The sequence below is a fragment of the Polyodon spathula genome, chromosome 46, assembly GCF_017654505.1.
Source record: "Polyodon spathula isolate WHYD16114869_AA chromosome 46, ASM1765450v1, whole genome shotgun sequence".
NCBI classification, from domain to species: Eukaryota; Metazoa; Chordata; class Actinopteri; order Acipenseriformes; family Polyodontidae; genus Polyodon; species Polyodon spathula.
Window position 1 is genome coordinate 1,571,453 of NC_054579.1, and position 72,089 is coordinate 1,643,541.

A 72,089-nucleotide genomic window follows, 5' to 3' on the forward strand; every position below is an offset into this window, starting at 1 on the left:
CGTTTTTAGTAAGCAGATACAGTTAATTCAAAATAGAAAGCAAATTAACCATGAACTAAATTAACCCATTTTTTGTTGAATTTATCTCGATGTTTGCAGCTAATGCATTAAATGGCAAACGCAAAGTATCACCGTGCATTGAAATAAACAGTTTGCTCACACGTAAAGTATTCATTCCATGTTAGACAGTAACAATACGATGCTGAGGAATATAAAGCGATGCTTTGATCCACCTCGGCACAGGCAGTTCAATAGCTGGGAACTCAGATTCACATCTCCAAGATCAAACTCAGTTGAAAACGTTCCAGACACCAAGCCTGTGATCAATCGAACGCCTTCTCTCTTCTGTAGCACAGCTGATTGAGTCTGGAAAAGTTCATTCTCAACCACTTATGATCAGACGAGAATGCTTTTCAGAGAACAGGCTTCTTCATAGGACAATTAGCATACATGTGGTTAACAAATACAGTACATCTCTTAAAGCTGTATACCCCAAACCTTTCAAACCACTTTAGACCTATTTAACAACTGTCTTGCAAGTGTCCTCATCATTTCTTCTGGAGCTATATGTTTTCGACACTTTATTTTGACCCCCCCCCCCCCCCCCCCCCCCCCCCCCCCCCAAAAAAAAAAAAAGATGTAGCTGCCCCTTATCAATATGCATATTCATTTTGTAGTTTCTCTGTGCTTTACAATGCTTCTCTATGCTTTATCAGACCTCTCTGTGCTTTACAATGCATCTCTATGCTTTACCATACCTCTCTGTGCTTTACAATGCTTCTATGCTTTACCATACCTCTCTGTGCTTTACAATGCTTCCCTATGCTTTACCATACCTCTCTGCACTTTACAATGCTTCCTTATGCTTTACCAGACCTCTCTGTGCTTTACAATGCTTCCCTATGCTTTACCAGACCTCTCTGTGCTTTACAATGCATCTCTATGCTTTACCAGACCTCTCTGTGCTTTACAATGCTTCTCTATGCTTTATCAGACCTCTCTGCACTTTACAATGCTTCCTTATGCTTTACCAGACCTCTCTGTGCTTTACAATGCTTCCCTATGCTTTACCATACATCTCTGTGCTTTACAATGCTTCCCTGTGCTTTACCACACCTCTCTGTGTTTTACAATGCTTCCCTGTGCTTTACCACACCTCTCTGTGTTTTACAATGCTTCCCTGTGCTTTACCAGACCTCTCTGTGCTTTACAATGCTTCCCTGTGCTTTACCACACCTCTCTATGTTTTACAATGCTTCCCTGTGCTTTACCAGACCCCTCTGTGCTTTACAATGCTTACCTATGCTTGACTATACATTCTCTGTGCTTTATTACACTGTGCTGTGCTTTTAGTATGGGACAAGGGTTAGTTTACCAAATGTTTGTTTTGTAATATGCTTTACCATGCTTTCAATGTGCTTTATTGCACTATGCTGTGTTTTTACAACTTTTACACTTCATAGTTGATTTGTACACTAAAAGTTGGCACAGCAAGCGGCAGCTATAGAAATGATGATCTGATAATGTGAATATACTGTAAATAATACTGTAATAAATATTACACAATGGCAAGGAACGCCCTCTCTCCTTCAGTGGGAATGTGATGTCATAGCTGTGCGTTATCTAGGGACACTTAGAATATTGACACTTCTCTGGTTGGTTAAATCACTTGGCTTCGCCTCGTACACAATGACCCGTGGGGATATCACACAACAACACACACCTTACGTTGCTTAAGTAAAACATATATGAATTTTGAAATAAAATTATTTGAACCAAAACACTGAATCACACTAGTCCTGCCAAGGGGAGATGTCTGGATTTCTAAGTCCTTGTGAAATGTATGACGCTGTTTTAATCGAGCATGAAGAGTCTAAAGTCGCTTTAAGAGGGCGTCCACTTGGGCTCCCGAGTGGTGCATCCGGTAAAGGCGCTCCGAACTGGAGATCGCTGGTTCAAGTCCAGGTTAGGCCATTGTTCATAAGAGAGTTCCCAGGGGGCAGTGCACAATGACCCAGGTGGGGAGGGTTCAGGTTGGCACGGTAATCTTCAGTTAACCAATCAGCTGCCACTCTTGTGGACGATAGGGTGCCAGTGGGTCTGCTGTAGAAGCCACTCAGATCTGTGTTGTCCTCCGGCACCATGGGCCTGGTGGCTTTGCAGTAGACTTGCAGCGTGAAAAAAGACAGCTTGGCAGGGCACCTTTCAGAGGACATGTGTGTCTCCCGCCGTTTCTCAAGTCAGTGCGGGAGTTTCAGCGGTGAATCAGGATTAAAAATAATAACTGGCCATTCCAAACTGGGTTCAAAACCATTGGCGACGACCAAATGAAAATAAACAGAGGGCGTCTACCTGTGATATAATGATATCACGCTTTCAAAATGTGCTGGCTGAGGCAGGCTGTGAGATTTGTAATTGTGATTGAATACAGACATAAGAAGGAGGATGGTACACTATAATCGGTACACTAAACGCTGGTCTGCTCCCAGCTGGCTCGGATTAGCAACAGTCAGTCCAGCACATGTTCGTATCTAACGGAAAGCTGAGTTAATTTCCCCTTCTGTACTTGTGTAACACAATGCAAGGTTCTGGAATCAGAGGAAAGAAAGACCCTATCTATTGTGAAGAGATCCATTGGCACCCGACTTGGTGTAACACACAGCTGCTAACACAAAGGGATGGTGTGTGTGTGTGTCTTTATAAACAATTCCTATAGAAATCTCTATAAATATCTGCTGATGACTAGAAGTCATATAGCTTCATTAGATGCTACATATTGTTAAAGACAACTATTTATGGGTTTGCTTGACTCTCTCTGCACTCTATGCTTTTACAAGGGGAGCCACTAGGGACGCCAACATACATGCTAAATACTTCTGCTATTTCGATTTATTTTCTAAGGGCGTGTAAAGCTTGTTAAATGCACCTTGAACCATGAGATGCACAAACTTAGAGCCAGTCCATTTTGCTTGGGTTTGACTGGGCTCCTCTGTCTGTTTTATTAATAGAATTTTGCAATGAAACGTCAGAGCTGAAGGTATAAACTTTCGTACAGATTCATTTTTCGGTTGGAGACCCTAATAACAGCTTACCACAGTAAAAGCATGGCACAGTGAAAGCATGGGAAAGCACAGGGGAGCAGTTTAGAGATGTTTTGTAAAGCATATTAAAAAGCAAGCCATGGTAAACTAACTCTTAGAAACATTTCCAACAGTAAAAGCACAACACAGTGTAATAAGTCACAGTGGAAGTGTGATCAAGCACAGGTAGGCATTGTAAAGCCCAGTAAGGTATAGTAGCACATATTAAAAAATAAACCATGGTAAACTAACCCTTATAAAAGTTCCCCAGAATAAAAGCACAGTGTAATGAAGCACAGTGAAAGCATGGTAAAGCAAAGGTAAGCATTGTAAAACACAGAGAGGTATGGTAAAGAAGATTTAAAAAACATGGAAAATCATGATTAGCTATAACCATGAGACAACTTCAAAATGAACGTGCGCATTTTACCATGGCACACATTTATAAGACAGTAGGTGTTTCTCGATTACCCATTCCAATGTTCCACTGAGGCATGACTGTGTCTTTCAATTCCTTGTACAGGGTGTTTTATTTAAATAGTGACCCAATAATAAATTAGAACAATGATATTAGAAACATAGAAACAGAATTAAGAAATTAAGACCAATGCACACAGCTTTGATGGTGGCTCCCCATATACAGGATATCTTTCTTTAAATAATACTCGGCACATTTTGTATGGTTTTGTTTCAGTATATATTTCAATAAAAAACACGTTGCTTGATGTTTAACACTGAATGGATTCATTTAATAACAAAAATCAGCACTCCGAAGCAGTTGGGATTCAAGGAAATGCATGCACGTGGATTAGGGAGTGGTTAACATGTAGAAAACAGAAAGTACTGATTAGAGGAGAAACCTCAGAATGGAGTGTGGTAACCAGTGGTGTACCACAGGGATCAGTATTAGGTCCTCTGCTATTCCTAATCTACATGAATGACATAGATTCTGGTATAGTAAGCAAACAGCAATAAAGGTCATTCAAAATGATCTAGACAAGATTCAGAACTGGGCAGACACATGGCAAATGACATTTAATAGAGAAAAGTGTAAGGTACTGCAGGCAGGAAATAAAAATGTGCATTATAAATATCATATGGGAGATACTGAAATTGGAGAAGGAATCTATGAAAAAGACCCTGGAGTTTTTGTTGACTCAGAAATGTCTTCATCTAGACAATGTGGGGAAGCTATAAAAAGGCCAACCAGATGCTCAAATATATTACGAAAAGTGTTGAATTTAAATCAAGGGAAGTAATGTTAAAACTGTACAATGCACTAGTAAGACCTCATCTTGAATATTGTGTTCAGTTCTGGTCATCTCGCTACAAAAAGGATATCGCTGCTCTAGAAAGAGTGCAAAGAAGAGCGACCAGAATTATTCCGGGCTTAAAAGGCATGTCATATGCAGACAGGGTAAAAGAATTGAATCTGTTCAGTCTTGAACAAAGAAGAATACGCGGAGACCTAGTTCAAGCATTCAAAATTCTAAAAGGTATTGACAATCTTGACCAGGGGTCACAAATGTAGAACAAAAAATTGCATGCACATTTTTACACAGAGAATCGTGGGAATCTGGAATCAACTCCCCAGTAATGTTGTTGAAGCCGACACCCTGGGATCCTTCAAGAAGCTGCTTGATGAGATTCTGGGATCAATAAGCCACTAACAACCAAACGAGCAAGATCCTCTCGTTTATAAACTTTCTTATGTTCTTATGAAGCTGTAGTGCAGTGCAGCGGTGCAGATGACAGACAAGCCACACAGGCTGTTCTTTGTGAGCCTCAGGACTCTGATTTATGGGTCAGTGTCTTTCTGAATATCACCTGTGCTGTAACATCTGGAGGCCACTGTAGCAGCTGCTGTAATGGCGATAAAAACACATTTCTGACTATTTCTACATAAATAACACTTATTCCCCATGGCAACCAGTGTCCTGACCTTATTGTTCAAGCATGGAAAGCATGGTAGTTTCACTGAGGAAACTCTACCGCACCACGCCTTCTCACACTGCTCTCTGAAAGGGCTGCTTTGTACTGTCATTTTCTCATCTGTTTCGATATCCTATTCTGCACGCTTTGTGTCGTTCTCTGATTTCTCGTTATGTACTAGGCGTGTGCTGACACTTGTACTCGTAATGGCAGTTCAATTACTAGGAGGTGGTGCAGTCCAGTGGTTAACGAAACAGGCTTGTAACCAAGCGGTTCCCGGTTCAAATCCCAGCTCAGCCACTGCCTCATTGTGTGACCCTGAGCAAATCACTTGTGCTCTGTCTTTGGGGTGAGGCGTTGTTGTAAGTGACTCTGCAGCTGATGCATAGTTCACACCCACCCAAAGTGGTTTGTGATGGTGGTCCAAAGTGAAAGGTGCTATGGTCCACTATGCTCTGAAAGGCGCTATATAAAGATTACTATTATTATCCTTTTTATTAGACAGGCTAAAAGAATTGAATCTGTTCAGTCTTGAACAAAGAAGACTACGTGGCGACCTAATTCAAGCATTCAAAATTCTAAAAGGTATTGACAGTGTCGACCCAAGGGACTTTTTCAGCCTTTTTGTTGAAGCTGACACCCTGGGATCCTTCAAGAAGCTGCTTGATGAGAGTCTGGGATCAATAAGCTACTAACAAGCAAACGAGCAAGATGGGGCCGAATGGGCCTCGTCTCGTTTGTAAACTTTCTTATGTTCTTATGTTTAATTATTTTTATTAGCGCTATTAAAAATTCCTAAAATGACCACTAGTGTGAGCACAACTTTCATTTCTTCTGCCTGACAGAGCAGACATCACTCATGTGACCTGTCTTATCATTTTTCAAAGCACCTCACTCTACAAGTCCAGCTTTTTCTTTATTTAATATAGCATTCTTTGAAATAAGAGAGCTTCACATGGGCAAGACAAGAAGATATACAGAGCAGTAAGCATTAGAAGCAGACCAACAAATGAGTAAATGTGATAAAATACACACGTACGACAAAAGAATAAAAAACAATACAGCATACAGTGAAAAGGCAACAGTAGTAATTATATATATGATAGACTATAAAATATGTCTTCAGCCTAGTTTTAAAAACTGCCATAGTTGGTGCCACCCATAGAGAGACTGGCAATTCGTTCCACAGTGAGATACCCTGTATCCTGAGATCGGAGCGGGCGATCTGTTACTCAGGTAAGATGGAGCTAATCCATTTTCTAGGTTAAAAGCAGGACTTTAAAATCAATCCTGTATCGTATTGGGAGCCAGTGTAGCGATGCCAATGCCGGCGTACAAGCTTTCTTGTTTTCGTTAGGATCCTGGCAGCCATGTTTTGCTCGAGCTCCAATCTGGACAAAACACAGTTTTGGAATACCAGAAAATAGGGCATTACAGCAGTCTATTGTAGATGTTACAAAGGCACACATCAGTCTCTCAGCATGCTGCATCACTGTGTATCGTTTTTCTAGCCCGCTCTCAAAAGTTAAAAGCATCCCTGCGGCCTCAATACTTAACTCTCAATCATGCCTTCTGTCAGAATTCAGCTGCTGCTGCACACAAGAAAGTAACAATTAACCTGTCCCCTCCATTGCTATACCCCCAGTGGATGGACGAAATACCACACTGGAATGACAGCTACAAAAACAAAACTGAAGAACGTGACATTTCAAAACAGAACATGCAATCCTATACTGCTGTTATGGCTTCTAGTAGACTTTTGCGTTTTGCAGTTTAATTAATGACATGATGTTAAAACAAAATATCTAAACTATGCTCATATAGTTTTTTTGTTGTTGTTTTGTTTTTTAATTATGTCTAAATCCTACAATTCTGTGTAATGGCCACAGCTGTACAGTAGTTCTTGACTCCTTGACTCTGCATAACTAATTTTTAGTTACCCCATGGTAATCTGCATGGCTTTTAATCCAAAAAGTGTGAACAGTGAATGGCAGTAGTATTTAAAACTGCCAACATCTAAATCAATGGCATAGACCGCAGGCTTGTGTGTAAAATAAAGGGACAGTCCTTGTATCAATTCTTGGTTATTCATAACTATACTGTTTGAATTATTTACTTGTTACTGATTATTGCCTGTGATTTAGCAGTTTGGATAATAAAATGTACAGCTTCGGTCAGTTTTGCATAGCCTAGATTGAGACATAATAAAAAAACAAAACTATATGAACAGGTTTGGATCTTATAGTTAAAAAAAAAATACAAAATGATATCGCACAAAAAAGTGTACCGGAAGCCATAATGGTAATATTTCATGTTAGATTTCGAAATGTGTGATTTTTCAATTTTTGTCAGTTTTACATCTTATTAAACAGAAGACTGCAAAGCGGTATCCAATATTTCAACATTATACAGCAGTTTTCTTTCGACTTTATGAAGCAAAATGAGTTCATTCTATAGGGTGATGCAATGTTTTTGGCCAGAGCTGTAGAACCCATCAGTAATCTCTACAGCTCTCAGCAACCCGCTTCCCCTTTCTAAAGATGTGAAGCAACACGATGGCTGCAAGTTAGTGCAGACTTAGCACTTCACCAAAAGCTCAATCCCAATTCTATTGCTCAGAACATTTGCTGCTCCTCAAGCTTTTTTATTCTGTTTTTTTGGCTTTAAAATATGTTACTTCATTTGCTTTATTAATTGAATTGACTCTAGAAACCCTCTCCGAGCGTGTGAAAGGGGATGGTGCAACAGTGACTATTACAAATTACACAGCACAAGACATCACAGGACTGATTCAGCATTGCATCATCTGACTGCTGAAGCAGTAATAATAATAATAATAATAATAATAATAATAATAATAATAATAATAATAATAATAATATCATGTACTATATTGCATAATTCCATAATTAAGAAATTATTTGTTAAAGGGTGTGCACTGTTGTCTAATAGTTTCAGTCTGAAGTCCAATTTTAAGACCTGCTGATTGGCTGGGTTTGGAAATGTTGGTGCTTCGCAAGCGCCCTCTCCCAGTGGTGAACGAAAAGCAGGCGCAGCTGCACAGGGGGCACACGCACTCAGAGGGCCCCAGATCGGGAAGAAACTGTGATAATATCCTTCACATTTATATTTACAAATGTTACAGCCTTCATATTCATCACTGTACTGAGCGATGCCAATAATTCAGTTTTTATCCTTCCTCATTTTAATAGGTACGCTATTAAGAACATAAGAACATAAGAAAGTTTACAAACGAGAGGAGGCCATTCGGCCCATGTTGCTCGTTTGGTTGTTAGTAGCTTATTGATCCCAAAATCTCATCAAGCAGCTTCTTGAAGGATCCCAGGGTGTCACCTTCAACAACATTACTGGGGAGTTGATTCCAGACCCTCACAATTCTCTGTGTATTCTCTTAACTATGATAAGAAAAATGGTCGAGCCTCCCCCGCAACCGCCTTTGTGTGGAGGCTGGTACAAGGCACTGTTTTATGCTTCATTGCCATCTCTATATCAAACACCTCGACCACTTAACCCTTTAGCCTGGTGGGAACTAAATATTGCAAAACAGCTTCCAGCTGTCTTCATAGAGCGCTCGAGGTACTGTTGAGCACAGGCTTTTGCAGTTATATTCTACGATCCTGTAGTTTAAGAGGAAGCTGTTAACGTGTGCTGCTGGGACCTAAATAAACTGAAGTAAATTAGCATGCCTGTGTATCTGTGTTAACATTCCTGCAAGATTCTGCACCCTTGTCTGCATTCTGTATAGGTTTCTGCGATCACGGAATCACAGAACCCTGGTGGGTCTGGTGATTAAACTTAGCTTGTGATTAAAACTAGTGCAGTGTGGGATGCAAAGATGCACCAAAATGCAATTCAAGTAGGTGAGTAGAAAATTTTAGGTTACTTACCGTAACCCTGGATCCCTGAAAGAGAAGACGACCACCAAAACATTACTTATGGGAATATGCCTGCCTATGGTAGGTATTTACTGAGCTCTCTATACCAGAGCTGGTGATAGGTCCCTTTCTGGGGCATCGTCCTCAGTCCCGCCTGCTGAGGGATTAAATAGTCAGCCCGCGGTTCTCTTTTAGCATCGAACCCGCGATGGCAATCGATGCGACCTCGCTGGTTGGTGGTCGTCTTCTCTTTCAGGGAACCGGGGTTACGGTAAGTAACCTAACGTTCCCTTTCAATTTGAAGAGAACCACAAAAACATTACTTATGGGAAATGTAGACCAGAGTCGTCGCGAGGGATGGATCAGAACCGCATAACCCAAGGTTAGCGGCGCAAGCGTGCAAACTCAAGGAGCCTCGTGCCTAATGAAGGCAAGGAAGGATCTATCACGGTAAGGTGATAGAACCTGGAGAAAGTATGTAGCCCAGCTAGCTACAGTACAGATATCGGACAGCGAGGCCCCTCTGAAGAGGGTCCACGATGTAGCCCACCCTCTGGTAGAATGCGCGGCTACCATCCCAGGTGGGGGCAAGCCGGCACTATCACACGCTGTCCAGGCTGTGTCCGCAATCAAGTGCGACAGTCGCTGATTTAAGAGGGGCTAGAATCCGTATAGCGTGACGATGAGGAAGCTCAATCTCCTATCCTCCTCCGACGAAAACGGCGGTGGATGGAAAGACTCCAGTTCTGTGATCTCCAGGCTGTGATCACCTCGGGGAGGAAAGCAGGGCTTGTACACAGTGACACCCTGCTGCCATCATCCCAGATGCGCATACAGGAGCTGCGCACCGTTGGAAGAGCACAATCGCTGCCTCTCGTCTTTTCATCGAATTTTGTATATTATCAAAAAAAAAAAAAAATCCACTATGCAGAAATGCGTTGTGAGAACGAAAGGTAATGAACAATCACACACAATTTATTGATTTGTTTATTTATTGATGGATTCTCACTAGGTAGGCAGTGCCTACCTTGCCTACCCTTACCACCTATGGCCCCTGTTTCTGATCTCCTGTGTCTTGTGAAAAGTAATTCCCAGCAGTTGCTTTGTTAAACCCCTTGACAATTTGAAATACCTCCATTAAGTCACCTCTGGCTCTCCTTCTTTCCAGGCTGTACAGATTCAGCTCGTTCAATCTTCATATGCCATACCCTTCAATCCTGGAATTAATCGTGCTTCTCTCCTCTGTACTCTCTCCAATGCCTTAATGTTTTTCTTATGATATGGAGACCAGAACTGGCCATAATATTCTAGGTGTGGTTGTATCAGAGCATTGCATAACTTTAATAAAACGTCTCCTGATTTGAACTGTCTTGGCTAATAACCTAACATCCTATTTGCCTTTTTTTTATAGCCTCTCCACACTGTCTAGTTGGCTTAAGAGATTCATCCACTACTAACCTCAAGTCCTTTTCATGCAGAGCCTCCTCTATTTCATTATTATTCATGCTGTGCTTGCCTCTGATGTTTTTGCTCCCTATGTGCAAAACTTTGCATTTATTCACGTTAAATTTCATATGCCAATAATTCCCAGGCAGTAAGAACATAAGAACATAAGAAAGTTTACAAACGAGAGGAGGCCATTCGGCCCATCTTGCTCGTTTGGTTGTTAGTAGCTTATTGATCCCAAAATCTCATCAAGCAGCTTCTTGAAGGATCCCAGGGTGTCAGCTTCAACAACATTACTGGGGAGTTGATTCAAGACCCTCATGATTCTCTGTGTAAAAAAGTTCCTCCTATTTTCTGTTCTGAATGTCCCTTTGTCTAATCTCCATTTGTGACCCCTGATCCTTGTTTCTTTTTTCAGGCTGAAAAAGTCCCTTGGGTCGACACTGTCAATACCTTTTAGAATTTTGAATGCTTGAATTAGGTCGCCACGTAGTCTTCTTTGTTCAAGACTGAACAGATTCAATTCTTTTAGCCTGTCTGCATATGACATGCCTTTTAAGCCCGGAATAATTCTGGTCGCTCTTCTTTGCACTCTTTCTAGAGCAGCAATATCTTTTTGTAATCATTTACAAAGGAACAGATTACTTTGCTATGCCCCTATTTTATACCCTCGCTCGTGACCCCTTGGTTAACAAGCACATCCATTCCTCCAATCTATAGATGCCATGCTGTTTCCCGTTCAGGTCATTGAGTTTGAGTACCGTAGCTCAGTTCCTTCTCTAGCCGGCCGTCTTCCACCTACCCACGGGAATAAAGTGTCATGCCTTTTAGTCCAGGGTACTCTGCTCCCTTTATCTAGTACCTTCTCAGGTCGGGAGGGAGATCTAACACCAAGTGTCACATTATGTAAACAGGTTTCAGGGTTGGCTTTGTGTGCCTGCACCTTTATGGGTGAAAGCAAGAAAGTAAATGTGGATCTATGTGTGCGGAAGTACTTCAAATTGAAACAATGCCTCGTTTAGTTTTTAAAAACCTTTAATCTCTTGTGCATTTTGTTTGTTGTGGAGGAGCATCTCAATGTGGGTTTACCTTCTAGTATTAATTGAATGCTGTTCTCCTGAGGCAGATGCGTGAATTACATGTTGATTTTAATTAATGGTTTAAGGTTGCTGCATGAGATTAGCCTCAGACTCTCCAGTTGAGAATCCCACTCCAGCATGACTGGAGCGAGCTGAGCTAGGACATGAAAAGAAGATGCTTTTCAATGCTGAGCAATTATGATCTGCATGAAAAGCTTGTTAAGACAAATCTTCTAGAAGTTGTAATAACTCTGAATTTGAACAAAGATGCAGTCAATGGATGCCAGGCTTCTGATCAGAACTTTTGCTCATTTTAATTTTGAACTTAACTCATAACAATGCTTTATTCTGTTGAATGAATTCTCTTTGATTCACAGCTGGATTTGATTCATTGAAGTGCCTCTGGATCGCATTAGCTAGTGCGCTCTCCACAGAGCAATTAACACCCCATTATTAGATTACCAAACGGATACTTTAAACCAAACAGGAGCCTTTCTTACTGTTCCTTCATTCCTTCCCTTGGTGAGCTTTCACATTAACTGCTTTCTTTGAAACTGGGTGCCAGCGTCATCAAAGAAAGGGCTTGAGAAATCATTTGACAGCCCAAACGAAGCTTAGTGCATCTCTTCTGATGTTGTTTCTCGTTGTAGCGGGCAGTGTTGTGTGGTACACTGCCATTGCGGATTCTGTCCCGTTGGTGAGGTTAAAAGCAGATGAGCCCGGTTCTTTTGCATAGTGGTTGAGATGCTCACTAGCCTTTTATCGGGTCACCAGTTTGCTCCCAGCCTCTGCCTGTTTTATCTGTGAATATACCCAGTGGGAAAAGCATGGCAATGCACTGGAAACCACAGTAACCATGGTAGGAGCATGAGAAACGTTCAAAGTAATATTACTGTGCAAATATACCATGGTGAACATGTATAAGGGTATTGCCGAGGGTAAAGATTTTGTCTTCTTTATGTAGGTTTAATTATGAATCCTGTGCTCAGTTGAGGGGAGGAGTGAGGGTAGTAAGTAAGAACTGCACTGCCTGTCTCTCCTTCTCAGCTCCCTGCTGTGCATCTTGGCACTATGAAGGTTTTTCAATTCACAAACGCATACTAGCACACGTACACACACACACACACAGAGACACTGTAGAGTAACAAGCTTGGTGCTTTTTCTATAGAGTGGTGTTGGAGCAGATGATTCCTGATTAGCAGGGGGTTCAGATAGCTTCCACACAGTTGCTTCTTGATTAGTGTTGAACGGTGATCATTGTGTTTGCTCTGTTCCTGGAACGAAGCGTTTGCTGTGCAGGTGGAGATAGCAGCTCACGCTGGTAAAGCGGGAGAGGAGTTTACAGGTTTGGTGTGCCTGCCCTGACACGCAGACACAGATTACAGCCTGTGAGTGTCTCTGTGCGGGATCAAAGGACCTTTCAATGAAAACCGAACACTATACATGTGTGCCCCAATTTATATTAGTATTTTTCAAGCCATTTCTACTTATTTATGTTAAAATAAAGGTCACTTATATTCATGACTGCTTGTGTACGCAGTTTATACTGGAGGAGTGCGCGAAATATCACAATAAATTACTCATCTTGGACGCATTGATTTGGAGTTGTTTTTAATTGAAGCATGATTAAAATCTTTTAGAAGTGCAACAGGTTACAGTTGATCAGCTACCTAATGCAATAACTTTCCATCGGTTTCTGCAAGACAGACTTATGTGTGTCTAGACGGAGATATTGAAGAAAAGTTGGATGTCAGTCACACAGTATCTAATGCATATAATAATAATTTGTATTTAGTGCCTTTCATAGTGGACCACCATCACAAAGTGCTTTGCAAGATACGAGATTAGGGTGTGTGAACGATGCATCAGCTGCAGAGTCGCTTACAACAACGTCTCACCCCAAAAACGCAGCACAAGGAGGTTAAGTGACTTGCTCAGGGTCACACACAGTGAGTCAGTGGGATTTGAACCAGGGACCTGCTAATTAGAAGCCTGTTTCTTTAACCACTGGACCGCACAGCCTCGCAGAATTTACAGACGTTAATGCCATTGATTGATTCTCAATTGGAAACTGAGGGAAGGCGCTTGTTTTCAAATCAACCCGTTCATTAGAAGGTGTGTTTGGATTGATTCAATATCTGCCGACAAATGTTTCTGAAAGCAATTACAAGTACAAGTATCAGCACACCCCTAGCAGATTCCATCTGACGTATTTCTTGATCTCTGCGAGTTTCTGATGAAGAGCTGTGTGGAGACAGCGGTCTTGGATCGCTCCCCTGATGCCTGATAAGAGACGTAAACACAGCTCGGAAAGAACAATAATCTCTTCACTCAGCTTATTTTTAACACAATGGAAGGATTTTGCAGCCCAGCAAGTGGCGAACTCTGCAGAGCGCTTGCACACCTGCAAAATTCCTCAAACCTTCACGGCTGGTTCCAAAGACAGTGATTTGCTCTCATCGTGCCGAAGATAAAGAAAGGTACAGCTGTGGCCAAAAGTTTACCACAAGTAACACCACACCGGAAGCCATAATAGTGGTACAGTACTTCATGTTTGATTTCTGAATTTCACATTTTTCAATTAGTTCATTCTATACCGGGGGTGATGCAAAACATTTGGCCATAGCTGAAGTTTGGCTAACTTTAAGGACAGTTTAAAAAAAACAGTTCTTAATGTTTTCTGTAGTCTAGTGTTTATCTTAAGTAAGACGACCAGACTTTTCATTCGCACAAGATCCACACAGACTAAACAGACTTGCAACAATAATAAAAGCCAAACAATTGCAGGTAATTTACTAGGGGGGTTGAGGTTAGTATGCAGTATTTATTAGTAGTAGTAGCAATCATAGTAGTGTACTAGGGAAGTAATGTTAAAACCGTACAATGCACTAGTAAGACCTCATCTTGAATATTGTGTGCAGTTCTGGTCACCTCGCTATAAAAAAGATATTGCTGCTCTAGAAAGAGTGCAAAGAAGAGCGACCAGAATTATTCCGGGCTTAAAAGGCATGTCATATGCAGACAGGCTAAAAGAATTGAATCTGTTCAGTCTTGAACAAAGAAGACTACGTGGCGACCTAATTCAAGCATTCAAAATTCTAAAAGGTATTGACAGTGTCGACCCAAGGGACTTTTTCAGCCTGAAAAAAGAAACAAGGACCAGGGGTCACAAATGGAGTTTAGAAAAAGGGGCATTCAGAACAGAAAATAGGAGACACTTTTTTACACAGAGAATTGTGAGGGTCTGGAATCAACTCCCCAGTAATGTTGTTGAAGCTGACACCCTGGGATCCTTCAAGAAGCTGCTTGATGAGATTCTGGGATCAATAAGCTACTAACAACCAAACGAGCAAGATCCTCTCGTTTATAAACTTTCTTATGTTCTTATGTTCTTACTAGTAAACATTTACATCTTTATGTAGCAGGCAGAGGCTGTGTATGAACCAGCGACCCTGCACACCGCAATCGAGCATCTTAACCGCTATGCAAAAGACATGGGCTCACTTGCATTTACACTTAATAAAGACTTACACTTTACACAAAACTACAAGCCTCCTGTAGTTTATAAACACACACATATTAACATGTTGGTCTTGGAGTTAGGGGTAAGACTTGAACTGCACGCTCAATGTGTTATCTTGTCATGTGACTTGTTTTTTCGGTTTCTGCGTGGCAAACAGCTCACTTTGAGATACATTTGGTGCACAGTTGCATGCTGTTACTTTTTTTATGTGTTATGGGGCAGTACAGGGCTACAGGGCAAGGCAAGCTTCATGTTTTAATACAGTGTAGTTTACATTAAGTGCAAATAAAACTAGTAAACTACAATACAGATGTTTAACCCTTAACCACATGGTCCTACTGGGACAAAGAAGGACAAACTTCTTCACATAGAGTGGAGAGGGTATGGAATGGGCTATCTAGACATGTTGTTGATGCAAAATAACTGGGATCCTTTAAGACCTAATCAGTCAGCTGCTAGGAACTGAACAAGCATAGATGGGCTCTCATTTGTAAATGTTCTTATGTTCTTCTGATATATATATATATATACACACTTCCACATTACAGCAGCTCCTTTTTGTAAACATATCCATTTTACTTTGTATAACTTGTTTACTCAAAGACCCCATTTAGTGATGCTTTAAGTTGTTTTGCAATAAAACACAAACATTTTCCAGCAAGATATACACTCCTGTCTTTTGCCATCTGTCTCTCGACAGTTATATCTGAAAAACAACCATTCTGAAGAGGAAAGCCTTTTTTTTTTTTTTTTCTTTAGTTTATTGTGCTCTTGTACAGAAAAACAGTTGAGTCCGTTGGCGTCTGTCCAGCACATTTTTGGGGCTTTTTTTGTGTCATTGTTCCGATCCAGGGTTACAAGACAATATTGAAATTCCACAAAACTTCCTGTGTTTTGGCACAAGCAAGGCCCTGGTCGCTAGGCCTCACTTCCTGTTCAGGGCTGTTCAAAGGCTGGTCACCGTGGCAACGTAGGTTTGAGAGTGGGGGTGACTGGGATGTCTGCCTTTTTGAAGGAGTTCTGGCCAGACATGGCCTTGAATAACTGTTATCAGTAAAACGAAATTTTGAGAACACATTCTTCAGAACAGCCTGCCTTCTTGAATGATGACTCATTGGTTCGCTATTGTTTTGAGGGGGTGAACAATTTATTTCTGAGCTCCAGCAAACAGTAGCTACTGAAAACATTCTTAAACAAAAAATAATTACGAGTCCGTTAGGAATGATTTATTATCTGATTAAACACAATGGACCAGATTTACCTTGGTATCACAATAGTCAAAAAGAGCAACCATTTTTTTGCAGGTGTAAAATGAAACAGTGAATGCTACAAAACTTGCAACAGGACGCAGGACACAAACGACTGCCTTGTTTGATACAAGTTATGTAACTCTTTCTTTTTTTTCACAATTTGCATTTCGGTGTGAAACCTTTAAAAACCTTGGTCAGGCAGGCAGCGCACCAACAAAATCATTGGATATTCAGGGCAGGAAGCACACTTTAATTAAAGATGATCAGAAATAAAACAAGTAAAAAAAAACACACACAACACAAAACTTGTCTCACAACAGGCACCTAATGGTGCGTTTACACTTGGACAAATGTTCCATAATGAGCATCAAAGAGGACGTTAGGCAGAGTAGCCCTGTGGTTAAAGTCCAGGGCTTGTAACTACAAGGTCGCCAGTTCAAATCCCAACTCTACCCCTGACTGACTCACTGTGTGACCCTGAGCAAGCCACTTAACCTCCTTGTGCTCTGTCCTGGAGATGAGATGTTAAATCAATGTCCTGTTGTAAGTGACTCTGCATTTAATTCACAGCTCACAGCCTGCCTGTGTAAAGTGTGTTGTGATGGTGGTCCGCTATGAAATGCGCTATATAATAATAACAATGTTATTATAGCCTGGAGGTTTTGCTAGGGTAACCGCACTGAGGACACGTTCCGGAACAATTCAAGAAATTTCCCAGCAGGCACTGCATGCAAGCCAGTTAAATCATCACTTTGCTGATTAACTAGGTGGCAGCAATGCATACAGTTATTAAATATTCACTGACTTATACACTACATGAACACAGTAAAAGTCAAATAAGATTAAATATATTTGGTGTGGTCCTTTTTCTTCATCAACGTCCACCACAGCCCTGAAGAAGGCAGTATTTTCCAATGATTGTGCTCGATGATGACATCATTATATAGTACCAGTGTAAACGCACCCTTCCGGAAGAGAATGTTTCGGACTCCTTTCAAAACGATTCCAGAACGCAAGTGCAGATGCAGCAAAACATTTTTATACAAACACCATAGAGCACACTAGCATCCATGCTCTCCTTAGTGAGTTTCCCCCCCTGAACTAAACTGCTAGGATGCTACACCTCTTTTTTAATCACCTGCCTTTCGCAGGTGGATTGATTAATCCTAAATTAATGAATTGCATTGCCGATCAAAGGCCCCCAGTTTTCTTCATTCCAGCTGCATTCTCACATGTCTGGAATAAAGGGAGTCTAGTATAGAGGATTGTAACCCTACCCTGCCGAGTCTACTAGTAATGTGACAGAGGCACACTCTCTGCCACAGTAAGACACAACTTCACTTCTGAGTACTTATATTAACCCCTGAAGTAGTTTGTTTCTAATATTTTCCGTTTTTCTTTCACTATAGAGGATTGCATTTTGGTGTAAATACTGTAGATATATCTGGTCCTTTGTGTTCTACAGTACATTTGTTCATTGCCAAAAATAATAAAAAAAAATAAAATTATCAAAAGAAAATTGCGTTTGGGGGCCTTTTCACATATGATTAGTTTCTAAACGAACCAAACTGAGTTCACTTGGAAACAAACACTTGCGCGCCTCTTTGCTGGTTCACGTCAACATTTTTTCTGAACTGACTGTGCCTTTGCATTGCACCGAAACAAGCAAACCAAACTCAGCCCTTTTGGCCAAACAGACTGACACCACCTCTTGAGAAGGACTTAGTTCGGTTCGATTAAAACCGAACTCTGAAAAAGACTTTGGGAGGATTCGCATATGCTTTCAAAATAAACTGAACCGCATTTGGTTGAAAAAAATTCCAAACCAATCAAGTGTGAACGCACCCTAAGACTCCCATGTTCAGATCCACATAACACATTGGAATTTGAGTAGATAAGAGTTATTCACCAACACATGAAACCTGCTCAGTGGCCAGTTTAAACATTTAAAAGAGAAACATCCAAGGCTGTTTTGCTCAGCTTCACGACTCCTAATAAAGCTCGGCCCTTTACTAACAATGAGATTGATAAAATGATTCTTATATGACGCCGCGCAAAGGGTAATTCCTCCTTCCCAATCACATGCAAACCATTCATATTTCGCTGTCCGGTTTTGTTTATCTTTCCTTCCCTTATTTGGGCATGAAAATAACGATTCGCTACATGACAAAAGTTGTTTTGAGGGATTTGCGTTGTCAAGAGGCCCGTTTACAAAACAACTGCGGTCCTCCACCTCGAAATAGCTTGAACGATCTGCTGGAGGAGGGGTCGTGGGGCTTGTGGTTGAAACAAGGGGGATTTTGCAATTGTTTTTTTGGCTTGTTTCTGCCCTGATTATGAAACTGTGACATAGTTTAAATACGACAGAGTTCTGCTTTTTTTAAAAAAAAAAAAAACTAAAGTCAGATTATTCACAGCATATCCGATATGGATGCAGAAGTACCTTTCTTTGGGTATTAAGACGGAACAGATTGTCAGGGGTTACCTTAGTTTACAAGTAATTGCATCCGAATTATAACTATTATAAAACTTAAGCTTCTTCTTACAGAATTACAATTCCCACAGCGCTGTCATTCCTAGCCATTTCTAGGAACAATTCACTGTAGGGCTCATATTTCAATCACTTCTCACTGTAGCATTTTTTTATAATTTCTTGTTCCCTAGCAGCAAAATACGCATCACCACGACTCGCGTATCACCCTGAAGAAACCTCGGCTAGCAGAACCATTAGCAGACTACAGCATTACCAGAACACTGATTGGAAACGGATTCTTCACCGGACAGAGGATCCTGATACGGAAGCACACTTTCTGTCTGTCTGGTATTGTCATGTGGATTTGGAAAAGGTAGAGTTACTGTAGTGCCATTCTATCATCTTCCCATTTTAGCCCACATGCGTGCTACCATTGTCCCTGAGTACAACACAGAGCCCTTGCATTGCCACTGCCTTCTATCTGCATTGAGGTTGAAGATCAGTGGAGGAGGGCACCACCCTTGGGCCTACAGGACCTGCGTCATTATCAGCGCAGTCCTTCACTAACGCTCGAAATGACAAGGGGGCGACTAATGATAGATCTGTGTGTTGGTCTCCAGTATACAAACACACACAGACGTCTCCTTTACACACTCAGACACCGAGGCACCCCCGAGCAGGGACACCCTCAGCACTGCTGGAGAGTTCGTCTGATGATAGATGGTGTCTGGGAGAGGATCTGACAGCTGTGTCTGACCGGCGAGGAGTCCCCTCCCCACTTGCCTCTCCCGAGCACTTCAGCCTCTGTTTGACCAGCAAACTGATTAGTGATTCCCCGGAACGACTGACCCAGCCTCCAGCAGCTTTTCGGAGCACAGAGTCGAAACCCGGAACTTCAACAGCACAGATACCATTTAAAATAAAACCTTTCTTGTCCATTTTTATGCAAACTGAAATGTTACCCAATGCAACAGCCCTGTGTTCCTTTATTTCCGTTCAGAAAAATCTGTGCTAAGATTGTCTCGTGAGAAGTTAGAATAAGATGTTTGGTTTTTTTGCCAATATGTAGTAAAAGCTTTTTAACGCACTAGCCAAACTGGGTACAGCATTCAATACCAACAAGTATCCTTCAATAGCCACAGTGGATGATATAAAACACACTCAGACTGCTGATGGATACATTAGCTTTTGGTTATCTTTAAATCAAATTGTCACACACACACACACACACACACAGAGTCAAGGAAAATATTGTGACTTGGAATAATTAAGGCTTTAAAAATAATGTCTTACCTGTAATTATGTAGCTTTAAGGGGTCCCTAATACCTGCTGCACAGGGAGAGTGAATCTACAGTGTGGGGGGGGGGTCCCTAATACTTGGGGGGTGAATCTACAGTGTGGGGGGGTCAGGATCTGGGGTCCCTAATACTTGCTGCACAGGGAGAGTGAATCTACAGTGTGGTGAGGTCAGGGTGTGTGGTCCCTAATACCTGCTGCACAGGGAGAGTGAATCTACAGTGTGGGGGGGTCAGGATGAGGGGTCCCTAATACTTGCTGCACAGGGAGAGTGAATCTACAGTGTGGGGGGGTCAGGGTGTGGGGTCCCTAATACCTGCTGCACAGGGAGAGTGAATCTACAGTGTAGGGGGGTCAGGATAAATGTCCTCTCGATTCAAAGTGAAAATAAAGAAAAAAAAATTCTATTCTACAGAAAATTGAGAAAGGAGTCGCTGTTCGCGTCCTTGAATTTAGTCTGTGTGTCTGAAATCAGACTTCCCCTTTAAGAGGATTCTTGCACCGGCCCTCTGAATGTATCACAGGGCTGCCGTTTGGCTTCGACAGTGTAATGTGAAGACATACCCAGTCCTAATACATGCAGTGCGGATACATCCTGACACAGCCCCTGAGCTGGGGTGGATAGACTTGATAAATGAGGCTTCACGACCAATAGAACACCACAGACACAATGCAACCCTGATTTCAATGAAATTATCACTGAGCTAAAGAACAAAATCTAACTCCTAGCATATTACTTTGAAGAAGCTGGCTGATCCATCAGCAGACCAGCAGAGCAAATATATTATCTGTGTTTACTGATATGACACTGCGGTACTCTGCTGGCCTGCAATAGATTGCCTGTAGTGTGCATTGGTGGTTCTTCCTATAATGATCTCCTTACTGCAGTACCTGCTTTCAACTTGCAGCAGGCTCCACTGCATTGTAGTTTAGTACAGAACTATTATATGTGGATCGCTGTCCTCCACAGAGTCTTACGAGAAAAGCAGCAATCGTCACAAACCCACGCAGCTGTTTCTTCACGCACTTCACTCTGAATGGTGTGTCAGCCGGGTCCACCCTGACCTGCTTGTCGACACTTGATTTCTGTGGAGAGCTTGATATCAATTATTGAACAATCACTTTATGTAGCACTCTTATCTACAGGAGGTTACCAATGTGTCTAGAAATCAAGGGGTCTGAGTATCATTCAGGGACACTGAAGCACTTGAGATGTCAGCTGGCTCACTAACCTCTTTTGAATCATAAATTGTGAACTCGCAAAGAATGAAGACATAAATACATGAACGGAAAATGACACTTCGGATAATTATGACTGCAGTTCCATGTTTAATCCAAATGCAGTCCCGTTCAGTGCACCAGGTAGCTAGGACAAAGACAGCAGTCTTTAAATCCAAACTTGTGCTCTATAGACTTCGTCATCTAAAGATTGGATCTCACTGTGTTGCAACAAACCATCTTATTGTTGCCCAAAGAGCCTTGTGTATATTATGCTAGAAAGAGCATGAAAATCTATCTCCTGCTGTGCAAAATCTGATCTACCTGCAGGAATGCACTTCCTCCAGATCTTAGTTCCATCTTAAACCTTAAAACGAATAAGAAGGTTGCATCGTTTCTCAAACCATTGAACCATTCAAGGCACGGACTGGTGAACCTACCTCCAGCAGTCCAGTAAGTCTGCAGCTACTCAAAGAAGACTCACAGGGACACACGTAGCCAAGGCAGAAACAGGGAAGCAACAACCGACACAAGAAAGGTTCCCAGGAGAGCAGCGTGTCTGAACGATGCTTGAAGCGTTGTCTCTCCGGGAGCCTTTGTCTTGCTGACTTGAGCTTGGAGGGTTTAGCGATCAGCAATGGAGAAAGTGATGACTTTGTCCTCTTGTCAAATATGACTGGAGATTTTTGCAAATTGACATTTCTTTCAAATTGTACTGAGCGATGGCCATTTGTATAAAGATGGTGTTTCGATTTTGATGATAATCTGATCAAAAGACGACTGTTTTTTTTTTTTTTTTGGCAGGTCATCATTTTGTATCCTACTCTACCACAAACAGACTCCATATTTATTCATATATTGCTTATTAATGTATTGCATTAATAATAATGCATTTTTGGATAAAGTAAAGCCAATTATCAGTAGATTCTTAAGAGACAACAAAAGAGCTTAATGGCAATTCTTATAACACCATAATATTAGTGAGGTATCATTTTGGGCATCATCAGTTTCTTTTATTGGTAATTGAATTGCTAATTTTAAAAACTGGAACTGTTTACAGACCTTTGTCTTATTGCCAAAATTTAAATGTATTTTTGTATATCACCTGTATCCTTTCTGAAAATAAAATAAGCAAACACTTTATTAAAGTACATTTATTTACTTTTTTAATGTTATATATTTGTTAAAAAAAAAAAAAAAAAAAATTAGCCATAATTACATTTCAGAACACGGGGTGGGGGGGGCGGGACACCCCTTTAAATAATTTAAATATGACAGAGGAAAAAAAATAACAATAAAAAAACGGTTTCCAGTTCACCAGGAAACATCAACAAATATTCTCAGTAGTTTACAACTGCTCATGCAAGCAGACCTGAAAAGTACAAACGTGCTACAAAGCCTGCATAAAACCTGCCATTGCCTTACCTAGCAACTCTAAACTATACAATTGCACAAGCCAATAACTTGGGAATACACATGGTGTATGTAGGTGTCTCTTTTGAAGGGGGGGCCAGTAACAATGTTGCTAGTGCCAATAAGAGGTAAGAAATTGGATTGTAATGCCTTGGTTAGTTACTTGTCTGAAGGGGGGGGGGCAACGGTCGTATTGCTTGAAAGAGACAAGGAAACACATTTAGCTTGGTCACTGGGGCACAGCGCTAGTAAACCAATAACAGGCTGCATTTGCTTATTAGTTTTATCATTAAAAAGGGGAGATGCCAAATCATTTCATTGCTTGAAGTCCTTCAGAAAGTATTATGGCTTGGAAAAGGACTAACCAAGACACTGAAACACATCTAAGTGGCATACTTCAAATTATGTTTTGGCTGTTAAAATACGTTTCACGTTTTTTTGTCTTGACACATTTTGCTAAATCTGATCAGTTCCTTTAAAGAATGACTAATACTGTTTAACAATTCAATCCAAGGGGTTTTCTGATGGGGCTGGACTGAGCAGTGAAGTGAAGGTGCTTATGGAGGTATTCCACTCCATTCTGAATCGCAGCTTTTGGTGAAACCTGACTAAAATGGCTGATTCAACATCGCAGGTTCCTTAAACCACACAACATTAAAAAACAGGAAATCTTGTATTCAAGGATGTCCGCTTTTCACAAGAATCAATGCTGATTTCACAACTCAGGAGCTTCACAGATGATTCATAGCTGTATTTGAAAAGCAAGGAAGTCAATACTTGTTTTAAAAATGTTACAGGCAAGACATTTCTGTTCCACTGGCTCCAAGTGTCCTTTCCAGGCCAGAGTAAGGAATGCACAGAAGAAAAAAAAAAACATCACTCATAAAGTCATTTGATTTCTTTCAATAGACATCGGAAATATCCTATTGTTGTTGCTTGATCATTTCCAGCAGTTCGTCCAATTCAGAGTCCATTCCTCTGAGAAAGTGGTTCATTCTTTTCAAAGTGAGCTGTCCTGCATTTTTTAATCACCTGCCATTGTCCAATCAGCTTGCTTTAACAGGAAATGGATCTGTGCCTACCATAAGGGCTAATGGGATTTGAAATTCTTTGGTCCTCTGTGTTCAAAGGGAAGTCAGCACAAACTTGATCTTTTTTTACTATTTACTTTTAGTGCATTTTTGCTCTGGGTGTAGCAAAGCTGAACAGAAAGTCTTTTATTAATTGTTATCCACTGAAACAATTGCACAAATGTAATAATAATAATAATAATAATAATAATAATAATAATAATAATAATAATACAAGGAAGGAAGCGCCATGTTTTTCATCCCAGGCAGTCCTTCAGACGGCTAAATATTCAAGGACCTCATCCAGATAGGTCACCAGAGCAAACTGCCTATAAAAAAAGAAAAGAGATCATTTAGAAATGATAAACAGCTACGCTTTCAACTGTGGATCATGTCATGTCATGTGACCGTTGGCTAACAAGTCCTGTGTAAGAGGAGAGGTATTTTTGTTCACTGGGTATCCTCAGTCAATTTCCTCTTCTATACCCAGGAATTCAAGAGAGGGTGTCAGTGAGCTACCAGCCTCTTGAGGACAAAGGCCAGCCCCTGCAGGTGTCCGCTCTGAGCTCACTGGGCGGCCGGCTGGCAGACTCGCTGCAGCACGATGAGGAGAAACAGTCCCTGCCAGTTCTGCCTCCCTAACCCATGGGAGCACCAGAGCCAATGCGACGCTCCCTCTGGAATCCCCAATGCGTTCTTTCTTTTAAATTAAAACGGGATTCTCTCTTTATCTGTTCTCTTATAGTGCTGTTTCTCAGCTTCGAGGTCCTCTTGTCCAACCAAGCTTTGTACGACGGGGTTATCTGTACGCATTAACGTGGGACTTTCGCTTGAAGCGTTTGACATTGAATTTATCAATTTTAGTGTGTCTAAGATAGAAGAGTCAAAGTTGCCCACCCTTGTAATAAAACCCAAACTCCACGTAGGATTAAAGTAGGGGGATTCTTTTGCACTTTATTATATATCCTCACTTCTGTAGCAAGGTGAGACACACACACACACACACACACACAGATAAATATTCACCCACACACACATACAGACACACACACACACTGACACACACACACACAGCAAGACTCACAGACACACACAGACTCAGACACGCAGAGACTCAAGACACACACTGACACAGACACACACACACACACAGAGGCTCAGACCCACACACACACAGAAAGATTCGCAGACACGCACAGAGACTTGCAGACACACAGACAGACACACACAGAGACTCACACAAACACAGAGGTTCATCCACACGGATACACAGACAGACTCACCCTGGCTCTTCTATCTGGGTAGCCGCTCTTTCAGCGCTGCCTTCTGGGAGATGTGTTTTAACTTGCGGTGTTTCCTCCTGAGGAGCTTCTTCGATCGGGGCTGCGTGACTCTAGGGGGTGTCATCACAGGGACCGTCGTGACTGCTGGGAGACAAAGCAAGGCTTTCAGTTCAGGTTATATACAGACTGGGACGACAGGCCTGCTCTGAGCAGGGTACAGTGTCGAGTGAGAGCATGGAACTCTTCCTGTTAAATAATTAGATGATGCCGTCACATTTTCAGTGAGAAAACCAGCTGTAAAGGGGTAGGCTCTATCAAGAGCCGTTTAAGAATGCACATGGTTCCTGGTACACCTGGTGGACCCTGCTGGAAACACTGCATCAACAACTGTGACTGCAGAGTCACTGAGACCAGACAGAAGGACAGGTTACCTGGTTTGTGTTTGGAGTGCTGTGCCGAGCGCTGGGGGGCGATGCTCTCACACCGACACTCCAGGTGGTCCTCCACAGTAACCTGCGCCTTCCCATTGCGGGGTTTCCCCTGCATGTATTCAATCTTCACCACCTAGAGAGAGGCACGCTCCAGTCAACAGAACTCTCTAACCAGCCTTACACCTTGTTTTCCCTGGCATCTTCCTGGAATAACACCCACCCTTTTCTTTTTTCCCATAAAAACACGTCTGTTTTGGGAAAGCTGCTGAGAAATTTTACTGAAAGGAATTTCCTGATAACCCCCTCTGCCAGCTATCTAAAAGAAAGACCCAGTGTAGCCTAATTAAGGTCAAGCAGCTCTATCTGCTCAAACAAGCCAGGGTTAGGAACAGGAACAGAAACGTTCCAGGGAACTATTCAAAGAAAGAGTGATTTGTAATCAGTTCCATCCCCACGTAAAAAATGAGGATCACTTTCAAAGCGTTTCCTCTATTAACTTCTCTTTCGTTTTTTTGTTTTGTTTTTTAAAGGAGAATCTTGTGAATTTCGCAAAACTAGACCCAAACAATTCACTATGCTGACTTTGAATAAATAGGCCCTGACAAAAATGTCCTGCTCCTGCGAGTTTTATAACCTCTGTCCAGCAGTTAGTGTGCCTCACCTGTAGGTGGCGTGGCTGCACTCGGGTGGGAATGCAGTGCATGTTGTGAGTGTTGCAGCACCCTGAGCAGCGCTGCACCTCTACGCAGAGCGGCCACACCAGGAAGTTGGTGTTGCTGCGGTCCACCATGCCTCTGGTGAGCTCCAGGACCTCGGTGCGAGGCTGGCACTGCGCAGGCATGGCCATTTCCGCTTCTGCCGCCAGGCCTGGGAGACAGAGAGAGGGGGGGGGTTATTGCCGTGGTTGTCAACCTGTGGCACGTGCACCGTACCGGGGACAGGCTTGCAACTGGTACACACCGACAATTATTCTTTATGACAGTACAATCCCTCAACCCCAGTGCTCCCTGAATCGCATAATAATGCATCAATCTTTGTACCATTGAGTCACAGAGAAATGAGAAATGATCATGAGAGGTATTTCAAAGTTACTGATGGGGAACCAAAGCGGCCAACTCTTCCTGTTAAATAACTAAACGATGCCGTCACATTTTCAGTGAGAAAACCAGCTGTAATGGGGTAGGTCTGTCTAACAAGAGCCGTTGAAGATTGCACATGGTTACTGGTACCCCTGGTGGACCCTGCTGGAAACACTGGTACATGGACAGGTTGAAAACCACTGGATTAGAGGACACAAGGCTGGATTTGACACTTTCCCTTTTGAGGCTCGCGTTGAATAGCCCAGGTTAAGGGAATACGAAAATGTTTAAGAGTAGAAGAGAAATATAAAAATTCTGCAATTAAGAAAGATTATAGCATCTTTAACATAAGGGAAATAATGCCTTATCCATTACAGCAGTCCAGTAATGAGTAATTTAGCAGAGGCTTTTATCCAAAGTGACTTACAGAGACTAGGGGGTGAACTCTGCATCAACAACTGCTGCTGCGGAGTCACTTACAATAAGACATCGGTTTTATGTCTCACTTGGTTTTATGGACCACTAAGCCGCCAAACTTCCTTATAAATGTTTTTTTTTGTACTTTGGCACCTGCAGCCGTTATCTTACAGGCATCTAGCATCTGCCAAAGGACACAACCTGACTTAACACGTTTCCATTAAAGTCATTAGGGACCACGTTCATACCATTAATAGTTCCAATAAAGTTAAAATCTAGAGCGACTTTGGGTTCTCTGTGTCTGCAGCCGATCAAAGTAAAGCAGAGTATACTGAAACAATTCTATCTGCCTGTCTGTGTGTCCTTCCCACTCCATATCTCATCAACTACATGTAGGTCATTGTCACATAGTTCTGTGATGCATAAGAATTGAGGGAAACCGCTGACCTTGACAAACCGCACACGCAGCATCTGAGGCAGATGCAATGAAACAACCTTAACACGTTCACGTTACAGACAGTGACTGCTGTATACAGTTCGGTAGGTGGAGAGGTGATGAGAGATGGTGATGGACAGTGGGGGCGATTCTTACCCTGTGGACTGCGCACCACTCTACTCAAGCTGGAGTTGGATCTCAGCTGCCATCTGAATGACACAGCCTGGTCAGGCAGTGAATCTTCCTCTGCAGGAAAAGAGATAGAGTCAATCAATCCCAAAGCACCCTCCCTATAAACCCAGTGAGTGAAGACAGTGTGAGTCATCTGTATGCAAGATACATTGACGAAAACCATTTCCCTGTATACAAAAAAGTGGGAAATAAGGGATCTATTAAGATATTAGACTGACAGTAAAAAATGCAATTTAAAAATTGACAAAGTTGTTCAACTCTAACTGTTAGACTAGGGCACACTGCTTCTTTCCTTCCCTCCCAGTCCCTTCTCAGCTCTAACCACTACAGCTATACTGCTACCCTCTCAGTCCCTCAGCTCTAACCACTAGAGCCACACTGCTTCCCTCCCTCCCAGTCCCTCAGCTCTAACCACTAGAGTCACACTGCTTCCCTCCCTCCCAGTCCCTCAGCTCTAACCACTAGAGTCACACTGCTTCCCTCCCTCCCAGTCCCTCAGCTCTAACCATGAGACTAGACCACACTGCTTCCCTCCCAGTCCCTTAGAAAAAAAATGTCATACATAATAAATCAACTGTTCCATCCCATTCCGTGCGCTATTTTCAAAACGAAAACATTGTTTCTAACACAAAGGGAATTATTGTTCAGAAATAATCATTCTATTTTTAAACGAGGCTTTATAATTTGACGGGAATGTGTATGTGTGCATGTGTGTGTGTGTGTGTGTGTGTGTGTGTGTGTGTGTGTGATTAAGTGGAATTTTCAAATGTACCAACAGCACCTATTGTGTGACTGGGTGTGGTATAGGAACAGACTGTCAGCTGTTTGGTAAACTGAAAAATGAGCAAACACTGGAAGAGAGAAGCCTCTGTGTTGCGCCTTAGAAAACACTAAGCATTAAAATGTTTAATGATAAAACCTAAAAGTTAACATCCTTAAAATAGTTAAAACATCTCAAACCTCCATTCTTTATTATTATGCTAGTTTGGTTGCATTTGCTGAACTTGAGTTAGACATATAAAGACGCATTGTAATGGACACTGTGCCTTTAGGAAATGAATAATTTGGATACAAAGGAGGTGACAGATCAGAGTAAAAGAGAGCGTATGCGAGTGTTAACAGAGACTGCAAAAGAAACAGAGAGAAAAGAAAATCTTTTTAAAAGGCCAGCGCGTTACCTTCGCTGAAAGGGACACTGCTCAATAGAAGGGTGAGTAGGGAACAGCGAGCTTTTGGATGCAATGAAATGATACGCCTTGCTTTATTAAAAAGCGAACACGAACTGAGTGAAATAAAGTTGCAACAGAGAGAAGGAAAAGGTTAGCGTTTCTTTTAAGGGTGCAACATCGGCCTTAGAGCTGAGAGGACAGAAAGACAGAGGGAAAGCAGTCCTGGGTAACGGTCTGCTAAATCCAATTCACTTCCCTTAAAAAAAAGAAAGAAAATAACACATCCATCCTTTCATCGCATAGACTTGCTGAGTGGATTTCCACTAAACATTATCGTTCTGTCTCCAAATATTTTTTGAAAACGGCCACAAAAAAATAAGATATCTTGCTAGCTGGCAGCTTGCTAAGTGCTGGCAGTGCTTTGAGAAAATGGCCCAGGAGACCAAGTTGACTTTGAATCAGACACGCAATTCAGACAGTGGCTGACCCTGACTGCTTACTGCAGTACTGCAGTTAATCAGGAATCAGGAGGCAGTGGTAAAGCTAGCCCTGTTTGTCCCGTTTATCACACTCTCATTCATCTAAATAGTGGCGACTCTAAATATTGACACCGTTTATATATTAAATTAAAATCAAACCCAGAATGTTACCTCATTCTAAAGACCCAGAGCTGAGAGACTGGGAGGGAGGGACGCAGTGTGGCCTAGTCTAGTAAGAGGGACTGGGAGGGAGGGAGGGAAGCAGTGTGGTTCTAGTAGTTAAAGCCGAGGAGAGACTGGGAGAGAGGAAGCATATGGCTCTAGTGGTTAGAGCTGAGGGACTGGGAGGAGGGGAGGCAGTGTGGCTCTAGTGGTTAGAGCTAAGGAGGAACTGGGAGGAAGGGAGGCAGTGTGGCTCTAGTAGTTAGAGCTGAGGAGGGACTGGGAGGAAGGGAGGCAGTGTGGCTCTAGTGGTTAGAGCTAAGGAGGGACTGGGAGGGAGGGAAGCAGTGTGGCCTAGTCTATTAAGAGGTACTGGGAGGGAGGGAGGGAGGGAAGCAGTGTGGTTCTAATAGTTAAAGCCGAGGAGGGACTCAGAGAGAGGGAAGCAGCGTGGCTCTAGTGGTAAATACTCCAAAACAGTAGACAAACCTACAGTAAAGATACATCCCTCATGTGCCAACATGCAACTGCAGTTATTGTAATTTGAAAGTTGTTTTTATTATTCTCGATAACTGAAAGGCAAAACAACGTACGCTTACAAGCAACTAGAAAAGTTTTTTTTTTTCTTTTTAAGCTCTCAGGACAAGTAACTACACATAATCTCCTTGAGAACTTCCTGAACTCCTTTTGGAAGTGTATTTTTACCTCAAGAAGAACCACGCGTGGAATGTGCATATTTCAAACTGCCCTGACTTGCAATGCAGCAGTTCAACCCACTCTGCGAAGTCTTATATTCCGTTAGCAAACAACCGCTGCTAAACTTGACCCAGTCCCAACAAAAACAACAGCTGATCTTCAGAGGAAGCTTCTGAGAACCAATTCCTTTGGCTTTGAGAAGATCGTGAGAGGCTTGACTATTAATTGTCGATACCCAATAAGCGGGTTCAAAATGATTAGTTAGGAGAGTACACAGTATGAGGAGGTGTGCAGAGCTAAGAGATACTGAAGCTGTTTAGTCTTGTCAGATTCAATGCTTGTCTATTTTTTTCAGCAGGAGTGATTATGTTTCTCCAAGCACTTTCCAGAGCTCGACTAAAGAACGGTTTGAGAAGACCACAGTGTCAGTGTACTGATACACAGCGCTAGTCCTCTTGAGTCTTATTGGCAGTGTCTGAGTGAATATGTTGGTTCCCGGGGTCTGTATGTTGGAAAAATAATGGCGGTAATAGATCTAATTGGATCCTATTGTCATGAACTTACTGTATAACTCTCTCTGTGATCATAATAAGACCTTTAACTAGCCGCCTGGAGGAAGGGCGGTCCGCTTAGCCAACGATTCAGAGGTTACATTTCCTCTACTAACTTGGTTAAGGGTTTTTTTTCCTCTCGTGAGCGCTAGCTGACCACGCTTGCGTCAAAGCGAACGAGAGGGCCGAATGGCCTTTTCTTGTTCTAATTCATTAATAAAATATGAAGAAATAATAATAAAAAAAAACACACATTCTAGTCGAAACAGCGTAGAAAATATACCACTCGAAACGTGGTGATTTAGCTACTCAACCAAACTCAAGTTAGTAAGAATTGTCGCTGTGGTCCTATCAAGGGAGATTATGTGACAGCCACACATTTAAACTGAGATTTTTTTATTATTTTTATTTTTTCACCTAGAATTTTAGGACTGGGATGCAATTTAAAAAAAAAAAAAAAAGAAAACCTTCTGAATCATTTTTATCTTTTATTTAGCAACATGTAATCGACAAAACTACAACATTAATAAAACGATATTGGGCTGAGAAGGAGCAGCTGCCCCTCGCTGAAATAGGAAACAAAGCCAGGAAACTCTGTTAGTTCACAGATAGCAGCTTAGCCACGCTGCCAGAGCACTACCCAGTCAAAACAAAGAGCACAGGCCACCCGGGTCCATTAGCAATGGACAGCCCAGCAGTTATTTATCACAGCCAGTTTAAAAATAATCCCTGGCACAAGTGAATGTGGAATGCGGAAACCCCGAGCCATGCAACTGCTTGCATTGTAATCGTCTGGGAAACTCAACGTTTTGACAGTTGACCAGAAATGTGACACTATCAACCACTAGAGCCAAACTGCTTCCCTCCCTCCCAGTCCCTCCACAGCTCCACTAGAGCCGCACTGCTTCCCTCCCAGTCTCTCCTCAGCTCCGCTAGAGCCACACTGCTTCCCTCCCAGTCCCTCCTCAGCCCCACTAGAGCCACGCTGCTTCCCTCCCAGTCCCTCCACAGCTCCACTAGAGCCGCACTGCTTCCCTCCCAGTCTCTCCTCAGCTCCGCTAGAGCCACACTGCTTTCCTCCCAGTCCCTCCTCAGCTTCGCTAGAGCCACACTGCTTCCCTCCCAACCCCTCCTCAGCTCCGCTAGAGCCACACTGCTTCCCTCCCAGTCCCTCCTCAGCTCCGCTAGAGCCACACTGCTTCCCTCCCAATCCCTCCTCAGCTCCACTAGAGCCACACTGCTTCCCTCCCTCCCTCTCTGTCACTCCCCAGTTCTAGCTGTAGCCTCTTCTCTCTTCTCACTCAGGTTCACTGTAGACAGTAGCAAACAAGCAGGGTAGAAGCAGATTAATTTGTTTCTAGCGCTTAGATTTACCTACGGAGTCTATCTGCAAAATTCGCTGCAGGTCCTGGATGGAATGGATCGCACTGCTTCGGAGTTTCCGGACTATCGCCTCGGGAATCTTGTCCCCCTGCCGAAAGAGATAGAGAGAGGGTGGGTTAGGGAGGCAGTGAGACAGATAAGGACAGACAGTCTTTCCTACTGGGAAGTGATGATTAGATCACAAGAACCTGCACATCATAGCAGTACAGGGAAAACAGGCATGTTAGTAACATACAGCTCTGGCCAAAAGTTTTGCATCACCTAGAATCTTAGGATTCAGATATAATTTAAAAAAAAAACCACACACACATATATATATATATATATATATATATATATATAATATATATATATATATATATATATATATATATGATTTGATTCTTATAAGCAGCTGATTCTTAAAAGCGGCTCGATATGATTACATTTAGCAAAAGCGTGCCTCCGCGCACCAGCAGTTTAAATACAGTATACAAATATCAACAGTGCTCAATCACTGACGATAATACATCAACATAATCAAAACAAGTCCTCGTACTGTAGAATACAGTAACGTATTTTTTATAGGCTTCTTCAGATCCATCTTTATCTTTCTTATCCCCGGGCTAAAGTAACTAATTCTGGTTCGACAGCAACTTCTAAACAAACAGTAGACAGAATGCACCTAGAAACACAGCTCTGTATACTAAAACACTGCTCTGGGTGACACTTAGCTGAATTGTAAATGTACTGATGCGTCTACCTCTGATACTTCTGAATCTATAAAATCCAGAAAACACAACAAGAAAGAATACGGTAGCATTCTTCAAAAATACAAAAAAAACAAAAATACTAAGATAATACGTTTATGTCTAGAAAACCGCTAATCCACTCTGATGAGCCATGATCATTCTTTAGCAGAAATATGCTTTACAAATGTTTAGTGTTTAAGGGGCCAGTCAAGGTCCCGTTTGATGATTTTAGTGTATTTAGTTCCACTGCAGTTTTTGAACCCATGTCTTTGGGCGATTCTTTTCTTTCAGCTTGCCTGCTTCTGTACCGGTGAATGTATCGATCAAGCAGGCTTCAGTACAGCATGCGGTCTCTTGAGTGGGTAGTCTTTGTTTTTTACGAGAGGTAAAATGAAAGAAAGGTCTTAAAGACAGAACCCATTTGGGACGGAACTTGCCTTTTACATAAAACAGATGGTACTCTCCAAACAGGTGGGTTTTTTAAAAACTATTTCATTATTTACTTTAACGCAAAAATGTAAAGCATTTTTTAAAAAAAAAAACTGAACAAGTACCAACACTTTCAAATAGAGCCAAGAACTTTTTTTTTTCGTTCTTCAGAACAAGACTGTGAAGTCAGTATGAGTCTCCAGGGGCTTCAGTGAGACAGACCCGCTGTGTCGAGGTATCCCTTATAACAGTGTCCCACAGTAAAAACACAACGATGTGTAATAAAGCACAGTGAAAGCTAAAGCATAGGGAAGCATTGTAAAACACAGAGAGGTCTGGTAAAGCATAGGGAAGCATTGTAAAGCACAGAGAGGTCTGGTAAAGCATAGGGAAGCATTGTAAAGCACAGAGAGGTCTGGTAAAGCACAGGGAAGCATTGTAAAGCACAGAGAGGTCTGGTAAAGCATAGGGAAGCATTGTAAAGCACAGAGAGGTCTGGTAAAGCACAGGGAAGCATTGTAAAGCACAGAGAGGTCTGGGTATTGTAAAGCACAGAGAGGTCTGGTAAAGCATAGGGAAGCATTGTAAAGCACAGAGAGGTCTGGTAAAGCATAGGGAAGCATTGTAAAGCACAGAGAGGTCTGGTAAAGCATAGGGAAGCATTGTAAAGCACAGAGAGGTCTGGTAAAGCATAGGGAAGCATTGTAAAGCACAGAGAGGTCTGGTAAAGCACAGGGAAGCATTGTAAAGCACAGAGAGTTATGGTAAAGCATTGGGAAGCATTGTAAAGCACAGAGAGGTCTGGTAAAGCATAAAGAAGCATTATAAAGCACACAGATGTCTAGTAAAGCATAGGGAAGCATTGTAAAGAAAGTGAAGTATAGTAAAGCATCGTAATAGACATGGAAAAGCAGAGTAGACTGTGGTAAATGCATAGTATAAAAGCATTGGAAAAGAGCAAAAATACTGTGGTACACTTTCATAAGGGATCAAAATGCTCCGGGCAGCAGAGTTTATGTTTAGGTTACTTTTGTAAAACTTTATTTCTCCCGATAAACTGAAAGATCAGTTTCTTAACAGGTCCTGTCTATGTATGACCATCTCAGTCCACTGCTTTGGTCAATAAGTCATCATAGGCCTCACTGTTAATATTGCTTGTCTCTCTATGTGTGAAATGTCTTCAAATCAAAGAGATTGCTGAGCGTGCATACAGTCCCATTCAACATCCTAAGCAAAAGAATCAATGAGATTGTCTGTGAAGCCAAACTCACGGGACACCCTGTATATTAAAATACGTCTTTCTCCTGACATTTTAAGATATTTACCTGTTCAATTTAGTAACCAACAAAAAATATTATTTATTTGGAAGACGCCTTTATCCAAGGCGACTTAAAGCTGTTACAGGGCAGGACAGGGTTACAATGCAAGTGTAACATTTAAATACAGTGTAGTTTAGAGTAAGTGCAAATAATGCTACTAAAATACAATATGAGCTAGGATGCATCAAGTTGGGATTACAACAAGTTATCTCTACAATGATGTATTAATAGTGCAATAGTGCAAGGATGGTGAATCAGCTGAGGATCCAGTAAGAGGTGTCGAGTTCCAGTGCATAATAGGAGGGGTAAAGCAAGAGACCTACAAGTGCAGTCTGAACAGGGGGTCTTAACTTTGACTTTTTGCAAACCTTGTTTTATTGTCTCGCATGTTGCTCTAAATACTCAAGCTTTGTGCTGCACCTTGGCAAACAAGACTGGACTGATTTCAAAACCGCAGATAGATGCACAACCTGAAAGTGTTCAAGATTTCAGCTCAGCTGGGCTGCTGGAGTGTGTCGGAGCGTGGTGGCGCGGGGAATCTCAAAATATATGCTTGGCAAGAGAAATGCAGCACATAATTATAGGCAATTAACCGGTTGCCTGCCTCCACACATTCCACAGCTTTGCGAGTCCCCAAAAATACTCCAACTTGCTCATTTAAATCTAAATTAAGTATTTAATAAGAAGCCAATAACGCATGGCAGGGGGTTCCAATATGGTCCAATAGACATTGTTGTTAAACAGCCTAACCCTTCAGATTTTTAACCGTATTTGAACTCCCTGGAGTGTGTTATTGTTCTTATGAAACAGCACCACCCACACTACCCACCCCTCCCAAAGCGAATGGGCTGTCCCGTGAATCAGGAACTTCATATCTGCACAGATTGGAACACTTGCTAGCCAATGAGATTTCTCCCTCTGTTCTTGCCATTCTATAAAAAATCATATACAGTAGAATTGTGCTTGAAACTTGGCGAGGCAACCCAGCAACAAGTCTGAGCTGAGATTGTTAGAACAGGAGACCACAAAAGACTTCTGATAACACATCAAAGTTTTTCACATACAACCAATGCTACAGCCCAGGCAAGTTTCAGGTACAAAAGTATAACGAATCACAACCAACAAACATAATAGAATATTAAACAGATAAGAAATAAAATACCAGTTTTGACAGTTAATATTATAGTATACTCCTAAACCTGTAGACAGCAGCTGGAATCAGATAGAAGCCTTTGTCTGCAAAGCTGGTGTTCCTGTTTTCTATTTGAGTGACAATCACATGAGAGTCACACACACGCAGCATCTCTCTCTCTCTCTCTCTCTCTCTCTCTCTCTCTCTCTCTCTCTCTCTCTCTCTCTCTCTCAATGAGGTCACGTCCAAACTGTTTTTAATATTTACAGCTTTGTTCACATCCATGGTTTATCAGTTTGCTGGGCTGGGCAAACAAATCACTCCTACAACAAACACAGCTCGTATTTTAAAGAGACAGCCTCCATGTTTCTGCTGAAAATGTGCACGACATTTTAAACAGTTTACACATCTCTTAAAACATAGACAGGCAGCCCTACCTTTCGGTGCAGGCATGAAAAATAACAACTGAAAAAGCACCGCTGAAGATGTCAGTCTCAGCTCCTGGAGGGCCGCAGGGTCTTCTGGCTTTCGTTCCACCCGAACTTTCATAATTGGTCAAATTATTTGATTAATTGGAAAAATGTAGCAGTTCTCTCCAGGCTGCGAAATCTTTTATAGGTAGTGTACCTTGAATTAGGTGCCTTTGTTAATATTTGTGAAATACAGCAGGTGAGAGAGTTTGGCCCATCACTTTTCATTTCTCAGGTGTGAGATCAAAGACTGAAAGCACGTCTGTCTTTGCAAAGGACAAGTAGAAACAGACACTGAAATGTAGCAAAACAGTGCAGTCCCTCAGGGCTCCCGGAATAAAATCTTTAACTGAAACCCAACCCCAGGCATAATACAGCAACACCTCACACTCGCGTTCAGAGCTCCCCTCAATGAAGTCTAGTATTATTAATATTGCAATGATCAGGAGCCAGGAGTTTGAGCAGGGTTACAAACTCACACTAGCCCTGCTGCTGCTGCACCCAGTCCTGGGGTTCAGAGCTCCCCTCAGTGAAGTCTAGTATTATTAATATTGCAATGATCAGGAGCCAGGAGTTTGAGCAGGGTTAGAAACTCACACTAGCCCTGCTGCTGCTGCACCCAGTCCTGGGGTTCAGAGCTCCCCTCAATGAAGTCTAGTATTATTAATATTGCAATGATCAGGAGCCAGGAGTTTGAGCAGGGTTAGAAACTCACACTAGCCCTGCTGCTGCTGCACCCAGTCCTGGGGTTCAGAGCTCCCCTCAATGAAGTCTAGTATTATTAATATTGCAATGATCAGGAGCCAGGAGTTTGAGCAGGGTTAGAAACTCACACTAGCCCTGCTGCTGCTGCACCCAGTCCTGGGGTTCAGAGCTCCCCTCAATGAAGTCTAGTATTATTAATATTGCAATGATCAGGAGCCAGGAGTTTGAGCAGGGTTAGAAACTCACACTAGCCCTGCTGCTGCTGCACCCAGTCCTGGGGTTCAGAGCTCCCCTCAATGAAGTCTAGTATTATTAATATTGCAATGATCAGGAGCCAGGAGTTTGAGCAGGGTTAGAAACTCACACTAGCCCTGCTGCTGCTGCACCCAGTCCTGGGGTTCAGAGCTCCCCTCAGTGAAGTCTAGTATTTAATCAGGAGTCAGGAGTTTGATGATAAATAAGTGGTTCCTCCCTTGGAGTTGAATGAACAACCCCTAAACCTACAGACTCAGGTGTGACTTCATTCTGTGATAAGAGTGATAAGCAGAGTTACCAGGGGTCTGACTGCTGCTGCTGCTGCTGCATTCATTAAGATGAGATGAGATGAAGCATCTCACTGCTTAAAGCAACACAGCGTAATTTGGAGCAGTGTGATCTGCAAAACACATTTCAAAATGAGAAAAGACACATGAATATTCACTTAGCAACATCAAAGATGAAAATTTCATGCTGGATTGAAGTCACTGTGTTTTATATAAATTAAAACCTCCCTAAAACTTGACATAAAGAACACTTAAGGGCAGACTTTCACAGTCCCAGTTCCACTCGCTTCCATCAGTATTAAGGTCATATTCTGCTGGACTCTTGATTCAATTTTCAATTCAATTTTTCAATGCTGTTTACACCACACTATCACAAAGCGCTTTGCGTTGATAGTTAAAACAGAAACAAAGCCTGCAGTATCAAGAAATAGTAAAAACGACAAAATAGCAATACACAATTACAACAATAACTATATCGATAAATAATAACAGCAAAAAAATGAAACACAAAACAATCAAAACAGTTAAAAAAAAAAAAAGCAGCAATGCATTTTTAATGAAAAGGTATGGCAGCAGTGCACCTTAAATAAAGATGCTAATAAAACGATTTGAGGGTTTTTAAAACAGCACAGAGGGCCGCTATATATGAGCTTGGGGGCGTGCAGGTTAGACAAACAGATTTCAAGCGGGACAGATAGCAGACCTGCGAGTAAAGGGCAGTCTGGAGCAGTAAGACCAGGCTGTGTTTTGGGTTGGTGCCAGCGGAGCGTGTTCGACATTGAAACCAACACCCAGTCACAAAAGGGCCAGGCAGGATGTACACGACGCCTTCAAAACATCAGTGGACAAGACCGAGGCATGTCCACACCGACGACCGGCACACTGCAGCGGCTCTCTGTTTATTTATTTTATTTGGCAGGTGCTTTTATCCAAAGCGACTTACAGAGACTAAGGGGGTGAACTATGCATCAACAACAGCTGCTGCTGCTGCAGAGTCACTTCCAATAGGACCTCGTTTGATTTACATGTCACCCCAAGGCTGGAGCTGAAGGAGGTTAATTTTGCTCAGGGTCACACACTAGAAATCTTCTGTACACAGGGGTGGAAATAAGGCTCCCGTTGCATAGCAGTTTGATCTATTCTGGATTTCACTACGAGCTTAATAATAAGACACACCCGAGCTCGTTACCTCTATACGCTTGTATGAAAACCTGGAATGGGTGAATCCGCTATGCAATAGGAGTCTCATTTGCAACCCTGCAATAATAGTGCTGGTTAACATCATTGGGATGGAAATAAGACGTCCATTGCATTGCAGTTTGCTCCATTCCTGGTTCCACTATGGATTTGATGATAATAAGACACATCTGAGCTTGTTACCTAGACACACGCTGTGGTTAACCAAGTATGATTCAATTTTTGTTTTGCATTTGAATTACACCATGTGAGGGGCTAATCACAGCCCATTAGTTATTTTAAAGCGTGCTTCTCAAATGCTGTGTAATTTAAAGCAGTTAGTGTTGGGAGGTGGGCTTTGAATAGCAGAGTGCCACCACACAGGTATGACTCAGTATGAAAACAGCCTACTTTCACGGTCAGTGTCTTGAGTCATAGAAAGGAGTTTAGGTTCAAGTAAAATACATAATTAGCGCGAGTGATCAAGTAAAATAACCATGACCTGCATCTATCATGTGCAAATATACTCTAGCCTCAGACCCTGCCATTCTCAATAGAGCATGCACAAAGTTCTTAGCAAGTCACAGATTATTGCTATAGCTGTTCCAAATAAAGGCATGCCATTGTGCTTATGCTATCAGATAGATACAGCCTCTGCAAGAAGCGTTGTATATACGTGTGATTAGAGAGTGGCAGAGAAAACTTGGAAAAAAGATTGTTCTGCAGGCTGAAGAAACATAATATAGTAAAGTATACAGCTCAGTATGAGGCTCGGTACACTTGTAGAGATTGGCATGATCTCTAGGGTCAAGTTACAAGATAAAATACCCCATTTTACTGTATGTCAGCGACAGAGAGCTGCCAAGTTATGATCCATTAAAGAAACTGGGGATCCATGGTTAGAAACATCGGGTGCCAGTGGTGTCGTCCTAAATCTGAAGGTACCAGAACACCACGAAAATATTTATTTTCTTAAACAAGAATTAATATACAAACTCCCATTTTACTTGTAAACTGGACTTCTGGTAACACATATACTAGGTAGTGCATTTATCAAATTTATCCAATGACTTCCACAAAGTGTCTTTCTTCATCCTGCCAGAGTGCTTTACTTTTACATACCTGTGTGTCAGTGGCTTTGTTTGTGTTTATCTCCACAGTATTAGTCGACACACTGTTGTTGTCTTTGTCAGTATTTTCAGCCCTCTTAAAGAAGTAGTTTGTAATAGATAGGGTTACCTTACGACTCTCTCTACACTAGGACAGTTTGGGACAGTTCGGGCTTTTCAACTCATGCCGCAATGCACTCTGGTAAGTGTAGTCCTTCTAGGAAAGGTACCTGAGACAGGTAAAACATACCAGAATCAATGCATACGAGTCTCAACTGTCCAACACTGTCCTATGGTACATGGAGTTGTATGGTAACATTACATTTCCAATGCTCTTTTGTATGAAAATGAGCAGTCATGTGAATTAGATTGCCTAGTACTATGCCAGTTCTGGCCCCAGTACCCCACTACTGCCTATAGAAAATAGTGCTTGAATGTGTTCCTTCTCCACTGCATCACTGGTTAGTGCTGTCATTGAAGCAAATGGAAACCCCATTGAAAAGCATATCAATTCCGAAGTGAATAAAGGGAAACAGCAACCCCTATTGGTCACAGTGGAAGTCTTCTGAACGGTTGGTCTGGGGGCAAGGCTGGGAGCACTGACCTGCATCATTTCACTTTGGATGGCTTGATCAGAAAATAAAACTGCCTTCAAAGGGTGAAAAGCACAAGTAGCAGAAAATGGACAGTAAAATCTTCTGCTGTATTTGGAGAGGAGGCGGTTATCTGCTTATGGAAACCGAGGTTTTTCTGTCTGAGTTTTGATGTATAACAGCCAACAAAATCACGTTCAACCCTTCTGCATCTACTCATCTGCTTCATTACTTGTAATATAATTTCAATTAAAATAATGCCACTGAAGAATAGCCTGTAGCAGAGCAGTCACGGTCTAACAAAGGCTCAAATTCACTCCAGAATCCTCTTTGATTAGAAGGCTTCAGCGTTACCAGCTATCCGTAAGGCACTCGCCTTTCAACTGGATCATCAAAATAACAACACTATTTAAAACGACAACAGCGTTTGGTCTGATGAGATAAGGGGTCTTTCAAACTAAACCAGGGACCCTGTCCCGCATTGAACACATAATATAGTTCTTTCACTGTTATTATTATCCTGTGCAATGCACCGGTGAAATGTGTGTCGTCTTTGGAAGATAGCCAAAAAAAACATCTTGGTTTAGCTTCCTTCAGAGAGGGCTAATCTGAACAAGTGATCTCCTTTCATCTGCCGAAGCTCTTATTTGAGTGAAGTCTTGGACACACACAGCTCTGTGGTCCTCTTTTTGGGGAGCCTGCACTACTGTGAGAGGCCCGGCAAAGACAGCTGCAATATATCTTAAAAGACGCACCCGTGCATCACTGCCATTGTCCTCATTTGCAGACAGGCTTCTTTGTAATTTTCTTTAACTATATTGTTATAACTTACTGTGACTTTGTTAACTGTGAAAGGTAAGTTTTTATGAAGCCTCCATATAAAATAAGAAACTGAAGCCTAAAAATGATCCATTTCTTGATTTTTGGCTTATAAAGTTCAGCTGTGCGTTGAGCTTCGTAGTGACTTTTCACCGGTCTGATCAGGGGAACACGTCTAAACGTGCGAGGTCCAGTCGGAGTGATTTCAAACATCGTAAACATGAAGATGCTTAATATTTTAAACAGAAGAAAAAAAATTCCCAAAGTGAGCGCGACGCGGTGGGTCTTGAATCGCTTTGGATCAGGAGCCAATAAGATCCATCGCACACCGCTTTTTATCCGCCTCGGTTTATGGGTATCGCCACATATTTCAAATTTGACAATATTCCAATATCCCACGGCTTTAGAATCTCTTAGACAAAAGTGTCTTTCATTTGCCATTAAACATTAACCAGTCTGCTCTATTCCCAAGTGTCAATAAATCCTGACTATCGCAGACAATTACATAGCTCCCCCTGAGAATACAAGGGGCTTCTGTTAAATATATATGAACAACAATAAACATAGGACATATTAAATACATGCAGTATACACAGGTATACGGGTGCTTGGAAAAGTAATATACACTGCTTTGCCTGCATAACGTGAATACCTCCGTAAAAGCGGTAGATAGACTTTGCGCACTTCAAAATACGAAAAGCCGCTGAAAGACGCACTCACCTGCGAGATGGCAAACGTCAGGTAGCAAGTGAAAGACACGAGCAATGCTCCCAAATGCATCGTGCCGCCTCGATTTCAGTTCGCAAGATTGACTGTACATTTATAACAAGACAGACATCCACAGGTAGAATTCAATTAGAACTGATTTGCAGATCAGGGATGCGGTTTCTGCTCTGGGAGGGTAAATTGAATGTGTGCGCTGTCCTCTGGTGGTTTTTTAATCCAAAAGAAGTTTGCAGCCGGGTGTCAGTATTAAATCCGGCTTGATGGTCCCATGCCGCTTTTTGGCATTTTAGGTCAGGGGGAAACAAAAAAAAAAAACTGTCATTCAACTCCAACCATCAATTATACGCGCTCCATACGTCCATACGTGCTCAAAATGATTCTTGTATGTATACAATCCTCTTCAAAATGCGAGAGTTTCTTGATGTCTATGCATGTGTATTGCAATCATCCAGTCAATATAAAATACACCCCAAAAAAGATGTTTTTTTTTAAGTGTTTGTTTTCTATATGGACATACTTGTTGTTTTATCAGGTACAAGTCTTTTTTTTTTTTTTTTTTTTTTTTTTTGGTAGAAAATACCCGAGTTTAATAATACAGAAGTATTCCCTATGCCTGAGTTCCCCTGCACAGTTAATTTGTAAATTACAGTGTGCGTTTTGCAGACAGCGCTGCGAATCTCAGCCGTGCAGGTGTCCTGTGCTCTGAGTCGTGCTGTGCTGTCTTCAGCTTTGCAGATGTTGCCGTGTGAATGCGTGTGTTTTGCAGGCGAGTGCTTTGCCCCCGCCCTTTAAGGGTGTACCTTTTTATCAGAGGAGGAGACTTGGAGAGGAGCGCGTGTGGACTGCGTGTTTGCGCTTCATTTAAAGGGGAGGGTTAATGTATGTACTGTCACTGAGAAAGTTGCACCGGACTTAAAATGAAGCTTAGATCATGTGTTAAGTTACCCTGTCACCTATCTTTCTTTCCTATACACGAACAAAACACCAGCGGGCGCTGTGGCGATCGTCTAGGCTTCGGGGCGGTGTCTAGTATTTCTCTTCAACAGAGCTCTTTAAACCCTCTGGACAGCCCGAACTAAATACATGAAAGCAGTACAGTATACTGAGAATGTTGCTTACAATGTATGTATTATGTATGTGCACACAATTAAACTGTAATACTGTGTACACCTTTGGATATTGCAGTATTGGGGACATGTTTGGGTTTGTTTGTTGCATGGTGATAGATAGATAGATAGATAGATAGATAGATGATAGTGTGTGTAGATAGATAGATAGATAGATAGATAGATAGTGTGTGTATATAGATAGATATATAGATAGTGTGTATATAGATAGATAGATAGATAGATAGATAGATGTATATAGATAGATAGATAGATAGATAGATAGATAGATAGATAGATAGATAGTGTGTGTAGATAGATAGATAGATAGATAGATAGATAGATAGATAGATAGATAGATAGATAGATAGATAGATAGATATAGATAGATAGATAGATAGATAGATAGATAGATAGATAGATAGATAGATAGATAGTGTGTGTATATAGATAGATATATAGATAGTGTGTGTATAGATAGATAGATAGATAGTGTGTAGATAGATAGATAGATAGATAGATAGATAGATAGATAGATAGATAGATAGATAGATAGATAGATAGATAGATAGTAGATGATAGATAGATAGATTGATAGATAGATAGATAGATCTATAGATAGATAGATAGATAGATAGATAGATAGAGAGATAGTGTGTGTAGATAGATAGATAGATAGATAGATAGATAGATAGATAGATAGATAGATAGATAGATAGATAGATAGATAGATAGATGTTCCATTTTGTTCAGTGATTAACATCCAACATCAAACAGAACAAAAGCAACACTAATTTGTATGCACTGTCATTTTGGGTTTTGATCTTCTTGAAGCCTCTTATTTTGTGTGGAAATTCACACACCCAGAAAGCCACATTAAAGAGTGAGGATTTGATGGACAGGATATTGTAATAATACAATGTTAGGGGATTTACATTGCTGAGAGAGAGAGGACCACAGGGGTTGAAACGGATGAAGGAGTTGGTTGTGACTGAACTCGTTAATATATACAGGGCTTTCCAACAAAAGGGAATTAGTAGCCATTAATTAAATAATAAGTGTTCCTGTCACCTGTACTAGTTCATGCAGCTTTTGAGACCATAGATATTTGTTACTGTAAGAGTGCAGAGGTTGGGCATGAACTGGCAGCCACAAGCGAGTGCCTTAACCGCTATACAAGGCTTATCTGCATCCATGGTTATAGCGTTTAACCTCATCTCATCTCACTGACCATATCACTTGTTATATGTGTAACAGGGTGGAAGATGGGCATGCACTGGAACACTGGAATCAGTGACACACAGCAAGCGAGCATCTTAACCACAATGCAAAAGAGCCTTCGTGGTTATAGAGCTTTTAACCTCGTCTCAACTCACTGACGGGACAGAATCCGTAGCGGCAGGGCGTCACGCACAATGCCCGTTGCATTATTTGTTTGGTAAGATTCGTGAATTTATTTTACCGAAGCAACAGTAAAACATAATTCAGATCTTTCATTTCACATCCGCGCAATCAAAGAAACGTCTAAGTTGTATTTAAAAAGTAGCACAGAAGCACGCGAAGGTAGGGAGTACAGCAGCATTTCATGTTAGACTTCGATTTTTGTCGGTTTTTCATTAAGCATGCAAAAAACTACAAAGCGGTGTGTAATTCGATGAGTTAACATAACATTATCAGCAGGTTTCATTTGACTTCATGAAGCAAAATTAGTTCATTCTATAGGGCAATGCTAAACCATAGCTGTACGTATGTTGCTCTATATCTAGGAATGGTTGTCCAATTATGATGAAATGGTAAAGACTCACCAGTATGAGTATAGTTATATGGAGAGTTCTGTAAGTATGCTGTATAGGTCTACTGTACATAATTCTGATTGAACTCTTAAACCCTGATCTCCAAACCCCTCCCTCTTTTAACAGATCTCCTCCTAGTGGCTGATGAGTTCCTAATATCAGCATCAGCATCAGCAGACCCGGACTCATCTCCAGCCTACAGCCGGCTCTTTAACTGGATGGAAAGCCGTCCTTCTTTCATCCGTATGGTTTGTGGTTGGCGTCCAGCCCTTGGCTCTCCATTCAAATCAACGGGCTGAGATGCCAACTCATTACCCCCTGAATCGTATTCCTAAACTCAGGGTTAAACAAACGTGTGGGCATTGAGGTAATAATAATAATAACCTTTATTTTTATATAGCGCCTTTCATAGTGGACCACCATCGCAAAGCGCTTTACAGAGGTAAGCTGTGACTCTTGCATCTTAACCCTTTACAGACCCTGTATGACACCTGTAAGTCGCCTTGGGGAAAAGTGTCTTCCAGTTACAGTGGCGTGGTGCTTAGCGCTGCTGCCTCACAGCGGCAGGGTCCTGGCTTTGATTCCATCATAGGGGGTCTGTCTGCGTGGAGTTTGCATGTTGTCTGCATGGCTTTTCTCTATGTACTCCAGTTTACTCCCAGTCCAAAGACATACTGTTCAGGTTGATTGGTCATTCTGCGTGTGTGTGTGTGTGTGTGTGTGTGTGGTGTGGTGCCCTGCAATGAACTCCCGTCCAGGGTGTAGCCCTGCCTTGCGCCCTGTGTCTACCAGGTTTGGCTCTGGCTCATCGCGAACCCTGTAAAGGATTAAGCAGTTAATGATAACGGATAGAGTTCTAAGACCACTTCTAGATATGTTTTGGCCTGATTTTTCACTTTGGACAAATTGCCCGTGTGATATATTTACTATCGAGGGGGTAATTTGGCTATATGGGAAATGTAGAATGGTTAGCAGTCTTTCAAAGAGTCTTACTGCATAGCTGCAGCGTTCTATTTCTGTATGGCTCATTAATAATACACCCCTGCCCTAAATCTTCTTTATAAATAGCTTGACAGGTTTGACTATTCAGTTGTCAGTAATTGGTTTTATTAGCACAATGAAAGATTATGTTGAATGTTGAAAAACGCTTAGCTGTAGGTTTTTAGTTTTATTTACATAGTGAGCCTTTCATTTGGGTTCATAGAAACTACACAGTTTGTGAGTATATATCTGGATATTAGCCTTATTTTCAGTATCTGCTTGGTAAGAACATAAGAACATAAGATAGTTTACAAACGAGAGGAGGCCATTCGGCCCATCTTGCTTTTTTGGTTGTTAGTAGCTTATTGATTCCAGAATCTCATCAAGCAGCTTCTTGAAGGATCCCAGGGTGTCAACAACATTACTGGGGAGTTGGTTCCAGACTCTCACAATTCTCTGTGTAAAAAAAGTGCCTCCTGTTTTCTGTTCTGAATGCTCCTTTGTCTAATCTCCATTTGTGACCCCTGGTCTTTGTTTCTTTTTTCAGGTAAAAAAAAAGGCGCTTGGGTCGACATTGTAAATACCTTTTAGGATTTTGAATGCTTGAATCAGATTGTCGCATAGTCTTCTTTGTTCAAGACTGAATAGATTCAATTGTTTTAGCCTGTCTGCATATGACATGCCTTTTAAACCCGGAATAATTCTGGTTGCTCTTCTTTGCACTCTTTCTAGAGCAAAACCCTGTTATTTGACAGCATATGCATATAAATGAGTGCTTTACCTCCAGCCCTGGGGCTGCTCTGAAGATCAGAAGAATAAAATGGTTTGATGTGAAAGAAAGTGTCTTTGTGAGGGAATTTCCCAGTTTAAAGCCAAGCCCCCTTTCTCTCCTCATGCAAGATCAAAGACTCCCGCACCTTGTTCACACCTGCTTTCCAAACTCCTGCCAGCATGTGGAAACCCTGAAATCACCCCCCTGGTCATCTCTGTTAACTGGGGCTAAGGGCTTCTATACCCCAGAAGACAGTACAAGACCCACCAGCTGTGTGAGCCAAACAATTCAATAGTGCTAACCAAGGATTTCAAATCCTTTCTCTTGCCTCTTATTAGCTCTGTTAACACTATCACTGTCCTCTTTTACAGGAGTGCATACCAAGGATTTCAAATCCTTTCTCTTACCTCTTATGTAACATGATTACTGTCTACCTTAAAAGAAGTGCTAATTATCATTTTTAAATCCTTTCTACCAGCCTCACCCCATTGCAGCTGCCCTATACTTGTGCTACCATTGTAGTGTAATACAGAGCCATTGCAGTGCCGCTGTCTGCCTGTCTCTCATTGAAGATCATTGAGGGTATAGTGAGCACACTGGGGTCCCATTCTACCAGCCTCACCCCATTGCAGCTGCCCTATACTTGTGCTACCATTGTAGTGTAATACAGAGCCATTGCAGTGCCGCTGTCTGCCTGTCTCTCATTGAAGATCATTGAGGGTATAGTGAGCACACTGTGGTCCCATTCTACCAGCCTCACCCCATTGCAGCTGCCCTATACTTGTGCTACCATTGTAGTGTAATACAGAGCCATTGCAGTGCCGCTGTCTGCCTGTCTCTCATTGAAGATCATTGAGGGTATAGTGAGCACACTGTGGTCCCATTCTACCAGCCTCACCCCATTGCAGCTGCCCTATACTTGTGCTACCATTGTAGTGTAATACAGAGCCATTGCAGTGCCGCTGTCTGCCTGTCTCTCATTGAAGATCATTGAGGGTATAGTGAGCACACTGTGGTCTCTACCAGCCTCACCCCATTGCAGCTGCCCTATACTTGTGCTACCATTGTAGTGTAATACAGAGCCATTGCAGTGCCGCTGTCTGCCTGTCTCTCATTGAAGATCATTGAGGGTATAGTGAGCACACTGTGGTCCCATTCTACCAGCCTCACCCCATTGCAGCTGCCCTATACTTGTGCTACCATTGTAGTGTAATACAGAGCCATTGCAGTGCCGCTGTCTGCCTGTCTCTCATTGAAGATCATTGAGGGTATAGTGAGCACACTGTGGTCCCATTCTACCAGCCTCACCCCATTGCAGCTGCCCTATACTTGTGCTACCATTGTAGTGTAATACAGAGCCATTGCAGTGCCGCTGTCTGCCTGTCTCTCATTGAAGATCATTGAGGGTATAGTGAGCACACTGGGGTCCCATTCTACCAGCCTCACCCCATTGCAGCTGCCCTATACTTGTGCTACCATTGTAGTGTAATACAGAGCCATTGCAGTGCCGCTGTCTGCCTGTCTCTCATTGAAGATCATTGAGGGTATAGTGAGCACACTGTGGTCCCATTCTACCAGCCTCACCCCATTGCAGCTGCCCTATACAGTACTATAGCTGCCATTGCCTTTTAATATGATCCATTGCATTGCACTCTTTAAAGAACATTTGGGAAGATTAAGATCCCATGGCATGCCGAAATGCAGAGAGACACCATTCCTCCCAAGGACGCCTCATCCTATTATAGTGACACGTTATCATCACCCCACAGTGCTACTCTGTGCCATGGTAATGCACACAATCTGACTGGAAAACTGCTAGAACGCATGAACGAACTGACGGCACACTAACATTGCCAAGAGTGGAGGGGTCGAGGTGTGTCTGCTGCTAAAGGGAAGTGGAAACTACATAAAACGTCAATATTTTGATGGAAATGTTTTTGAAATTTTTTAAATAGGTGTGATTTCCCCCCCCCCCCATTTATTGTTCCTTCATAGTCTGCGTACCCGGTAAGCTGCCCATGTACTGTATTTACAATGAAAGGGGGGATTTTGCTTGCGAGGTTCCAGTAAGAGGCACCAAAATCAGTTTGTTTTATGTGTAGTTTGGTTCAGTTGTGTAAAATACAGAGTTCCCTCTCTCGTGCTTTAGCCGTCCTTCCTTCCCCCTGCATTAAGAAGCGTTCCTTCCTCTTTCCTCCTCACTGCAGTATACATCACAGGAGCGGCCTGTGTAGAAATTAAATAAGAGGGGTAGTTAAAAGAAAATGCAGCAGTCCGAACCTCACACCAGTCAGGACCACAAGCACCACTTCTATTCACCGCAGACAGAACAACAGTCTGGAATCAACTCCCCAGTAATGTTGTTGAAGCCGACACCCTGGGATCCTTCAAGAAGCTGCTTGATGAGATTCTGGGATCAATAAGCTACTAACAACCAAACGAGCAAGATGGGCCGAATGGCCTCCTCTCGTTTGTAAACTTTCTTATGTTCTTATGTTCTTAACAGATACAGCCACTGGGAGTTAAGCCAAGATCCCTACACTTTCTTCTGAGCGCCAGACCAGAGATTTCTGTTGTGTGGTGAATCTCCTCCTAGCGGCTGATGAGTTAACAATACTGACATCAGCATCAGACCTGCACTGATCTCCCCGCTACAGGAATTGTGTTGAGTTGAACGGTCAAGACGTTCGTCTTTGAACAGTATGGTTTGCGGTTCCCGTCCAGTCCTTGCCTCTCCATTCAGTTCAATGGGTTGAGGTGGAAATACATTACAACTGTCATCATTAGTTCTCTTCATGACCCATTCCATTACAGCTCTGCTCACTCACACTCGGATCGCTATTTACACTATCTCACCAATTCATGACCTACGACAAAGTCCAGCCACCAGTAGTCTTATTATTATTATTATTATTATTATTATTATTATTATTATTATTATTATTATTATTGTTTTTTTTAGTAAGGAACTTGGTGAATTATCTTTTTTCTTTAACAAACATAATATCAATACATTATCACTTCATCTGCTAGTCTCACAAATAGCAGTCAAGCACTGTACAGCTATGGACTAAAGCTTTGCATCACCTTACAGAATTAACTCATTTTGCTTCATAAACACGAATGAAACCTGCTGAATAATGTTACTGCTTTGTAGTTTTCTATATACTCAACAAAAACTGACCTGACTGGACTACAGTTATGGCTTCTAGTAGACAATTGCAATATTATTTTGTAGTTTCTTTGAATACACAGTGTTAAATTATGTTCACATAGTTTTATGATCATATAATGATGTCTCAATCCGTAAATTCAGGGTGATGCAAAACTTTTGGTCAGAGTTGTACACAGAAAATGTGTCATCCCATTTCATACTATTTCACTATATATATATATATATATATATATATATATATATATATATATATATATATATATATATATATATATATATATATTCACGGTGATGCAAAACTTTTAACTTTATATATACACTTTTTCATTGTTTTTTTAAGTAAGATTATAACCACATTTGTCATTTTCTTAATGGATGTAATTTACAATGGCATTTTATCATCTTATGTTTTACTCTTTCTCAAGATTGTTTTGTACATTTTTCTTGTTGTATTCATCTGCAAAGCACTTTGAGGCGATTTGTCTCGAAAGGCGCTATAAAAGAAAGAACGATGTCTTGACTGACGATTTAAAATGAAAAGGTTGATTGAAGTTTGAATAGATAAACTGGAGCCGTGTTATAGAGAAGGATATCCAGAGAGAGATGTTGGTTTAGGGTCTGTGTTTACAGTGTGGGTGGGAGACTTCAGTTAATGGCCGAGTGGAATCCTGTTTGTCATAATTACACTGCAGCCCAGTTTCCACTCCACTAACGAGCAGAGACACCTAAAGAACCAGCCAGCTCTATATAAGGACAGATCAGAGAGCAGGGACACATTGTGACTTCACTTCCTGTTTTTCACTCTGCACACTCAGTCCAGACCTGGAACCCTGTGTCTGCCTTGTAGTCATTAAACAAACACTACAGCTTCGGCTTTGAATCACCCTATAGAATGAATTAAGATTGCGTCATAAAGCCAAATTAAACATGTTGAATAATGTGACATTTCAAAATCGAACGCGCAATGCTACTGTATGGCTTCTGGTAGACTTTTGCGGTATCATTTTGTAGTTTCTTTCATTGCATGATATTAAATAGAATATCTAAATTATGTTCATATTGTGATATCTTATAATTCTAGGTGGAATTATAGCAGGATATGGTCTATGCATGTACTGTATTGCGAGTTAGATAAAGAGCATAAAGCTTCAAACTATGTCTTTGCAGTTTGCAAACAATCCAGTCTCCGTCTCTCCCACTAATTTTGAACTTTAAAAAAACAGTGGCTTTCTAAAAGAAATATTGATCCTGGGGCAATACAGATGCTACAGTGAACATTAGGGGTGTGCTGAGGCTCACATTCGTAATTCTGTTAGAAGTATTTGTCAGCAGGTATTAAACAAACCAATTCATTAACATGTTGATTTTAAAAACGAGACAGGCTGTCCTTGCTCACCTTTAAAACTGAGTACCAATCAATTGTGATTAACTGAGTCTTTTAAAACTCGATTGGAAGCATTTTCATCATACAGAGGCCATAAATTGAAAACAAAAATTGCCACTATAAGGCATTAAAACATCGGTCCCCTGGATTGAGGAAAATTCGCCTTTTAAAACACTCAAAACGGAAGGTTACTGATTGGTACGCAGTTGTAAAGGTGAGGGAAGGATATTGGTACGCAGTTGTAAAGGTGAGGGAAGGATAGCTTTTCCTATTTTGAAATCAACAGAGTGGATGTATTTAATATCTGCTGATAAATACTTTTAAAAGACAGTTGCGAGTACTCCCAGTAAACATGTTTATTTGTTTTTGAAAGTAATGCAGGTATCTTTAATCTGAGACTGAACTCAAAAACACTGATAAGGCTTTGATGGGGCTCTGTATTTAGTCATGATTAATGTCAGTCTGTTAGTCACTTGATCCCATTGAGAGAAGGGAGAAACAGCATCACTGCGGCCGTAGGTTCACTTATTTATAAAAAGAAGTGTGTTTTTTCATATTACACTTTGTGATTCAGTGGAGCAGGAAACTGCGAAGCATGGCTATTTGTGGAAGTGCTGTTTATGACATCCTGCTGTGAAAAAGCCTTAGACATTTCTGCATATTTCTACACTTTGCATTTTTCACGTCTCATTTGTGCATTGTTTATCTAACCCTGCCTTCAATTTAAATGATTTTAATGGCCCTCATAATATATATAGAGTGTCCGTTGCCCCTTTAAGAGCTTAGACCCAGGCACAGAAATGGATTTTTCAGTGCTTGCACACACTTTAAATAAACAAAGAGAAACAAACACCTAGCTCTTACGTGAGCACTAACCTAACTGATACAGGAAGGCTAAGCCGATTACCTGTCACAAAACAAAGCACACAGGATTAACTCAGCCTTTGCTTTAGACTGCTCGGAAACAGAGCACACTTTCTGCTTCCTGTTTCGCAGCAGCCCCGAACAGACTGGCTGCTCTCTTTAAATACCCTGCACCTGGCTCCAATTTACAAAGAACACCAGGTGCAGGGGATAACTAATAATAAAACAATTAATACCAACACACCAAAATCACATCCTCACATGTTTTTGGTGGGGAGGATTTTAACCCCCTCCCTGCCGTATTACTATATATATATATACACACACACACACACACACTATACCACCATGGTGTAAGAGAGGAAGGAAGCATGCGCACCAATAAAAAGTAATTCAGACTACTATATTGCTTTTTAAGGTGCAAAGACATACGGACAGAACATTTTTAACAGGAAAGCATTTTTCATAAGGGCAGAGAGGGTGCGCACGCTCATGAGGTCAAGCTTATTATCTTGCTGTGACCCACACCTGCCTAAAGTTCGGATTTCTCTATCCAGTCTCAGAGTTCCAATTGAACTCAGAAGTTCCTCCCTGCTAGTGCCATCATTGGCTGCGTCATAAGAACATAAGAACATAAGAAAGTTTACAAACGAGAGGAGGCCATTCGGCCCATCTTGCTCGTTTGGTTGTTAGTAGCTTATTGATCCCAAAATCTCATCAAGCAGCTTCTTGAAGGATCCCAGGGTGTCAGCTTCAACAACATTACTGGGGAGTTGATTCCAGACCCTCACAATTCTCTGTGTAAAAAAGTGTCTCCTATTTTCTGTTCTGAATGCCCCTTTTTCTAAACTCCATTTGTGACCCCTGGTCCTTGTTTCTTTTTTCAGGCTGAAAAAGTCCCTTGGGTCGACACTGTCAATACCTTTTAGAATTTTGAATGCTTGAATTAGGTCGCCACGTAGTCTTCTTTGTTCAAGACTGAACAGATTCAATTCTTTTAGCCTGTCTGCATATGACATGCCTTTTAAGCCCGGAATAATTCTGGTCGCTCTTCTTTGCACTCTTTCTAGAGCAGCAATATCTTTTTTATAGCGAGGTGACCAGAACTGCACACAATATTCAAGATGAGGTCTTACAAGTGCATTGTACAGTTTTAACATTACTTCCCTTGATTTAAATTTAAAGGGTTTGTTACAAAATGGAGAGCGATAGGTGGGACCACTCCAACTCATACCATCAATCGCTTTCTTTTAATGGGCACTTGAAACGACCAATGATAGCAGGGATCACTATCAAGCCGTCCATTCAGAGAAGAGAGATGCAGATAGGGGGGGTGACGTTGTGAAGCTTGCTAATGCATCTCTTCCCAAACTGAGTGTGGATGAGAGGAGTTAAAAAAAAAACATTTAAGCATTATACTTAAAATAATATTCCCCCCCTCATTTAAATAATGTTGTGCCTTCAAGCTAACATGTTCAACAACGCTAACAAAACTACAAATTGTTTTATTTTTGAATCCCCCGGGCAGGAATATGATAGGTAGGCTATTGAAATAGAGAAAGAGGATGATTTGCTAACGTTGCTCTCTGCTCTCTCTTACACTCTCCCCTCAAACAAACCTCTTTCATTCCCTTTTATACCGTGTGGCCAGGGGCTCGATTGATTCAATCAATCACCCGATCACCTCCTGGCCACTTTTCACCCGTTTCCGTTCACTTTCACAAAAACAGTTAATCATTCAGTCTGACAATCAAACCATGTGGCTGTGCAAACTGTGGAGACGACTGTCCCTTCACCAAAATAGCCACCAGCTACCAAACTCCCACTCACAGACACACACAGACCCGTGCACCCCCATGTGCAGAATTAATGCACGGTCACACCCCTGTATGTAGTACACCAGCCTGCACTCAACTGAATTGCAAGATATTTAGCTGAATCATTTGTTTACCTGAATCTTTTTTTTAGGTCAAGTTTTACTGCCTTCTTAACGTATTTTGTGAATATCCTTATTCTGAGTTTGATGAAAAGGGTGAAACTCTTTTCTGTGTGCTGGCTGGTGTCTGCGTGTTTGTGTGTTTCTTCTCAGGAGGATCACTCAAGATAAAAAGATTTGAGGTGACCTCAGCTCCTCAGAGGGCCAAGGAGACAAGACGCCTCGCAATTAGAACCTCTCTTGAACCCGACAGGAAGAAGGAATCGACACGACTCCCAGAAATATCCACCTCCTTTCAGTTCCTGTCTGTCTGGCTCAGATCAAACGTGAACATTATTTCTGAACTTTGTACATCTGGAACTGTACCAGGAAGTAAAAAAAAAACAAAACATGAGATCCCTCCCTAAACTAAACTGTACTGCCGTGATGAAACCCAACCAAAAAATGAACATACCACAGTGGTACTGGAATTCCTGGTTCTGATATGGTACCGTGGTACTGCAATGGATAACCTGAGGTGTGTACTGGCTGGTCAACCCATGATTTGTGACCCATCTCATCAGAATATAATCCTGCATCTACTAATGGCAGCCTCGTCCCTTTGCCTCTCACTATAATACATAACTATTGTGATTGCAGTGCTGCTGTCTGCCTGTCTCTCATTGAAGATCATTGAGGGTATAGTGATCACACTGTGGTCCCATTCTACCAGCCTCGCCCCATTGCAGCTGCCCTATACTTGTGCTACCATTGTAGTGTAATACAGAGCCATTGCAGTGCCGCTGTCTGTCTGTCTCTCATTGAAGATCATTGAGGGTATAGTGAGCACACTGGGGTCCCATTCTACCAGCCTCACCCCATTGCAGCTGCCCTATACTTGTGCTACCATTGTAGTGTAATACAGAGCCATTGCAGTGCCGCTGTCTGCCTGTCTCTCATTGAAGATCATTGAGGGTATAGTAAGCACACTGTGGTCCCATTCTACCAGCCTCACCCCACTGCAGCTGCCCTATACTTGTACTACCATTGTAGTGTAATACAGAGCCATTGCAGTGCTGCTGTCTGTCTGTCTCTCATTGAAGATCATTGAGGGTATAGTGAGCACACTGTGGTCCCATTCTACCAGCCTCACCCCATTGCAGCTGCCCTATACTTGTGCTACCATTGTAGTGTAATACAGAGCCATTGCAGTGCCGCTGTCTGTCTATCTCTCATTGAAGATCATTGAGGGTATAGGGAGCACACTGTGGTCCCATTCTACCAGCCTCACCCCATTGTAGCTGTCCTATACCCTTCTATAGCTACCATTGCCTCTCAGTATGATCCATTGCATTGCCACTGTCATTGTATTAGGGAGCAATCCATCTCAAGTGTAGTGGTCCTCTGAATGTTCCACATCAACCACCTGTGCAGAACAGCTGGGTGCATACGTGCATAGAAGGAATTTCTGCATTGATGACTGGCAACACTGCACAGGTCTTTTGTTCCTGTTATAGAAACATGATTCTGGGGGTAAAATAAAGTGCAAAGGTCAGACCCTATTGTTCCTTTCTTCAAAGAGGATAACATTTTGGGGTAGCTTTCCTATAAACGCCATCTAAACAATGACGGCGGTGCTTCAGGAAGTAAGATAAGAAACCCAGTTTATTTTAATATTCATTTTGACATAAATAACGTTCAGGTTTTCAAAAATGCCTTGGTTTCCCCAAAAATCTGCGAGCGTGTGCAATATAATGACCGATGCCATTCCAAGACAAACGTCTTACCATTCAACTGAGGTGCAAGCCCTGTAGTGGAGAGGTAAGTACGTGTCTAATGCTGATGTCAGTACCTCTTGTTACCTCTTTAGCTGCTAGGAGGAGATCCAGCACAATACCAAGGGTCTTATAGGGGGGTAAAAACTGACTAATGCCCATTCATTTACCCATCTGTTCTCTACTTGTTCACCTACTTGTTGGAGAGTATGGTCTGAACAATGTTGCAATAATACAAAGCTGGGGGAAGTAGTTGGTCAGTAACTTTGTTTGAAACAATATGATAAAGGCAGCCATCCCCCTCTCTCTCTCTCTCTCTCTCTCTCTCTCTCTCTCTCTCTCTCTCTCTCTCGCTCACGTTCAGGATTATGTCAGACCGTTTGGAATAAAGCCCTCATTTGAAGTGCTCAGTGGAATCACTCTGAACAAATAGTGGATTAAGTGCTGGATTTCACAACCAAAGCCCTGCTCCTTTCATCACTAAAACAACACAATATGACTCCCAGAGTGACATGCTGCCAGCGGAGAATAGGACAGACAAATGAGAACTGACCCCTTAGTCAGGGGTAATTCAGACTTTATGTTTTTCTCTTGATTTTGGTCTAATAGGTATTGCATTTTTTATTTCTTTGCAGGAGAAATTTAAATGCAGTTTTATTCTAATGTTGTAGAAGGAAGAAAATCTGGGTAGGAGTCTTTTCAGAAGCATGTTTAGCCTGGATAGTGGAAACAACAACAGAGAACCCCTTATAAAAGTTCCCCACAGTAGTTTTCCATGCTTTTCTCCAGTATGAATTTACCTTAGTTTACTATTCTATTTTGTTATGCTTTACTACCTCTCTGTGCTTTACAATGCTTCCCTATGCTTTACCAGACCTCTCTGCTTTGCTTCCCTTACTTTACCAGACCTCACTGTGCTTTTCCCTATGCTTTACCAGACCTCTCCAATCTTCCCCTGTGCTTTACACCTCTCTGTGCTTTACAATGCTTCCCTATGCTTTACCAGACTCTCTCTGTGCTTTACAATGCTTCCCTATGCTTTACCAGACCTCTCTGTGCTTTACAATGCTTCCCTATGCTTTACCAGACCTCTCTGTGCTTTACAATGCTTCCCTATGCTTTACCAGACCTCTCTGTGCTTTACAATGCCTCTCTATGCTTTACCAGACCTCTCTGTGCTTTACAATGCTTTACCAGACCTCTCTGTGCTTTACCAGACCTCTCTGTGCTTTACAATGCTTCCCTATGCTTTACCAGACCTCTCTGTGCTTTACAATGCTTCCCTGTGCTTTACCAGACCTCTCTGTGCTTTACAATGCTTCCCTATGCTTTACCAGACCTCTCTGTGCTTTACAATGCTTGCTTTACCTACCTCTCTGTGCTTTACAACCTATGCTTTACCAGACCTCTCTGTGCTTTACAATGCTTCCCTATGCTTTACCAGACCTCTCTGTGCTTTACAATGCTTCTGTGCTTTATGCTTGCTTCCCTATGCTTTACCAGCTTCCCTATGCTTTACCTCTCTCTGTGCTTTACAATGCTTCCCTATGCCTGCTCTATGCTTTGCTTCCCTGTGCTTTACCAATGCTTTACAATGCTTCCCTATGCTTTACCACCTCTCTGTGCTTTACAATGCTTCCCTATGCTTTACCAGACCTCTCTGTGCTTTACAATGCCTCCCTATGCTGCTTTACCAGACCTCTCTGTGTGCTTCCCTATGCTTTACCAGACCTCTCTGTGCTTTACAATGCTTCCCTATGCTTTACCAGACCTCTCTGTGCTTTACAATGCTTCCCTATGCTTTACCAGACCTCTCTGTGCTTTACAGTGCTTCCCTATGCTTTCCCTTACCTCTTTATACTTTACAACGATTGCCAACAATACCACCCGTTTGAGATGTATTGCAAGGGAAACTATTCAATGTGATCTTGAGGCTGGATATAGAATAAACAAATGGTTGTTTGAGTAAAACTACTATTTCATTATCATCCATGTTTATTTCTCTTCATTGTATTCTTTGGCACAACCATATCTTTATGAGTGCTATGATTTCCTATTAGCATGTACCCCTAAAAATGGAAGAAATGAATAAAATACTTTTTTGTTGTAAAAACAATTCTCATTGCCTCTTCTTGAGCGTGAAAGTTGTCCACTGTCTGAGTTATTTTTGGGTTAAGGCCACTGAAAGGAAATGTATGTAGCTCTTACTGTAAAGGTAACATGTTTTGTTTTTACACAATTTGATTATCAAAAAGGATGACAACGACAGAGAGAGAGAGAATATGCACTTGATGTTTGTATTTAGTATTTATTGTGCCAATGTGAAATGGCTGATCATGCGAGCTTTTCATTAAATGACAAATTGTATTGTTTCCATGTATATTTTGTGACATGTATTTGATATTTTGAGAGCATTAGAGCATTTTGCTAATTAAATGTGTTATTTTGCAAACTAAGTTTCAGTTTTGAATGCTGTGTTAACTGCTTTACGAAAGCAATGTTTCAAGAAATGTATGTAAGCGATTGGAAAAACCCTAATACCGACCATGCAGTTTGGGATATCACACTGGGCTTTGTATTGTGGGCAATGCAATTGTCCTACCTTTAATATAGTGTGGGCAATTTGCCTGTAGTTGGCGCACATCTTTCTCAGTCAAATTTCAATGCTGGTGTTGTCTGGGGAAAAATGGTAGTGTTTCACTGCAGTTTGAACCGGTGGTCATATCGATGCCACAGATCCTGTTCACTTGTCCACTTCATGTTTAGAATCTATAACACCAGAGATGCCAATCCTCTTGCATTTTGTCCCAGGAGATGCCATGTTTTTGTTCAGCAAAAAAAAAAGCAGCATTTCTAGTTTCCTTTGATTCCTAACTGGGTTCTGTATGATCAATTCGGCTGGTGTTGAGAGATGTTTCTGTGATGGTGAGTTCTGCCACCAGCTGTGAATGAAGTGCGTGTAGCCAGGCTGAGGTAACCCTTTAAAAAACATGTGTGTGTGTGTGTGTGTGTGTGTGTGTGTGTGTGTGTGTGTGTGTGTGAGTGTGTGTGTGTGTGAGTGTGAGTGTGTGTGCTCACGGTCCGATGACATCACTAGGGCTTGTCTTCATTAGCATTGGAGAAACAGCCTGCTAAGAGATGCTGAGAACAGAAGGATTGCAGGAACACAGTCCCATACCCACATAACAGTAACCTATAGAATACCACTGAATACGATATTAATTACTTATAATGTGGTATATAATGTGGCTTATAATGACTATTCTTCCATCTCTTTTCTCCCTTGGATACAGTTCTGGTGGGGGATCCAGCCAAAATGAATGTCTTTCTTTATTATTATTAGTATTATTATTATTATTATTATTATTATTATTATTATTATTATTATTATTATTATTATTATGTAAGTCACCTTTATCCAAGGTGACTTACAGGTGTTACAGGGCAGTACAAGGTTACAATGCAAGATTAACATTTAAATACAATGCAGTTTACAGTAAGTGCAAATAATACTACAAAAGTACAATATTAACTAGGATGCAACAAGTAAGGGTCGGGGCCATGTGCTTCAGGGGTGGAGCCTTGTGTATCAGGGGTGGGACCGTGTGCTTCAGGGACGGGGCCTTGTGTGTCAGGGGCGGGGCCGTGTGCTTCAGGGGCAGGGCCTTGTGCTTCAGGGGCGGGGCCTTGTGTATCAGGGGCGGGGCCGTGTGCTTCAGGGGTGGGGTCATCTCCTCGTCCTGCCTGTACCATCTTGTGATTGGTAGCAAATGACCCTTGGTGCTAACCAGGGTGCCCGTATGTAATAAATCTACTCAAGAAAACTGTCTACTTTATAACTGTTGTCTTGCTTTGTTTGAATGCACAGTCTAATCCAGCCACTCTACAAACCGCCATTCTATTTAATTTGGCATCATTTTGGGGGTCTCAACCAAACCCCTATTGAAATGAGTGGCCCGGTCCCCTCTACAATCCAGGATCCAGTCCATTCTGGAATCCGGCACGATTTGTAAGTCTAGTCTGTTTAAAATCAATGGAACTGTGACCCTGCAGTCCGGCACTAAGTCATGAGATTTTTTTTTTTCTCTAAGTTTATAATCAAGTCTGTTGTGTAAATATGCACAGGTCCCGTGGGTACGGCACAGTACAATCATTGTTTACTTAATGGAGAAAGAAAAAATGAAGTTAATGCAATCCTTGAATCACAGAGTATACTTGGAGGGTATTACTGTATGGCCGTTCAAATAGTTTGTCCAGTATACTTGTTTTTAGGTACAACATAAGATTTTACAGCACCTTATAATCCAACATATTATGGCATAGTCCAGCACTGTGTCCAGCGTTGTGTTTCCCTTCCTGTTAAATGATCGTTCTAAGGGGTTGATCTGATCAGAACATGTGTGCCATCCATCCATCCATACGACCAGCTCCACTATATCCTGGCTGCTGGTCGTTAAATAAGGAAGTAGGGTACATAATAATTTAGCGATGGCAAAACCAAACGCTTTCCCAAAGTCCAGTTGCTGTCGGGTTGTGAGGGTGTTTGTGCGGGGGTGCAGAATTTAATGAACATTATATTGTGCACAAACCGCTAACAGAGCAGATTCACGAGCCAGGCTCCCCGAGACCTTTACAATCTGCTGAACCGGAGGAAACCCAGCCAGCCTCAGCCGTGACGCAGCCCTCCAGCATGAAAAGCAGCCACTGTTGAGGACAATCCATTTTTCAAAGCATAGCATGGGTTTGTGTGGAAGAAAGAGACACTGTCTGTCTGCCTGCCTGCGTGTGTTTGGAAATTCTTGTCGAGCTACTCAAAGATCTCATTTTGTTATAAAAGAATTTAAAAAAAAAAAAACTTTCTGTATATTGCCTTTCCAAAATGATCTTCAATGGCAGACAGACAGACAGCGGCACTGCAATGGCTCTGTATTACACTACAATGGTAGCACAAGTATAGGGCAGCTGCAATGGGGTGAGGCTGGTAGAATGGGACCCCAGTGTGCTCACTATACCCTCAATGATCTTCAATGAGAGACAGACAGACAGCGGCACTGCAATGGCTCTGTATTACACTACAATGGTAGCACAAGTATAGGGCAGCTGCAATGGGGTGAGGCTGGTAGAATGGGACCACAGTGTGCTCACTATACCCTCAATGATCTTCAATGAGAGACAGGCAGACAGCGCCACTGCAATGGCTCTGTATTACACTACAATGGTAGCACAAGTATAGGGCAGCTGCAATGGGGTGAGGCTGGTAGAATGGGACCACAGTGTGCTCACTATACCCTCAATGATCTTCAATGAGAGACAGGCAGACAGCGGCACTGCAATGGCTCTGTATTACACTACAATGGTAGCACAAGTATAGGGCAGCTGCAATGGGGTGAGGCTGGTAGAATGGGACCCCAGTGTGCTCACTATACCCTCAATGATCTTCAATGAGAGACAGGCAGACAGCGGCACTGCAATGGCTCTGTATTACACTACAATGGTAGCACAAGTATAGGGCAGCTGCAATGGGGTGAGGCTGGTAGAATGGGACCACAGTGTGCTCACTATACCCTCAATGATCTTCAATGAGAGACAGGCAGACAGCGGCACTGCAATGGCTCTGTATTACACTACAATGGTAGCACAAGTATAGGGCAGCTGCAATGGGGTGAGGCTGGTAGAATGGGACCACAGTGTGCTCACTATACCCTCAATGATCTTCAATGAGAGACAGGCAGACAGCGGCACTGCAATGGCTCTGTATTACACTACAATGGTAGCACAAGTATAGGGCAGCTGCAATGGGGTGAGGCTGGTAGAATGGGACCACAGTGTGCTCACTATACCCTCAATGATCTTCAATGAGAGACAGACAGACAGCGGCACTGCAATGGCTCTGTATTACACTACAATGGTAGCACAAGTATAGGGCAGCTGCAATGGGGTGAGGCTGGTAGAACGGGACCACAGCTAACTATACTCTAAATGATCTTCAATGGCAGACAGACAGTGACACTACGAGGGGGAATGGTTGCACATCTATCATGGGATGATGCTGCTATTGCTAGAATGACATCACTATAAGCTACAGAAATATACCCTCCAAAATGATCTGGAGTGGCTGAACACACAGACAATGGCACCACACTGGCAATGCACTGGTTTTGCATTCTACTAAGGGGCAGTGGTTGCACAAGTATAGGACAGCTGCAAGGAGATTAGGCTAGTACTACGGTGGTAGGATCATATTTTGACAGACCAATGGGATCTCAGTGGGATAAGCCACATGGTACAGTACAGTGCCCTGTCAGTACCAGACACACTGTCACTGCTGCTATATTATAACCATTGCCTGTACTGTGCATGTTGCCACCTCAGGTAATGTAAAGTCTGTTGATTCTGATTCCAAGCAAATCACAATCTGCTGCTGCCCTTTCTGAGATCTGATCACAATCCAAGAAGAAGCAGAAGCACTGACTGGGCCCCTCCTGCAACTACAGCTCTGGACTAAGGGTTTGCATCACCCCTTCGAATTAACTAATATTGCGTCACAAAGTCGAATTAAACCTACTGAATAAAGTTACGTTAACATATTAAATTACATTTTGCTTTGTATTTTCCCATCCACTTAACGACAATAAGATCCTACTATGGCTTCCTGTAGACTTTTGTGTGATATTATTTTGTAGTTTTTTTGATTACATGATGTTAAATGCTAAATTATATTATAATTTTTTGTTTGTTTGTTTGTTTAAATGATGTCTCACTCCTTAAATTCTAGGTGATGCAAAACTTTTGACCATAGCTGTACTGTAGATTCTTTTTGCAGACTGAGCAAATACAAGAGGTTGGATTATGAGTGTGAGTGAGCAGGAGAGAGGAGAGTGCTGGTGTGTGTTTAGGAATGCAGTCGTCTGATTAATGTGTAACCAGAGTCTAGCTCTGTGTGGCCCAGTGGAACTGCAGGGTGGAAGCCTTGCTCCTGTCCTGTAAATAGTGTGTTTGTGTTTGTTTTCTGTACGTTTGGCAGGGATGAGGTTAATTCCATCTCTGCCAACAATCACGTGCGGAATGTGACCGTTCCCCAATTAGGTCATTGAGTGCTAACTGGGGCATGGCCACATGTATATAAGGAAAGCAAAAGCCTTTGCTTGGGGAAGACAGTTTAGGTGAGTGTTTATGAACTATATAGTGATGCTACCCTGACACAGACAGCATTAGAGAATTTTATACATACAGCAATAAACACCTGCAGAAGGATATTAAATAAGTAAGAAATATTTCCACAAACTGGAAATGTCTCTGATATTTGTAAGGAAAAAATGTGGATCTCTCCAGTGAGATAAATTTTCCTAATTTTTCTAAAACAGTGTAAGCTCAGATATTTCCTTCAGAGTTTTGGCAGACGGAAAACTCAGCAGAGTGACATCACAGCTATTTCAGTGCGAGTGTGTGGGCTGAATGCAGGTGCCTCGGATCATGAGTGAGGCTGAATGCTTCACCCCTGACTGCATGCTGTACACAGTTTGTTTTTCCCTCTTATCACTTCAAGGCTTGTTAAGAATAAACCACAGAAAAGTGACCTCATTCTTTATTAACCCATTCAGCACCAGATCGGATAAGCAAACTCAAAACCAGCAGTGTTGGGGAAGTGTGACAAAATGGCAGAGTGTGAACAGGTGCAGGAGTGATGGAGTGCGGTAATTAAACAGACAGAGCCTTGTAATCCAGTTTGGAACAGTGAATTTTATTTTTATTCCAGGTCTGGGGACCTAAACAGTAATCCCCCGGCAATACACAACAGTGAACAATAACGGGATTGCAGTCCCAACTAATAAACACAATCTTTGACCCACAATAATACATACAGGGTCACCGGTCCTGGGTGCGTGTGGTAGTGCTCGTGGTGGGTGATACAGTTTAGTGACTGTTAGTGAAATATCGTTCCAGCTTAGTCCTGGCCCTATGCGACAGCCCCGGAACTGTGCTACCGGTCTGGTAATGTGCAAGACAAGACAAGACAATTACAAGACAAATCAAACAAAACACTCACGGCACTTTTTAAGTTTAGGAACGGGGTCTCTCACATTCCTCCTCAGTTCATTTCCACAAACCAAGGCGAAGGAACAGATTACGATTCTCTCTCCCCCTTTTATGCCGTCACGCGTGACATCTTGGTAAACAAGTGTAACCGGCCCTCCAATCTGCGGCCGCCACGTCGTTTCCCTTCCGGGTCAATGCGTTATTGCAAGTCTCGCCCCCTTCCTGGAACTGTCAGGCCAGCCTGTCCAAGGTAGTCTGTTCTCTCTGCTTAGCGCCCTCACAGGTCTGGAGGGTGATTTACAACCAAGAATCATTGTATTTCTGTCACAGGGAGTTACTAAAAAGTAATCCATTATAGTTACAACATGGTAACTAGTTACAGTTACAGTTATACATAATTACTTCACGGGCACAGTTCACAGTTTAAAGAGATTTTTATTTTTAGTCAGTCAGACTGACAAATCCAATCTGGTAATGTGGTCCTAATAAAACTATGACACACTTCCACCTTTACATTTATTAAAGAACCATTTACCAGCTGTGAGGAAACGTTCCCAGAACATTTAAAAGTTGTTGAAATGACACGTTGTTATAAAAGGCATGCCTCTCTGTCTGCCTTTACAGAACATTTCCAGCTATTCTTATATCTATTGCTTACCCAAGAGACTTTATGACACTTTTAGCCCTGGCCAAAAAAAAATTGATGTGATGGGAAATTCAGAAATTTTTTTTTTTTTTACTGAGCAGAATAAAATGACTAACTTGTCCTTTCTGTTCGGGGCTGTTTTATATTTCTAAAGAAAGCGGTAAGGTTTTTCTTTGGGACCCTATTTAGAGGTGCGTCTGTCATCTGGTGCAGATTAGATAATAAAGAACCCTCCATAGGAAGTGGCTGCATCGCCACTACTGAGCGCACAGTTCACTCTTTCGTGTTCTGTCTGTCTGCATTACAGATAAGAAGCTGGCTTTTTTTTTTATATAAATTTAGTCGTTGCCAATTATTTTTGTTATTTTTCTCCCAATTTGAAATTGCTGATTATTATTTAGACTCAGCTCACCGATGCCACCCCTGTCCTGACTCGGGAGTGGCGAAGATGAACCCACACTGTCCTGCTGAAGCGTGTGCCGTCAGCTGACTGCTTCTATGCAGCCACCCAGGAGCTACAGCGTTGGAGGACAATGCAGTTCCAGGCAGCTAATAGGCAAGCCCGCAGGCGCCCGGCCAGACTACAGGGGGCGCTGGTGCACGGTGAGCCGAGGACACCCTGGCCAACCTAAGCCCTCCTGGCGACTCTCAGCCAAATGAACGCCGCCTCCTGGGAACTCCCATCCACGGTCTGTGGTGGAATAGCCCAGACTTGAACCGGCGATGTCCAGGCCATAGGGGGCGCCCTGCACTCACGCAGAGTGCCACTCGGGAGCCCCCCAGAAGCTGGCTTTTTAAATCATCTGCAAACTGATGTCAGCTCAGCAAAGCTTTAACCATGATTCATCAGCAACTCAACCCTATTCAGCATAGATTATAATCGCCTTAGTTTGTGTCCTGCCTGACAGTGTTTATATAATAGAAGAATTAACTTTAAATTGAAAGCCTACTGTGCTTAATCTTTCAGTCCTGATTAATAAAAGGAACTTGCTTCACTGCTTACGAGTCTGAAAAATTCTCTCCTTTGCTACCTCTCTACCCTCCCTTCCTCACTCTCTCCCTTTACCCTCTCGTTTATTCTTATTTTATTTGGAGGAAGCCAAGCGTTCCTTTTTAATTAACATTTTGCTCTATAAAACACTACCTCCCTAAATGAGATGTGGCTGAGGCTTGTTAAGGTAATTACAGGAGCTTCAAGGACAGTGGCAACGTTTATTTTAAAACATCCTGCCATGCATCCATTCAAGAGCTCAATTTACACCTCTTTACTGAGGGAGGGAAAGGGAGTTGTGGAAATATATAGGGTTTAATCAAGCGCATTGAAGCATCCAGATTAACACTCCAGGCATTTTTTAAAATTTGAAGTTTCATTCTTTAATTTAGGAAAACCATCACAACCTCAATGAATCAGAAATTTCCGTGTGAACTCTGGAAACAAGCTGACACTGAAAAGCATGGACCTTTTTTTTAAGGAAAACAGACATCACATTTATAAAATCTATGTGGTCAACCTATAGTTACAGTATTTTTCTATGTGGAACCAGGCGCATTTTTTTCAGAGAACAGTCTGTGGTAGAACTCTCATCTCTATGGTATCAAACAAGACATGCAAGACCAGACATGCAAATTTAAAGAAAGAACGACGCCAGGGTAGCACTGAACAGCCAACTGGTTGACTAGTCGAATAGAAAAGCCACAGCTGAACTCCGAAACTGGAAGTCAACTAAATGCGAGTCATGACGTTGTGTGATGTCATCGGTGCTGACACATGACGTCATCAGCGTCGCCATGTGATGTCACCACCGTTGTCACGTGACGTCATCAGCGTCGTCACGTGATGTCACCACCGTTGTCATGTGACTTTTAGCAAAGAATAAAAGCTAAGCAAACTTGACACCAGAAGTCGACAGCAGCAGCGCTTCAATTTCATTGTTTAAAGTTTATACTGATAGCGAACTCTCAGCAACAGTATTTGAATTGCATTCAGCCATTTGAGTTGAAACAGAAAGTAGGACACAGGTGCACCTGCAAATGCATTCATTAAACATGCAATATAAATGACAATTTAGAATATTAATGAAATCCCAAGCAGTTTTTCAATAGAGTGCACAAATGGCATAGCAGTACAACACAGTGCGTTCAGAAACAGAGCACCGAGACACGACTAATTCATGTTTTGTTGTTTTTTTTTTAAAAGTGGCAACAGGTCTACCTATACAAGCTTCCCCCAGTGTAGGGATGATACCAGCATAAGGAAGGACACAATAAATGAATGAATAAATGCCAGGGTTATGATAAAGCAGCGGGATCACACAAGGAATGTGCCAGTTCTGTGCACGGCATGCATAAACACCTTGTTTTTATATCATCCTTGCATAGCTCTTGCTTTTTGGATGTTGCTGCATGGTTAACCTAACATAACTTCAGTATTGAACAGATAGGTTAATCCTTACATAACATGTTGAGTGCCTTCAATCAGGTAGTGTTAATAATACAACCTCAGTGTCTGAACCACCCCTGTAGCCATGTATGGTATATAGGCAGACAGGCAGGCTGACTCAGTTCTATTGCTTGAAATCTGGCAAAGGCCGACTGTAAATTATTGACAGCAGGGAGAGAGCGAGGGGGGGGCAGGGGGGTGATGACTGAGGAGACAGGAATGCCAGCAATGCAGTCAGGATAGAATGAACTAGGGACAGCTGTGAGAGAGAGAGAGAGAGAGAGAGAGAGAGAGAGAGAGAGAGAGAGAGAGAGAGGCTGGCAGGGGGGCAATTTGAAACACCATATAGGATTTGAATTGTGTTTCATAGGATCCTATAGGCGATTGGTCAATTAACATATCCTACCCTGCTCCAGGGTAGGTCTTCTAACCTCCTATAGGATATCTTTATGGTACATAGTGCTATAAAAAATAAAATATGGATAACTACACCTGTGCCTTCTGCCAGTTCTGTTGTCAATTCAACGCTCGTCTTCTTTCTATCCCTTCAGGATATTATCTTCAAGTGTCGCTCATCCTTGTTAGACAGCTTGTTGGGTCTTCCAGTCCTGGGTTTGTCAATTACCGATGATGTTTATCTGTACTTGTTTGGATTATGCTTCAGATACCACACCTTGAAAAATCAAGTGATGCGAGCGATTTCACTCAATGTTTTTCCTTCTTTATGCAAGTCAAGGTTGTTATAATAGAAGATAACACTAGTGGAGGCTTTAAGCTAATTATTGAGGCTCATAATACATCAGAATAGAACAATGCAACATGCACAGCAGTATGTATATATGTCCCCTCTCCCCTCAAGGAGTGTATATGGGGCTTCTGTCTTCGTGTGTGATTATGTCACCTACCAGCCCTGCTGCTGCCTTCCTCTGCCATAGGAAAAACAATGATTGGTACTCAAACGAGAGCAATGAGTCCAGCTTACATCCAGAACTGTTTTCAAACTGTCAGAAGCAGCTCACATGTGCAGGGTGCCTTCCTTCAACACAAAGTGTGGCGTGGAAAAGAGTTTCACACACATTCATCAGTTTCGCTGTTTACAAATGATTCAGAGACTCAGAGAAAAAAAGGATGGCAAAGAATTTTCATTTTACTATTGCTAGAAACACTACAATAGTACGTATTTATTTTCCCATCCTTACAGCTATAGTGCCTCCTTTGGCCTGTCAATGCTAATCCCAGTTCAAACAAGCAGTACGTTATTTTTTTTTTAAGATGCCTCTTTTACAGGTAATAATTTTCTGGGCTGTAATTTCCATATCTCTCCCTGATCCACTCTGGTATTCTCTTGATCCAAAAGAGAGATCGCTGCGAGACTGGCCTGTAAAGTAAGTGCATTGTAGAGGCTGAGCCTGTGTGTGTGTGTGTGTGTGTGTGTGTGTGTGTCGCTTGGCAGAGTAACTGGCATTAGGAGTTATCATGGATGCTAGTAGGATTTTAACTAAAATTCACAGATTCAGAATTGCTTCGTCAACCTCTATGAGAAAGTAAAGGGCAAAGGGCTTGAGGCATGGAGACTGAACCGGTCCGTCCCTCACCCCCTAAGATAAAGGGTGTTCCCTCCAGTCCAGGGCAGACTTTAGGCTTGGAGGCTGAACTGCACCCTCCCTCCTTTCTCTATTTCTTTTTAAAGTCGCCTTTCATGAGAATATGATGTATCCAGATTTCAGACAGATGTGTTCCGGTGCTTCCAGCGTTGTTTGTTTGAGCAGTTTTAGCTTCTGCACCGTTTCATTATCGTGGAGCGTGGGGATATCCTCCAATAAGAGGCTTCAATCTCCTCAGGGTTTCCTGCTCCAGTATTTGGGATGAAGTGAGGTCATGCTTTTCCTGAGTAACCAGGAGCCAGTTCAAACACGTCAGAGCAAGTTCTTATTTTAGAAAGTTGGAAGTCCCCATTTAGATGAATTGCAAATCACTAAACCGCTATTTAACACCTAGCCAAATTAATGTCAACACCCTGGTTTGTGGCCAGCTGTACAGTACTAGACACGGGTAGCTGAATGCACACAGAGCTAGAAAAATCATTCTAGTAAATCTTACCTAATACCTGTTGCCATCTTTATGAGGACAACAGTGCGTGTAGCTTTTTAAGGGCTATACAAATAGCAGGCAGAGACGTGAGAATTGCAGTTAAAACACTCTTGTGCGTATTTATTTACAAGAGACAAAAACTCAACTGTTCACAAAATAAAGGGTACTGTTTAAATATGGTACAACTATATACGCAATCTCCCAGGAGGAGCAAGGTAATAAACACGTTAGGTGCTTGTAAGCAGGCACAGTTGTAGAGGCTGAGCTGGCAGGTAACCGTCTCTTGTTGTTCTGCAGGTTCAGTCCATGAAATCAGAGGAGAATGGAAGTCCTTTGTCAGCGTGGCGTGCTGTGCTGTGCTGTGCTGTGCTGTGTGGTGCTGTGCTGCGCTGTGCTGCTTGCCCTGGGTTCTTCTCCCACAAGTATGGAGACTGCTCCTTACATCCATCTGTTTAAGACCCAGCCACAGTCTGCACATGTATTTGGCAGGGATAGTATTAACCCTATCCCTGCCAAACTGGAAGAACAGCAATGTAACAGTGCTTGTGCCCTGTCACACCACCACGTTACAATCTAACTTTTCTTTGACACACACGCATTGGGGTAAACATGTGCTTGACTTTTTAAAGGAATATTTTCCACTAACAAAGGCTTGGTGGTCCAGTGGTTAAAGAAAAGGGCTTGAGACCAGGAGGTTCTTGGTTCAACTCCCAGCCCCTGACTCATTGTATGGGAGCCTGTGTAAGTACTTGTGTGCTGTCCTTTGGATGAGACTTAAAACATACAAGGTCGTATTGTAATGCAGCAGTTTTCGTTTTGAGGTGAAAGCGTCTAGTATAATAATGAAACAGTTTTGTTAGTCACTGCTTGGAGAGATCTCAGTGCGATTCTTTAAGAGATCACAAAAATGATGCACGGTCACTGAGAACACAGGAGACATTGCAAAGCACTGACTGGTTACCCACAAGAACCTCCTCAAGCCTCACTCTGGCTCTCCATCTCCGTACCGCAGACAATTGCTGTTTTATCTAACTCACATTCAAAGTCTCTGCTTTCCTTGGAAACTTCCTGTAAGGAGTATACATCCTTTCATCAAATACAAATTATCGAACCATATATACATATATATATACAAACTTCATCTGAGGCCTCGTGGTTCGTTCGTCTGTTTGGTCCCCCTCCTCCCCTGCCTTCACCTTGCAGCATCTCTAGGGGGAAGGTGGCCCTCAAGTGCCACTTGTCCTGCCTGCTGGTATTAGATATCCATTCAATTCATACACTTCATTCATCATAGTTTGCCAGCATAAGGGCAGCTAACACTCCAATGGGCAAGGCCATGGACAAACATGCAAATAACAACGCAATCACGGGCATGTCTATCTGTCATTTCAATCAATCGTGCATGGCATTCCATTGGCGAGCCTCCTTTCTGAACTGAGGTGACCTCTGGAAGTTCAATGCGGAGAGACATCTACAAGTAGCCTGTAAACTTTATTAACAGCACAAACTAAACACTGATGCACCTGATTCTCTCAACAACTTGTGCTGAAGAAAACTAGATTTAAAGCGCGGACAGTCACCTTCCAGCCTCTGGTCAATAACCCATGATAAAGAAGCTCTTTGCAAGTTTCTTCACAGTTTTCCTAAAAGTCCTCTAGATGTACCAGCATGCAAAGTGTACTTACATATGGACAGAAGTATACCTGCCTCCGCTATATCCCCCAATATTGCATCTGTAGTTTTATACCGTAAAAAGGATTTCACTCTTTCTGAAATGTTTGCACTATTTTTATATCTGCTGCTTATTCAAGAGACTTTATGACTCTTTTAGCCCTGGCCAAAAGGATGTATACTTTCTGAGTAAAATCAGAAAACAACTGATGTGATGGGGAATTCAGAAGAAAAACTACAATAACAAAATTGTCCTTTCTGTTAGTGGCTGGTTTATATTTCTGAAGAATTCGACAAGGTTTTTCTTACTTAGAGGTGCTTCTGTCATCTGGATTCTGAGAAACGCATTGGAAAGCAGGGGTAATATAGTGAGCTGGATGGTGCAGATTAGATAATAAAGAACCCTCTGCAGGAAGTGGCTGCATCGCCGCTATTGAGCCCACAGTTCACTCTTTCGTGTTCTGTCTGTTTAAACTTTAAAAGTTCACTTTAAAACTGGACCCTTAGAGCTGTGTCCGCTGCTGTAGAGCACTCCCGTTTCTTTATGTGCTTTCATTCAGTAACCTTTATGCTCTGCTTGGGACACTAACTAACTGTCACTCTGTGCAATTATCCGCTGTGAGCTATTGCTTAATTCCAGGCGCATTGAATAACAAAGCGAGGAGGGAAGAGAGTGGGAGAAAGAGAACAGTTCAGCAAGGCAAGTCTTGAAGAATAGGAAAGGGATTAGACGTCTTTAGCTGTAAGATCCTTGAAGTGGTGGGGGGAATATTTCAGACCGTGAGTGTTTAATCGCTGGAATTAGCCATTCATCTGCTCAAAGTGTTTAATGTCCTGCCATGATTTGATCAAGTGGGTGTGTTGCACTGGGTGTCATCAGGAGACTGTTGTTGTCCCGATATATAAATCTATTACAGACACTATTTTGTTCTGTATGAGAAGGAATGTCATTCTTGAAGTTATTATGTAGACCACAGGGACTGACGATTAGAGACCAGCTACCGAAGATCACAATGTTTTATTGGTGTTGTCCAGTGTTGAAGGTTCCTGTGATCTGGGCCACTATAGCACAGTTTGCTGCTTGTCACAATATATTGCACACCTCTGCGGACTCAGTCTGCCACCTTCTCACTTGCGACCACAGTTCTGCTTTCCGATGGGGGATTTCTGCAAACCTCGACACTCCTGGGAGACTGTCTTGATGGAAACATTTGTCATTTATTATTATTGATATTAATTAGTCATTTACCAGACCCTTGTGATGCGACTTACACAGACTAGGGGGTGAACTATGCTGCAGAGTCACTTCCAATAGGACCTCGGTTTTACGTCTCACCCAAAGAACAGAGCACAAGGAGATTAAGTGACTTGCTCAGGGTCACACACAGTGAGTCAGTGGCTGGGATTTGTACCTTGATACCACCTATCTTGGTATCACGCTCTTTTCTTTAACCAGTGGACCACCAATTTGATGGCACAATTGCGTTGATATATCACACAAACAGCTTCCATTGGTCTAGAGGATCACATGACACATCACACTAAAATATTTTGCTTACATTCTCAGATTCTTTGGCCAGAATCGTGTCTGCAGCCATCATCACAGCCTCCGAGAAAGAGGACAGCCGTGACCTACAGCTATGGACAGAAGTGTGGCTGTCTCTGATACAGTTGGTTGTAATAACCACTTGTCTCCAGTACCAGAAGCCAGTATGGCAGCACATGGCTTATCT

General features: G+C 42.1%; 1 protein-coding gene and 1 long non-coding RNA gene across 4 annotated transcripts in view; both read right to left on the reverse strand.

The window, feature by feature from the left end:
- Positions 1 to 22,400: 22,400 nt before the first annotated feature.
- Positions 22,401 to 42,474, reverse strand: LOC121306164 (platelet-derived growth factor subunit B-like). 3 transcript variants are annotated; one of them, XM_041237907.1, is made up of 7 exons: positions 41,701 to 42,474; positions 31,951 to 32,043; positions 27,480 to 27,569; positions 26,053 to 26,258; positions 25,392 to 25,524; positions 24,961 to 25,101; positions 22,401 to 24,006 (listed from the first exon to the last, which is right to left on the reverse strand). In XM_041237907.1, the coding sequence occupies exons 1-6, from the start codon at positions 41,798 to 41,800 to the stop codon at positions 24,971 to 24,973; spliced, it is 753 nt and encodes a 250-aa protein (XP_041093841.1). In that variant the 5' UTR covers positions 41,801 to 42,474; the 3' UTR covers positions 22,401 to 24,006; positions 24,961 to 24,970. The 3 variants fall into 3 exon arrangements, with proteins under 3 accessions (XP_041093841.1, XP_041093840.1, XP_041093842.1); XM_041237906.1 differs by having other exon boundaries at positions 24,961 to 25,104; positions 41,701 to 42,471; XM_041237908.1 differs by having other exon boundaries at positions 24,961 to 25,104; positions 31,947 to 32,043; positions 41,701 to 42,470.
- Positions 42,475 to 68,805: 26,331 nt separating this feature from the next.
- The window catches only part of LOC121306218, a 7,054-nt gene continuing 3,770 nt past the window's right edge, over positions 68,806 to 72,089 (reverse strand). The window contains exon 3 of the long non-coding RNA XR_005948174.1: positions 68,806 to 72,089. This exon is cut by the window's right edge and continues 613 nt beyond it. This is a non-coding gene — a long non-coding RNA (uncharacterized LOC121306218).

Excerpts from the sequence above, each read along its gene's own strand:
- LOC121306164 (XM_041237906.1), bottom strand. The coding sequence starts at position 41,800 with ATGTACAGTCAATCTTGCGAACTGAAATCGAGGCGGCACGATGCATTT. Across the intron at positions 25,525-26,052 it reads TGCAGCCACGCCACCTACAG|GTGGTGAAGATTGAATACAT; the intron begins GTGAGGCACACT and ends GCCTCTCTCTAG. Across the intron at positions 25,105-25,391 it reads GCACTCCAAACACAAACCAG|CAGTCACGACGGTCCCTGTG; the intron begins GTAACCTGTCCT and ends TTTGTCTCCCAG.